Below are 72,089 nucleotides of genomic sequence, written 5' to 3' on the forward strand. Positions count from 1 at the left end.
CGGCGCGACGCCATGAGGCAAAATGGAAGGCATCGTCGGTAACACCTGGGGATGAGGCGAGCCAGTAGATGGGTCCCCAGGGCGCTGACCGGACGGCACCGTCGCTGAAAGCAGACGGGGAGCGGCAGAACCCGTGCGACGACAGAGGCGCAGCTGATTGAGATGCCGATGCACCTCACCAGAGGCCCCCAAAACCAAATACATCGCGCGGCCGAGGCAGCGAAGAATGCGCCCTGCGAGCCAACGCCGGGAACCGCGATAGTTGCGATAATAGACAACGTCGCCTGGAGCAAAAGCAGGAGTCTGCCGCTGCACAGGAACCTGATGCGGCGGATGCAGCAAAGTAATCAAGGTTCGATGAGGACGACCGTGGAGCAACTCAGCCAGCGAGCGACCATCGCGGGGCTGAGAGCGATACGAAGACAAAAAGAGCAATAACGCGTCCTCCCGAGAATGCGACTCTTTCAACTTCAACATCTGTGACTTGAAAGTCCGGACCAATCGTTCAGCGGCACCGTTTGACTGAGGCGAAAACGGCGCGGATGTCAGATGTTGAATACCATTGGCCTTGCAGAATGACTGAAATTCTGGGGACATGAATTGTGGACCATTGTCAGAAACAATAGTCTGCGGAAGACCTTCAATGCAAAAAATAGCAGATAACGCCTGGATTGTGGCAGAAGACGTCGTGGAAGACATCCGGACAACAAATGGAAAATTACTGAAGGAATCGACCACAACCCACCATCGAGCATTCCAGAATGGACCAGCAAAATCGATGTGTAAGCGTTGCCAAGGGGAAGTGGCTTTCGGCCATGCAAAGAATTTCCACGGCGGTGCGGATTGTTGTTCGGCACACGCCATGCAAGAAGAGCACATATTTGTAATCGCAGCATCGATTCCGAACCAAGTACAGTGCTGACGAGCAAGTTGTTTCGTGCGCACTATACTCCAATGTCCTTGGTGAAGAAGCCGTAAGACGACTGTAACGAACGTGGGACCACGACTCTGGACTGGTCATTATCAGAACGCAACAACAAAACACCACGTCGTACAAAAAGTCTCTCCTTGTGAGCAAAAAATCGGCGAACCAACGGATCCTCGATCCGTGACTTTGACAAGGGCCATTGCGTAGCAACAAAACGCAAAACAGTAGCAAGGACAGGGTCAGCAGCTGTGGCTGTAGCTACACGACGAAAATCAATCGGAAACGAGTCGACCACAGCATCGGTTTCCGAATCAATTAACAGGCAAGCAAGTTCAGAGGAATCGAATGCTTTATCCTCAGCAACAGGCAAACGGGACAACGCATCGGCGTTTCCATGCGTAGCAGTGGACCGATACAAGATGTCGTAGCGGTGGGCGACCTCAGAACGCAATGCGTGCGGAACATCGCGCGCTCTGAAAAATTTCGGTTGCGCGTTCACTTTCAGTTCCAAATGTGCTTCATAGTTCTTAGCGCAACCAAGGCCCGGTGCAAAAATGTCTGCAAATTCTTCACAAAGACGAGAAACACTGGCGGAAGGCACAGTCTGGTTCACTGAGAGGACCTGATTTACTATAGACATGTGAAACAACTGAAATAAATCTAAACCAAACAAGTTCACTGCAGTAGAAGAACGAAGAACGTAAAACGACACAAGTTTTGTTTGTTCCTTGTATGTAGCAAGAAGAGTGCACTGTCCTAACACAGGGATAGCTTGTCCGGAATAACTATTTAACTGAACATTCGCTGCACGCAACGGAGGTGCGCCCAGTTGTTTGTACGTGGCGTGATTGAGCAATGAAACTGCAGCTCCGGTATCGAGCTGGAACGGTACCACTTGTCCGGCAAAATCCAAATCTACAAAAAGTTTATTGTCCTGCTGACGACAAGAGCGACTGTTTTGTGCAACGTGAACAGACACTGGTACAGAATCACGTGCGACGGGACGGGACGTCCGTCGACGTCGACGCACACTTTTTGTGGGACGAACACAGTCACTGTTAGCGAGAGGAACACTGGACGGGGTGGAATTAACTACATGAATGTCCATGGGCGAAGGTTCCCGAGCCTGATTGTCCTTGGTTCGATTCCGGCGCGAAGCAAAGGGCCTGGAATGGTTGTGAGTGTCTGATCTGAGCTTTTTCTGGCAAACACTTTGAACATGCCCTTTCTTATTACAGAAAAAGCAAATAGCTTGGCGTGACGGGCAATTCTCACGCGAATGTCTAGTTGCACACCGCGGGCATGATTTCACTGCATGTGCTTGCATGCGCGGGACACGTGGCTGCGCGGACGTGCGCGAGGGCAGGTTAGCGTTCCGTGCAGCGGGCCCGGTGGGCCGGTTAATGTGACACACGGCTGTCGAAGTTGCAAATGATTCCTGAGCAAAGTCAAGTGTGTCTTGCCTATCTAATATGTCTATCACTTGCTGAAGGGAGGGATTTACTAGTTTCAAAATCTGTTCCCGTATGCGAACATCAGAAACGTTCTGTGCTATTGCATCACGCACCATAGTATCTGAATAAGGGAGTCCACAGTCACATTCAAAAGCACACTCCCTAGTAAGTCCTTGCAATGTTGCAACCCACTCCCTATTAGTCTGACCAGCCGTACGTTTTGTACGAAAGAACGTATACCTTTTTGCAACGACATTTACTGTTTCTTTGAAATAGGCATCTAAAGCAGACAAAATTTCTTCGTATGACAGAGTTGCTACGTCGCGTCGGGGAAACAATTTCACTATTACACGGTAGGTGGACACACCTACACACGAAAGCAAAAACGGCTGCCGCTCATTACCTTGAATTCTGTAGGCGGCGAGATGAAATCCAAATTGTCGGGACCATTCTGTCCACGTTTCTTGGGTTGAATCAAAATTACGGAAGTACGGTGCAACTGCGTTTTGTCCCGAGTTCGAGTCTCGGTCGGGCACACAGTTTTAATCTGCCAGGAAGTTTCATATCAGCGAACACTCCGCTGCAGAGTGAAAATCTCATTCTGGAAACATCCCCCAGGCTGTGGCTAAGCCATGTCTCCGCAATATCCTTTCTTTCAGGAGTGCTAGTTCTGCAAGGTTCGCAGGAGAGCTTCTGTAAAGTTTGGAAGGTAGGAGACGAGGTACTGGCAGAAGTAAAGCTGTGAGTACCGGGCGTGAGTCGTGCTTCGGTAGCTCAGTTGGTAGAGCACTTGTCCGCGAAATGCAAAGGTCCCGAGTTCGAGTCTCGGTTGGGCACACAGTTTTAATCTGCCAGGAAGTTTCTTACTGAGCATTATTTTTAGCATTAGGTTTCTGGCTGGTGAAGTTACCATTTATCGTTTTCTTGTGACAACCTCTTTTTCTCTGAGTACTTCTTAAACTGTTTGCTGAATATATTCCAGTCCCAGTCATTTCCTACTGCATATATCCTGTGCAATTCCCTCTAGCACAATGGAACTTATTTGCAGATGTCTTAACACGCAGCCCATCATCCTGTCCCTTATTCTTTTTTTCCTACGATAACTATGCGGAGACTTTCCTCATTTGTTATGTTATAGGTCCACTTAATTTTCAGCTTTCTTCCGTAGCACTGCATCTCAAGTTCTCCGATTCTCTTCTTTTCCTGTTCTTCATTTTCTGGTTTGACTTCTATACAACGCTGTTCTCCAAACGTTCATCCTTAGAAATATCCTTCTCAAATCAAGGCTACCGTTGAATACTAGTAGACTTTTTTTCGACATGGAATGCTCTCTTTGACTGCTTTAGTCTCCATTCTGTATCCTCCTTGACTCTTGTGCTGTGAGTTATTTTGTTACCAAGGAAGTAGAATGTTTCGCGTGCTTCGTGATCACCAATGTTGCTGTTAATTTTCTCGCTGTTCTCATTTCAGCTATTCCTCATTACATTGGCGTTTCTTCTGCTGACTCTTAATCCACATTATGTGCTCATTAGACTATTAATTCCCTTCAGTAAGTTTTGCAGTTCCTCACTTTCACTGAGGATAGCAATGCCCTCAGTGAATTTCATTAATGATATCCTCTCAACCTGAATTTCCAACTCAGTCTTGATGCTTCTTTTAGTTCCGTTATCACTTCTTCAATGTAGAAACTGAATGGTAGGGCTGACCGAGAGGAACCCTCTCCTGTACCATTCTTCATCGGAGCCTTTCGTTCTTGGTCTTCCAATCCTGATGTTTCCTCTTGGTCCTAGTCTTACCTGTCTTTCCCTATAGCTTATCCCTATTAATCTCAGAATTTGGAACCCCTTTCGCCATTTTTGAACGCTTTTTCCAAGTCGACAAATCCAACCTTGTTCCAATATCAAATGCAAAGTCGGAACTGCCTTTCGGGTGTCCTTACCATTCCTAAATCCAAACTGATCTTCATCTAATAGATCCTCCATTTTATTTTCCGTTATTCTGATTTTTATTCTTGTCACGAGCTTGGATGTAGGAGGCATTAAATTAATCGATAGTTCTCGCACCAAGTAGAATGTGGAGCTCCCACAGCCGCGAGAGAACCAGGCGAGACGATGACCAATCGAACAGTACATAAATGGAGAAAGATCGATGATGATCAATTTGGCTGCGAAACATCGAAACGAATACTGTGTCACATTAGCACGACTGCCCAAAAAGAAAATTCACGAATGCCTGAAAAAAATTTGAACACGCTGCAGCTACAGCAATCAACTGGCTGAAGTTTTGGGATATCAAGTTATGATGGTAAATGCATATCGTAACTTCCTTTAGCTACCGCTTCTTCAGCTTCCATTTTACACACACGCACACACACACACACACACACACACACACACACACACACACATATATATATATATATATATATATATATATATATATATATATAATCTTGTATGACTAATACATGTACCTGTAAAATAGAATCCTGTAAGCCATGCACTAAATAATAAATCTGCTTTTCCTAAAAGTGTGGATGATATTTTTCCCTACATCTGATCGTATGTCTCCACTCTCATAGACTCTATACACCAACCTGACACTGGTTTCATTGTCTATTCTCGCCCCTCCCCCCCCTCTCACTCTGCCGTCTCCCCCTCTTGATTTTAGGATTTCCAAAAGGATATTGTCTATCCCTACTGCCTCACTCGGTACCGTGTCACCCAAAGTAATTTTTATGCCAATACTGGATACCCTATGTCTTCCATATCGACACCGATTTCTTCTTCTAACACGTTATAAGACAACTTCTCACCATAGGAGAGACCTTCACTGCACTCTTTACACCAATCTTAGCTCTCCGTTCAGCGTTTAATAGCGGAATTCACACTGCACTCTTAATGTTGCCGCCACTGTTTTTAAATTTTCCGATTTTCATTACACTTCCGTCGACCATTTCTTTTTCGATTTCCTCAATACTTTTCTGCAACCATTTTGCCTTGCCTTCTGCGCACTTACTATTTATATTAGCTAAAAGTACCTTCCATTGCTGTATTCCTATCCTTTGGTGAACATCTTTGTACCTTTGTCCATCACTTGAAGTATTTCTTTTGACAACCAATACATTTTGAAGTTACCTCTCTTCCACCTATAGTTGTCTGTCAAACTTTGTTATTCCCTTCTTTTAGAGATGTTCATTCTTCTACAGTTGGCCTGCATATTGTGGTATTCACTATCTCAGAATTTACAGCCTTAAGACTTTTAAACGTGCCTTATCATTCATCACTAATTCAGTATCCCACTTATTTTCACGCTGATTCTTCCGAATGATTCTCTTAAATTTGAGTCTCCTCTTCAAACATTTCTACTTTGCGATCTAAGTCTGTATGTGCTGCTGGGTACGCCCAACATTCAGACTACAGAATCTCTGGCTGACCATGTTGCTGGAAGCTTAATGTGTCTCCAACCCTCTTCCTTTTGTGATTGCTGAATGGCTTTTCCGCTGTAACTAACAGAAATTTGTCGCAGAATTCCATTAGCTCTTCTCCTCTTTCATATATTCTCCCGTAACTCTGTATTCTATTCCTTTCCTTACTACCGCGTTCCAGTTCCCAACGATTGTTAAATTAACGTCTTCCTTTCCATACTCAATTACCCGTTCAGTATCCTAATTTATCATTTCCCTCTCTTCATCTTCTGCTTGCAAAATCGGCATGTATATCCGAAGTATCTTTGTGGCCTTGGTTTGCTGTCGAACCTGATGAGAATAACCTCTACTCAGAACCACTTACAGTAGCACAATCTCTGCAGTACCTTCTTAATCATAACAAATCCTACTCCCGCTATGCCATTTTTGCTGTTGTGGATTTCACCTTATGTCTGCCTGACCAAGAAATTCTTATCTACTTTTCATGTGACTTCAGTGATCCCCATTCAATCCAGACTGAGCCTTTGCATTCCCTTTTAAAATTTTCTAACTTCCATACAACACTCAAATTTCTAGCATTACATCGTCTCCGACTCGTAGAGCTGTACCTGCTCGTCTTTCTTTCCTCCTCCTTGCCTGTCGCCTACCATAGATCCGACTGGAGGGCTGATTAGTTACAGGGCACTTGACATATGGTTACACATTACAATTCTTCAGTGGAGTGGTTTCCATTACCTTTTGCATCGTCATGCCGTTGACCACTGGCGATTATTCCGTCTCCAGGCGGCAGTTTCCCACAGGAAGGGCCGTAAAGGGACCTGAGCTCCGTAGCCCTCTTCGACGAAGCCATTGGCAGACAGAATGTCACTCCTTACGCTGGAAACCCTCGTCCAAATTTGCTGAAAATCCCCATTCAAAATTTAAGCAGTGGCTGTGATCGAATGCGAAACACTTATCGTTGATTTAAAATCACCACAAACACTTTGGGGACCACATAGCTTACATGAATCTACCAGTGATATTGACCAGCGACTTGATGTGTTTAGTGTGAGGTAATCCTGTTCCACCAGGTGATATTATTCCTCGTTGAAGTCATCTCACAATGCTACTGGCACAGATGTAGGTGATGCAGAACTGGATGAGAGCTACATAATTATTTGCACACTGTACGCCTGGTGAAAACTGAGCTAAAAATTCAAAACATATTGACTGAAGATTATCGAACACTACTACTACTGACAGAGTGCTGACGTTAGCTGTTTTAAAATCATAAGACGAAAAAGTGCTGGTCCCAAAAATGTTTTGTACTCCAGGCTATGGTACACCTGGCAAAGCAATCGGATGGCAGACTTTCCCGAACAATGCCGTTACTGAGCGTCTACCACTCAGAGCTACGCTGTACCTGCGTAAAACTGTAACCTCTATTAGTGTTGGCTGAAGAGGCAGAGAGCCAGTCTTTGTAAACGTTTCGTCAGTTACGATAGAATTTGGCGAACCGGAATCAGCAGGAATGTTTATCGTTAGTAGGAGAAAAAACTTTTTGTGGAGATGCTGCGAAAGGGTTCAGCCGTGCCTGTAGCACATTTACCCCGAGGCTGCGCTGTTGACGTAACGCGGTGCCGCCTATGCATACTTCGGTCTCGTAACCTTGTTTGCAGCATTCTGCAGAGAGCGTTTCCCTATGCGGGCGCCGAGTGCTCGTGTGTGTGTCTAGAAAAACTACTACGACACGCTGTATACCACACCCCACTCTGCTGTTGTTATGATAGAGGAACTACATGAACACTGTTGAGTCGAATAAATGATGCTGCTGATATGTTGCTTGGACTTTGTCCCTAAATGAGCTTCAATCACGCTTACTGAGGCGTGAATAGGAATGCTGTTTTACAGAAAATACATAATTTACATCAAAATACTGCTGTGATGCATATGCTGTTGTAAATGGTTTCACAGAAAATGCGTTACTTTACCAAAATATTGTTGTGCTACATATGACATTCCAAAGGTTGTTGATATGGCTAACACTTCCTTGAGAGAAGGACTTGTAAATTTCAGCGAATATGCACAGATATCTTTGTGAGATGCACGCATAACTATTACATCACGCACTTACTATTTGGTGAAGGATTCTCTGTAACTTTCATCTCCACGACATTTTGGAGTCAGCATTTTGAGATCAGCCATATGACTGATGTATCATACTGAGATACTGAAATAAATGCGAGTCTAGCTGTTATGATGCCCGTTGACTGCTTGTTTTGCTTTGAAAGTAAACGACGAATTTCTGACAATTCTAAACCCTTAGATTTAGTGAGAAGACGCCTTCTCACTTTTCTAGAAAATATGTTTCTCGGGGCTTAGTATACGGCTGAAAAATGCGCTGTCTGGCAGTCTGGCAACGTCATTTCTGTCACTCAGGTGGAACTTGAGCCGCAGACGACTGTAGTATGAGTCCCAGTCTTCTTCTGGATGATATGGCCCGAACAGTGTTGCCAGATGCTGTTCTGGCTTCATGAGCTGCTGTAACACAAGCTGTTTCTGTTCCACAACTTACTGCCTTGTCAATGTTACTTATGATCCGTCTTGGTTGCAAAATGTTTATTCGTATGTAACGATCAAATAACACGCTAAAATTGAAGCTCCGGCACAAAATATGCAATAGTAGGAATAAATTTAAGCATTCAGGTATATATAAGATCAAATGTGATGACTGCTGTAAACAATATATAGGGCAGATTGGTAGGAACTTTGAGACCAGATTCAGGGAGCACACCGACTCTCAAAACAAAACAGCGTTTGGGGCCCGTAGGGCTGCCTCAAAACACTCAGTCACGAACATTGAACAAAATTTAGACACCCTGCATAGAGCTCATAAGGGGCGGTTTCTTAACATTCTGGAAGAAATTGAAATATACACCCACAAAAAGAAAGACCCGGATTTAATCCTCAACGAGCAAAGCGAGTTCAATCGTAACGCCTATTTTAGTATTTATGACGACTTCCTAAAATGACAACTGTTAACATGTGGAGGTCCAGGCCGAAGGATGAAAGACGGGGATGATGGGGAAGCTGGAAGATGCGTGCAGCGCCTGGCATCGTCCACGGGCCCTGCTACGCGGCGCTCTAGCCCATGGCGATGGACGTCAGACGACTGGGCGGATCGCGGCACAACACCGACATGGCGGGAACCACGGAAGCAGACCATGGACGGAAACAAGTCTACACCAGCGCCGTATTTATAGAAATCGCACTTTGTTTTAAGATCGTATAAAAATGATAATTTTACTGCGTATTTAAATTTTGATAATTACAGAATTTAACCTTGACATATACAGATTTTAATTAAATATTTTTAGACATAAAAGCTGATTACAAAAATCTACTGAATACAGTATGTGTATATGTAATGTAACAAATTTACCAGACGCAAGCTGTCGGTAATAGTGTTGTAATTAATACAAATGACGTGCATTCTGCCAACCGATTTTAACTGACGCAGCATGTGAAGGTTGCTGTGTGTGGACGAGTTACTCCCGTAACCGAAATTGCACGTACGTTCTGGTACATTTGATGTTGATTGGATAGGATGGAAAAGGTTTGCATTCGTGAAATATTAAAGTAGTATCATTATCGTCACAGATCTGAAGCTGGTTCTAGAGGAACCGGAACCGGTCATATGAATAAACATTTATCAGTCAAGACGGATTATAAGTAACATTGTAAAACCACTGATTGTCCGCCCCTCGTGGTCTCGCGGTAGCGTTCTCGCTTCCCGAGCGCGGGGTCCCGGGTTCGATTCCCGGCGGGGTCAGGGATGTTTCCTGCTTCGAGATGACTGGGTGTTCTTGTGTCGTATTCATCATCATCATTCATCCCCATTACGGTCGGAGGAAGGCAACGGCAAACCACCTCCATTAGGACCTTGCCTAGTAAGGCGGTGCGGGCCTCCCGCATCGTTCCCCTACTGTCTGTAAAGAAGCATGGGATTTCATTTCCATTTTTTCCAAAACCACTGATTGCGATTATTCCATCAGGCATTATGTCTGTTTTTGCAATTTCCTGCATTGTATTGTGTATTTAAACTGGGAACGTTGAAATGACGGTGAGTTTTCGTCCCTCCATAGCCCTCGGAGGTTCACATTCCCACAACAGACCAGATATAGACTGGGACACTCAGATGTTCAGGACGGGTGGTAGGGACAGAGCATCGAGTGACATTATACTAAGTGCATTATCCGAAAATTACCTCGAGCAATTAAACAGAGAACCGACTCGTGGAGATAACATCTTGGACCTACTGATAACAAACAGACCCGAACTTTTCGACTCTGTATGTGTAGAACAGAGAATCAGTGATCATAAGGCCGTTGCAGCAGCCCTGAATATGGAAGTTAATAGGAATATAAGAAAAGGGAGGAAGGTTTATCTGTTTACCAAGAGTAATAAAAGGCAGATTTCAGACTACCTAACAGATCAAAACGAAAATTTCTTTTACGACACTGACAATGTTGAGTGTTTATGGAAAAAGTTCAAGGCAATCGTAAAATGCGTTTTAGACAGGTACGTGCCGAGTAAAACTGTGAGGGACGGGAAAAACCCACCGTGGTTCAACAACAAAGTTAGGAAACTACTGCGAAAGCAAAGAGAGCTTCACTCCAAGTTTAAACGCAGCCAAAACCTCTCAGACAAACAGAAGCTAAACGATGTCATAGTTAGCGTAAGGAGGGCTATGCGTGAAGCGTTCAGTGAATTAGAAAGTAAAATTCAATGTACCGACTTGACAGAAAAACCTAGGAAGTTCTGGTCTTACGTTAAATCAGTAAGTGGCTCGAAACAGCATATCCAGACACTCAGGGATGATGATGGCAATGAAACAGAGGATTACACGCGTAAAGCTGAAATACTAAAAACCTTTTTCCAAAGCTGTTTCACAGAGGAAGACCGCACTGCAGTTCCTTCTCTACATCCTCGCACAAACGAAAAAATGTCTGACATCGAAATAAGTGTCCAAGGAATAGAAAAGAACTGGAATCACTCAACAGAGGAAAGTCCACTGGACCTGACGGGATACCAATTAGATTCTCCACAGAGTACGCGAAAGAACTTGCCCCCCTTCTAACAGCCGTGTACCGCAAGTCTCTAGAGGAACGGAAGGTTCCAAATGATTGGAAAAGAGCACAGGTAGTCCCAGTCTTCAAGAAGGGTCGTCGAGCAGATGCGCAAAACTATAGACCTATATCTCTGACGTCGATCTGTTGTAGAGTTTTAGGACATGTTTTTTGCTCGCGTATCACGTCATTTTTGGAAACCCAGAATCTACTCTGTAGGAATCAACATGGATTCCGGAAACAGGCGATCGTGTGAGACCCAACTCGCTTTATTTGTTCATGAGACCCAAAAAATATTAGATACAGGCTCCCAGGTAGACGCTATTTTCCTTGACTTCCGGAAGGCATTCGATACAGTGCCGCACTGTCGCCTGATAAACAAAGTAAGAGCCTACGGAATATCTGACCAGCTTTGTGGCTGGATTGAAGAGTTCTTAGCAAACAGAACACAGCATGTTGTTATCAATGGAGAGACGTCTACAGACGTTAAGGTAACCTCTGGCGTGCCACAGGGGAGCGTTATGGGACCATTGCTTTTCGCAATATATATAAATGACCTAGTAGATAGTGTCGGAAGTTCCATGCGGCTTTTCGCGGATGATGCTGTAGTATACAGAGAAGTTGCAGCATTAGAAAATTGTAGCGAAATGCAGGAATATCTGCAGCAGATAGGCACTTGGTGCAGGGAGTGGCAACTGACCCTTAACATAGACAAATGTAATGTATTGCGAATACATAGAAAGACGGATCCTTTATTGTACGATTATATGATAGCGGAACAAACACTGGTAGCAGTTACTTCTGTAAAATATCTGGGAGTATGCGTACGGAACGATTTGAAGTGGAATGATCATATACAATTAGTTGTTGGTAAGTTGGGTACCAGGTTGAGATTCATTGGGAGAGTCCTTAGAAAATGTAGTCCATCAACAAAGGAGGTGGTTTACAAAACACTCGTTCGACCTATACTTGAGTATTGCTCATCAGTGTGGGATCCGTACCAGATCGGGTTGACGGAGGAGATAGAGAAGATCCAAAGAAGAGCGGCGCGTTTCGTCACAGGGTTATTTGGTAACCGTGATAGCGTTACGGAGATGTTTAGCAAACTCACGTATCAGACTCTGCAAGAGAGGCGCTCTGCATCGCGGTGTAGATTGCTCGCCAGGTTTCAAGAGGGTGCGTTTCTGGATGAGGTATCGAATATATTGCTTCGCCCTACTTATACCTCCCGAGGAGATCACGAATGTAAAATTAGAGAGATTCGAGCGCGCACGGAGGCTTTCCGACTGTCGTTCCTCCCGCGAACCATACGCGACTGGAACAGAAAAGGGAGGTAATGACAGTGGCACGTAAAGTGCCCTCCGCCACACTCCGTTGGGTGGCTTGCGGAGTATAAATGTAGATGTAGATGTAGAACAGGCCACAGCAGTCCACCCGACCCATCGCCGCTCCACACCGAACCCAGGTTTACTGTGTAGTTCGGCCGCCCCCTGGACCACCCCTCTCATACCAGACGAGTGTAATCCCAAATGTTTGCGTGGTAGAGTAATTATGGTGAATGCGTGTGTGGAGACAGTGTTTCTGCAGCAATCGCCGGCGTATTGTAACTGAGGCGGAATAAGGGGAACCAGCCTGCATTCGCCGAAGTAGATATAAAACCGCCTTAAAAACCATCCACAGGCTGATCGGCACACCGGTTCTCGACACTCATCCGCTGGGCGGATTCGTGCCGGGGACCGGCACGCCATCCTCTCGGGAAGTTGCAGCTGTTCTTTTTGCTTTTATTCTAGTTGTGCCTGCAGTTGCATCTGATGTTCTAGCTGTTGTTTCATGAATTCTCGATCAATGATCACTGAACTTGTGAATATGTAGATGCACACCAAGAGAAATATCCAGATAGCCTGTGGTCACGCGAGCCCACCAGCATCCGCGTATTCGCAAACCAAAAGGTTTTTCCTTTAGTGACATCCAGTAAGTATCCCGGCCACGTATGCGTAGCGTGAGCGTAGTGGAACTAGAGCACAGCACTATTAGAAGAAATTTTGTGTGAGAAAGGAAGCTGGTTCCATTTACTGCCTGATTTCAGAAGCCGGGTGCATGTCACTGCTCGTGGATGCCTCCAGTAGGCTGCAGATGAAGTCTTTGGCAGCGCATATTTCCAACGGTGGACCTCACTGACTGAGGCCACAGTTACAGCAAAAAGAACAAGATCCTACAGCAAATCGCTGAGGCTCCCATGAATAGGAAAAGAAAGATGCGGAAAAAAGAAAAGTTACTAGGAGTTCTTGTCTCATAGTTTTACTGGAGCATTAATTATTCTTACAATATTAAATCGTAATTCAACAGTGTATTGATATTAATCAGCATGTAAAGTGACTATATCTGGTATGATTACGGGAATCAGTTCCTTCGTCTTGCGTACTTATTAAAAGTAACTTTACTTCCTCTGACGATTTCGATTTCCATCCGTACCACAAAAAATTACTCACCTTCGCTGTTACTAGTATATAAATGTACAAAAAAATTATCGCAGAATTTGAGTTTTTGTTTTAATTCAACAGTTAAAAAAACGAAGTTACACAATTCGGTTTGTAAGCAGTAAGCTAAGATCACGCCACCTAGATAGTCCTACGCCAATCAAGTTGAGTGTCATTTTGACTGTGGTTGTGGCATTTAATGGTCACCAAACGATGGCCAAGAGAGACCTAAAGCCCGTTCGTGACCAAATGAATAAAATTTTACTGAACATCAGGAAAGTGTTTCCTATTTAATATTTTACAGTGTTCTCCCAAACACTGACATTAAATTCAGTTAATGAAACATAAGATACTACACGTAAGCATACTTCGTTTACTTCATTCACATTGTTTCCATCGTGCAATGATATGATGTAAATAAGAATAGCGTTAAGATGGTGACAATCTTTTAATACACTGCCTCTCTTCCACAGCAGTAATAGAGTTGTTCGCCAATTATTGTTCGGGGTTTTATGTATTTATTCAGCATGATGTGCTACGCGCAACCGTCGGCTTGACAGGAAAGATGTACATTACATTTAGTATCGTACAACTGTATAATAAGGCTAGAAAAGATCATTCTGGGCACCGTAAAACGCAATACTGCTCAATGATTTCATCTATTTACTTCACTAATTTCTCAGAACGTGCAACAAACTCGAATGCACATAACATTTCAGGCAACCCGAAACTGACTGAAAAGGTGCTGAGATTTATTAGTACGCTCACTTGTCTGAAATATTTTAAGGTAAACGTAGTGTTAACTCTATGGACGAATATTTTCTGAGGCTCGAAAAGGTACTCTCTTAGACTCGCAAACTTAGAAATCCGGATCACCGAACATTATTTTAGCTCATAATATATATTCCGTGCTACCTGCAGAATAAAGTTCTCTAATAAGTTTCTGATACCCGCTACACTGGAGATTTATTTACTCAAAATAAAGTACAAGATTTTACTTCCATTAAAATATGGACTCTTCAACAAATTATTTTTTATTTTGTTCATCATGTCGACGGCTCGACTATTTTTTTATTAATCAGTAACCACCCTGAGATTATAGAAATTCACACTCGAGCTAATTTGCAGTCACGTAACAAACAAACTAACTTCATTTAATGTAAAAATGCTTGTAATTATATATCGGATTCTATATATTACATTAATCCTAGTCCGATCACTAGATAAATCACCATAACAAAGAAAATTTTCGTTTCCTAAGAGGCAGACAAAACTATATTTCCAAGCAAATATGGTAGTGTAATTCTGTTGCTGGTAAGTACTCATGTACACCAGAGTTATTCATCTGCGTACATATGCATGTATGTATGTGTGTGTGTGTGTGTGTGTGTGTGTGTGTGTGTGTGTTTCTGTAGCATCTCGTTCTATCGCTTTCGGCTTCGCTTGTTACCAGCAATTATTCAACAGTTTTGTTGAAGCAGTTCATGTGTCATAGACTCTATGCGATTTGAGTTAATATATGAACCTTACTTCACATCGTGGAAGACAAAATGGCTCTGAGCAGTATCGGACTTAACTTCTGAGGTCATCAGCCCCCTAGATCTTAGAACTACTTAAACCTAACTAACCTAAGGACATCACACATATCCATGTCCGAGGCAGGATTCGAACCTGCGACCTGCCCGCATCTCGTGGTCGTGCGGTAGCGTTCTCGCTTCCCACGCCCGGGTTCCCGGGTTCGATTCCCGGCGGGGTCAGGGATTTTCTCTGCCTCGTGATGGCTGGGTGTTGCGTGATGTCCTTAGGTTAGTTAGGTTTCAGTAGTTCTAAGTTCTAGGTGACTGATGACCATAGATGTTAAGTCCCATAGTGCTCAGAGCCATTTGAACCATTTGAACCTGCGACCGTAGCAGTCGCGCGGTTCCAGACTTTTGCGCCTAGAACTCAGCCACTCCGGCCGGCCGTGGAAGACAGATTAAACAAGATCATCGTTTGTTTTGTAGGTTTCACTGAGACACTGGTACAGTAATTCAGTGCAGTTGGATTCGTCCATAGTATGGTGAGAAAGTTCCCAGCCAAATGCGAAGTGCGTTGGCACAGGAAAAAGAAAAGGGGGAGAACACCATGAAAGAGAGACGATAATTAAGCGGGAGAAGCACACGAGTTACTCATTTCTATATTGTTAACTCGTCCATATAGCATGAACAAGGAATGACTACTAACAGACGTCTATTGCTACCATGGCTTATGTGGCAACAGTGGGTTTGCCTCACACAGCTGCCGCCTCCACTGCCGCCTTGCACTGTCGTAGGTCAATCTATTTCTTTTCAGGTACAATGCTAAATAGCCAATCCTTCTACACATTACCCACCGTTGATTTCTCTCGTCCAGTAAACTGAATTATGGTTACACTCTATTCTGGTGATATACACACTTGCTGAATATTGTAATCCATACAACACTACAATCAAGTACTGACTGACGTGATTGACGCAGACACTGGTAGCTACCTACACTTTCAAGCTAGTTCTTTATATAGCCGCTTCTCCGACTTAGTCATTTGGAGTAGCATGATAACGACTTTCCAGTACTCTCGTCACAGAAGGCAGACACCTGCGTGTTGTGTTTCAATCTACACGTCCTTACATTTAATGGTCAGCAGGACGAAATGAAAGTTTAGAAGGCAAAATAGTAAAATATGCCCAATAATTACATAAATACGTAACTCATTTAGGGTTCATAAGGTAACACATATGATATGTTTAAACTATAATGATGAAACATTTGGAACATTCTGCCATACACTCGTTTCATTCCTGTAATCCGCATTAAGCACAGAGAAATACCGACGTGACACTACGCTTCTGGTAGAAGTGCCACAGGTACACCCCCTCCCTCCTCCCGCCGTCCCTCTCACTGCAAAACAACTGTTCTGTAATTTCCCTGCACAGGTGGAAGGAATGTGAATGGTGGAAGCAGTGACTGAGAATTTCATCCTTGCTGGGGTTAGACCCCCACCAAAGAAACATAGGAACAGGCGAAGTAATGGTGCTAAACTGTTCGCTTTGACCCTGTGCCCTTAGTCATGTTGTACTAATGGACAAGATGTCTCAATTATTGACGACGCCTTTGGCACAATTGTTTTTATTAATCTCCATTACATGATGTAATTTCAGATTTTTTACTTCTGATGAAGGTATATTTATATGTACCGAAACCTTGGTCAAGAAATTTTAATAAATTTTTATCCTGCAACTGTTTTTGGCTGTCATCCTTTATCGTGAAGAATTTCAACAGTTGCTGTTGCAGCCATGTTTAAAATCTTGAAACATAGGAGGTTTTGTTTTCTTTTCAACGTCCCATCGTATGCGAAATTAAAACCACAGAGAAATTTCGATGAGCATATACTCGTATGTTGCGCAGTGTCTCTAGTATGCCCATCGAGAGAACCTCAAATGGCGCACTAACTTTAAAATGAAAACTAAACTAAAACTCCTCCCAAACAGGAGATGAAGGCCCAAATATACCGACCGGCCGCCGTGTCATCCTCAGTTTTTTGGCGTCACTGCGTGCGGATATGAAGGGGCATGTGTTAAGCACACCCATCTCCGAGATCGGTGGCACTACTTCTCAGTCAAGTAGCTCCTCAGTTTTGCCTCACGAGGGCTGAGTGCACCCCGCTTGCCGACAGCCCTCGACAGACTGGATGGTCACCCATCCAAGTGCTAGCCCAGCCCGACAGCGCTTAACTTCGGTGATCTGACAGGGACCGGTGTTACCACTGGGACAACTTTAAAACTAGACGTTCAGACATTCATGGTGCAGCAGTCAGGGAAGGCACTGAGTGTCAACCGTTGATCTCGTGCAGCGAGCAGGTAAGACGATGCCAGAAAATTATTTGCGAAAGGCAATTCAGAACAAACGAAGAGGGATGTTGTCGTCAGGCTTTGTCCTTTTCTCCATGAGAATGCTCAGCCGCACACTGCAGTTGCACCAAACATACCGAATATTAATGAGTAGCTCTGTAGATGTTTGGCTTTCCTCTTCAGCAGTGATGCTGATAATGATTGAAGCTCGCTTCAGTGTTTGGCAGTGGATAAACTCAGACTTCGTCTTCATAATCGGCAGTAAATTTTGGAAGCCAAGAATTTTAGCACAATATCCAATTCCGTAAATAAACACGACACTCCTCAGATCTATATGCCATATACTCTGTCTCTCAGATACAGAAATTATTCGTACTAAACATTTCTTTCACGGAACATTACATTCATTGCTTAACTCTCAATCTAAATGTGTCAAGTTGACAGATCGAAATACAACGACGGAATGGTTACATTTTTCAGATTCCTTTATTCGCTTACGTCTCTTCTCGTAATGGCATCAGTGGTCCCTTCTCCAGGGCCCATGCAATTCTCCGACCTGGTGAGACGATTCATGAAACGTGTGGAAAAGCCCCCGGCAGTAATCCCACTTGAATAGTTCATACGATTGACGTCCCGCTTCGAAAACATGCGCAGTCTCTCTAGATTAAGCAACATCTAAATCTGTACCAAGAACACGCACAGCGGTAATGCACTACTAAATATTGGTTTATCATCTATTTTTATAGTTCGCAAGCATCATTTGTTGTCAAGATAGACGTAGAGTTACACGTCAAGTATGTAACATCACAACATACAAAATGAAATAAATTTGCAAAAAAATAATTGAGGAAAATCGCCATTACTTATTTCTTACAACGTAGGAAACAATATTTTGCTCGAAGAAGTGTGCTATATAGTTATAAGACGTAGAGGTATAAAAAAGTAGAGCAGGTCAAGAAAATGTACATCATAATTCATTCTGAGGTCAGATGCTTGCGTAATTCGGAATATTAACGGAAAGGTAACTCTGTTTTACTGTTGAATATTTATTTATTTTCTTAAGAAACTGGGATTATCCCATTAAGGGCAATGACTGCCGTAAAGGACTAAACAGAAGTTACGAATGTTTCGCCAGTTTGCTGTCCTGCTCTATTCTTTTTACGTATTAGTTATTTACGTCATAGGAGACTATCTCGCAGGTATACTGCATATTGCTAAAGAGTAATAAATGACTACCTAGCCTCAATGACAAACTTTCCGAGAAATAAAATAGATCATCTAGTTCTGTCCAAATTTTTCAGGTCTCTCTTGGTTATTACTCGAATGCTGGCAGTCTCCTCCAGTTTATTCCCAGTTGGGAATTACACTGCATCACTACCAGACTGTTGTGATGTTTCGTTGAAATGAACAAAGTCCTACAAGAACCGGCGTCGCTAAATCATAATTCCTTTTCAGTTGCTGTAAGTTCACTATTTGTTGTATTGTAAAGTATCATGTTCGGCAGATACTACTGAAATTTTACTGAATTCCATAAACAATAATTAAATTCACAAAATTACATACTTTGAATCGTCACTTTCTAAACCTCGTTTCGGTGATAATAGTTTCTGTGGGTCAATACGCAAAGAACAATCAGCAGGACTGAAGGATGAAGCATTTACATCATTACAGCAAAGTCATGGAGAAAAATAAAGAATAGAAATGCTGTTTCCAGTTCAAATATTATAGGTTGATTAACGAAACTACAAGTTACATCGCGTTTACCATTCTTTTTGTTGCTCAGGTATAGCGCCAGATTCGGGAATTCTAAACCGCTTGGCACGATGATTTTAAGCTCATTAGAACGGAATGTGCTACCATAAAAAATAGAAACGTATGCATCATTTAGAAATTTACCACAGATTTGTCATTCTGAAATGTATACCGAGGCGCTGATAATTAATGTTTCACTTTGCAGAGGAGTGAACACAGATTTGAAAGTTTCTGGAAGATTGCAGCTGTGTAGCGCACAGGGAGGCACTTACTGCTCGAAGAAAAGCTGTGAGTGAAAGTTGTGTGTGGCGCACTGATACCTCAGTTGATGGAGTAATTGCTCACGGTAGAGGGAGGTTCTGGATGCGAGCCTCACATTTTTAATTTGGCATGAAGTTTCAGTAGCGTGTTTACACACGTCACTAACTTTGTACATATCCTTGCAAGTGAGTTACACTGCTTTTAGAATCAAGAAGCGACCTTCGTAGGACGCTCAACTACGGTAAGGAAAGCAGTACGTCAACGTTATCATTTGGGCATGAGTTCGGAACGTTTTTGTTTGGCGTGTTGGTATTCTGGTTCTATATGTTTATTTACAGATTGTCATTTTTTTTAGTTTACTGTTGCTATTATAATGTACGTGTTGTCATTTTATCATTTGAAGGTAGTGAGTGGAGCTATGGACGCTATAAAATGGAGTGTTAAATGGAGAAATCGGAACATTTCCGACATATTCTTTGGTTTTTGTGCGTCACATTTAGAAAAAAATTGGGGAAATTTTTTTTGTGTTGAATATTTACTGTATATGTTGCACATATGCCATATCCATGGCAAAAGTTCTTTTGAATCTATTGGTTAATAAATAAAATGATTCCAAATGGCATCATTAGAAATTACATAATAAAAAAAATGGTTCAAATGGCTCTGAGCACTATGGGACTCAACATCATAGGTCATAAGTCCCCTAGAACTTAGAACTACTTAAACCTAACTAACCTAAGGACATCACACACACTCATGCCCGAGGCAGGATTCGAACCTGCGACCGTAGCAGTCCCGCGGATCCGAACTGCAGCGCCAGAACCGCTAGACCACCGCGGCCGGCAATTACATAATAATTACTCCAAAAAATGCATACATAACTGTATTGTAAACTTACTGTATTTCTTTCCCTTGCCCTTGAGGAACTACGTAAAGTTGATTACATAACCAAGAATTTCAGTATGTACAAAATATAACTAAACACAACAGTTGTTGTTCAACTCACGACACTTCTCTGTTCTGCACTTCAAACAAACGGCGAGTCATGAAAGCAAACACAATTGTGATATGTTCGCCAAACTTGGAACTACGTGAAGCGATGCCAAATGGTATCGTTGAAGCATTGGGGAGCTCAAAAAAGCCAGGAATTCTTAATGATGCCATTTGGAACCTCAGACGCAGAAAGGGTTAAGTACAATAGAGAGGTTACAGCAGAAGAAGTAGCCAGAAATATTTTCGCAGTGTACTGGGATAATATTCTGGACATAGCACGATAAGAAAATGGTTTTCTCGTTTTAAGGAGGATCGTTTTGGCACTAGAAAGTTTCCACTTTCAGGAAGACCTTCGGAGTTTGATGAAGATCCACGTCAGTGTATCCGGGAAATGCCAAATGCGATGAACTGTGATCACTCCACGATCACGCGACATTTGCATGCATTTGGGAAGGTTGACAAATTGGGTGTTTGTGAACCACATGCTCTTAAGCCAAAACCACAAAAATTTGCGGGCGACCATATGTGCATCTCTGCTCGCTCGTCGCCAGTTGGCTCGTGAACACCGACCATTCCTATCCTTGATCCTTACTGCTGACAAGAAACGGTGTCTTTACGCTAAGGTAAGGAAAAGAGAGGAATCGCAGAGCCCTGACGAAACAGCAACTCCCCGTACAAAGACCTGCGCACATCCACAAAAGGTAATGGTATGCGTCTGGTGGAACAGCGACGGTGCGGTCTACTGGAACTGGTTCCCCGAGGTGTAGCCAACATTGCTGACATTTAGTGTCAACAACTGAGACGTTCTGCAGATGCAATCCAAGAACAAACGACCAGGAAGGTAATGCCCACCCGCATCTGCCAGACTGACAAAAAACACTTTACAGGAGTTGAGGTGGAATGTCACTCCGCACTACCTTATTCACCTGATCTAGCGCCCTCAAATTTTCACATTTTGTGCTACATCTACATCTACGTGGTTACTCTGCAATTCGCTCGTAAGTGCCTGGCAGGGTATTCATCCAACCATTTTGATACTAGATCTCTACAATTCCACTCTCGAATGGTGGGTGGGAAACAGGAACACCTAAATCTTTGAGTTCGAGCTCTGATTTCTCTTATTTTATTATGATGATCATTTCTCCCTACGTAGGTGGGTGTCAACAAAATATTTTCGCATTCGAAATAGAAAGTTAGTGATTGAAATTTCGTAAATAGATCCCGCCGCAAAGAAAACCGCCTTTGTTTCAGTGACTGCCACCCGAACTGGCGTATCATATCAGTGACACTCTCACCACTACTGCGCGATAACACGAAACGAGCTGCCCTTCTTTGCACTTTTTCGATGTCTTCCGTCAATCCTACGTGGTAAGGATCTCATAGAGCGCAGCAATATTCCAGCAGAGGACGGACAAGTGTAATGTAGGATGTCTCTTTACTGGGCTGGTCGCATCTTCTACGTTTTCTGCCAACAAAGTGCAGTCTTTGTTTCGCCGTCCCCACAGTATTATCAATGTGGTATTTCCAATTTTAGTTGCTCGTAATTGTAATTCATAGGTATTTTGTCGAGCTGACAGCCCTTAGATTTGTGCGATTTATCGCATACCGAAAATGTATCGGATTTCTTTTAGTACCCATGTGGATGAATCACACTTTCTTTGTTTAGTGCCAGTTACCACTTTTCGCACCACACAGAAATTCTCTCTAGATCAATTTGTAATTGGAATTGATAGTCTGATGATTTTACTAGACAGTAAATTACAGCGTCATCTGCAAAGAATTTAAGGGGGCTGCTCAGATTATCACCTAGATCACTGACGTAAATCGGGAACAGCAGAGGGCTTATGACACTACTTTGCGCCGTGCGGTTCTAGGCGCTACAGCCTGGAACCGAGCGACCGCTACGGTCGCAGGTTCGAATCCTGTCTCTGGAATGGATGTGTGTGATGTCCTTAGGTTAGTTAGGTTTAATTAGTTCTAAGTTCTAGGCGACTGATGACCTCAGAAGTTAAGTCGCATAGTGCTCAGAGCCATTTGAACCATTTTTGAACACTACCTTGCGGAACGCCAGATATCACGTCTGTTCTATTCGATGATTTACCGTCTATCACTACGAACTGCGACCTCTCTGACAGGAAATCACGAATCAAGTCACACAACTGAGACTATACTCCATATGCACGCAATTTGATTAATAGTCGCTTGTGAGGAAAGGTATCAAAGGCCTTCTGGAAATCTAGGAATATGGAATCTACCTGAGTTCCCCTGTCGGCAGCACTCATTACTTCATGGGAATAAAGAGATAGCTGTGTTGCACAAGAACGACAACAACCGTCAAGAAACTTCCTTTACGGATGAAATGCGCTCCAAACGTGTCTCCACGAGTACTTCGCCTCTTCTTTTTGTTTGGTCATCAGTCTACTGACTGGTTTGATGCGGCCCGCCACGAATTCCTTTGCTAACCTCTTCATCTCAGAGTAGCACTTGCAACCTACGTCCTCAATTATTTGCTTGACGTATTCCAATCTCTCAGTTTTTGCCCTCTTCAGCTCCCTCTAGTACCATGGAAGTCATTCCCTCATGTCTTAGCAGATGTCCTATCATCCTGTCCCTTCGCCTTATCAGTGTTTTCTACATATTCCGTTCCTCTCCGATTCTGCGTAGAACCTCCTCATTCCTTACCTTATCAGTCCACCTAATTTTCAACATTCGTCTACAGCACCACATCTCAAATGCTTCGATTCTCTTCTGTTCCGGTTTTCCCACAGTCCATGTTTCACTGCCATACAATGCTGTACTCCAGACGTACATCCTCAGAAATTTCTTTCTCAAATTAAGGCCAGTAGTTGATATTAGTAGAATTCTCTTGGCCAGAAATGCCTTTTTTGCCATAGCGAGTCTGCTTTTGATGTCCTCCTTGCTCCGTCCGTCATTGGTTATTTTACTGCCTAGGTAGCAGAATTCCTTAACTTCACTGACTTCGTGACCATCAATCCTGATGTTAAGTTTCTCGCTGTTCTCATTTCTACTACTTCTCATTACCTTCGTCTTTCTCCGATTTACCCCCAAACCATACTGTGTACTCATTAGACTGTTCATTCCGGTCAGCAAATCATTTAATTCTTCTTCACTTTCACTCAGGATAGCAATGTCATCAGCGAATCGTATCATTGATATCCTTTCACCTTGTATTTTAATTCCACTCCTGAACCTTTCTTTTATTTCCATCATTGCTTCCTCGATATACAGATTGAAGAGTAGGGGCGAAAGGCTGCAGCCTTGTCTTACACCCTTTTAAATACGAGCACTTCGTTCTTGATCGTCCACTCTTATTATTCCCTCTTGGTTGTTGTACATATTGTATATGACCCGTCTCTCCCTATAGCTTACCCCTACTTTTTTCAGAATCTCGAGCAGCTTGCACCATATTATACTGTCGAACGCTTTTTCCAGGTCGACAAATCCTATGAAAGTGTCTTGATTTTTCTTTAGCCTTGCTTCCATTATTAGCCGTAACGTCAGAATTGCCTCTCTCGTCCCTTTACTTTTCCTAAAGCCAAACTGATCTTCACCTAGCACATTCTCAATTTTCTTTTCCATTCTTCTGTATATTATTCTTGTAAGCAGCTTCGATGCGTGAGCTGTTAAGCTGATTGTGCGATAATTCTCGCACTTGTCAGCTCTTGCCGTCTTCGGAATTGTGTGGATGATGCTTTTCCGAAAGTCAGATGGTATATCGCCAGACTGATATATTCTACACACCAACGTGAATAGTCGTTTTGTTGCCACTTCCCCCAATGATTTTAGAAATTCTGATGGAATGTTATCTATCCCTTCTGTCTTATTTGACCGTAAGTCCACCTAAGCTCTTTTAAATTCCGATTCTAATACTGGATCCCCTATCTCTTCTAAATCGACTCCTGTTTCTTCTTCTATCACATCAGACAAATCTCCACCCTCATAGAGGCTTTCAACGTATTCTTTCCACCTATCTGCTCTCTCCTCTGCATTTAACACTGGAATTCCCAATGCACTCTTAATGTTACCACCGTTGCTTTTAATGTCACCAAAGGTTGTGTTGACTTTCCTGTATGCTGAGTCTGTCCTTTCGACAATTATATCTTTTTCGATGTCTTCACATTTTTTCCTGCAGCCATTTCGTCTTAGCTTCGCTGCACTTCCTATTTATTTCATTCCTCAGCGACTTGTATTTCTGTATTCCTGATTTTCCCGGAACATGTTTGTACTTCCTCCTTTCATCAATCAACTGAAGTATTTCTTCTGTTACCCATGGTTTCTTCGCAGCTACCTTCTTTGTACCTATGTTCTCCTTCCCAACTTCTGTAATGGCCCTTTTTAGAGATATCCATTCCTCTTCAACTGTACTGCCTACTGCGCTATTCCTTATTGCTGTATCTATAGCGTTAGAGAACTTCAAACGTATCTCGTCATTCCTTAGTACTTCCGTATCCCATTTCTTTGCGTATTGATTCTTCTTGACTAATGTCTTGAACTTCAGCCTACTCTTCATCACTACTACATTGTGATCTAAAAAATGGTTCAAATGGCTCTGAGCACTATGGGACTCAACTGCTGTGGTCATAAGTCCCCTAGAACTTAGAACTACTTAAACCTAACTAACCTAAGGACAGCACATAACACCCAGCCATCACGAGGCAGAGAAAATCCCTGACCCCGCCGGGAATCGAACCCGGGAACCCGGGCGTGGGAAGCGAGAACGCTACCGCACGACCACGAGATGCGGGCCTACATTGTGATCTATCTGCTCCTGGGTACGCCATACAATCCAGTATCTGATTTCGGAATCTCTGTCTGACCATGATGTAATCTAATTGAAATCTTCCCGTATCTCCCGGTCTTTCCCAAGTATACCTCCTCCTCTTGTGATTCTTGAACAGGGTATTCGCTATTACTAGCTGAAACCTGTTACAGAACTCAATTAGTCTTTCTCCTCTTTCATTCCTCGTCCCAAGCCCATATTCTCCTGTAACCTTTTCTTCCACTCCTTCCCCTACAACTGCATTCCAGTCGCCCATGACTATTAGATTTTCGTCCCCCTTTACATACTGCATTACCCTTTCAATATCCTCATACACTTTCTCTATCTGTTCATCTTCAGCTTGCGACGTCGGAATGTATACCTGAACTATCGTTGTCGGTGTTGGTCTGCTGTCGATTCTGATTAGAACAACCCGGTCACTGAACTGTTCACAGTAACACACCCTCTGCCCTACCTTCCTATTCATAACGAATCCTACACCTGCTATACCATTTTCTGCTGCTGTTGATATTACCCGATACTCATCTGACCAGAAATCCTTGTCTTCCTTCCACTTCACTTCACTGACCCCTACTATATCTAGACTGAGCCTTTGCATTTCCCTCATAACCACGTGATTTCTACAGTAGCGGAACCGAAAATATACCCCAGCATTGGCAGCCTGTTGTATATGGTGAGGAATACATTACTGATGACTTAAGTCTCTGCTATGCATATCCGTTCTGTTTATTAAATTTATGGTAAAAGGCTACGGACTTATGCACCAACCCAAAAGTTGTATTCCCTCGTGTCACTGTTCTCTGCTCCGTTACTCTCTGTCTGAAAGAAAACGGCGAGACGTGGCGCTGACCCTGCATGAGCAGAAGCAGATACCATATCTGCCCCTGTGAACTGGGAACGAAAAAGTTTTATTAGAGAGGAAGAGAAGAAAAAGGTGCACGAGCGAGCGGCAAGGCGGAGGCGTAGTCTGTCTGCCCGGGGCCTGACAGCTGTGAGCTGTGTCGGGGAGTCCCCTCGCAGTAGCGCGGCCTCCAACACTTTTATTTGGCGATTGATCCGCGCAGATATATCTGCGCCATTTCTCAAGACAGCTCCTGCGAGAAATCGTAGTGGATGCGTCCGCAGTGAACTCCAGTGAGCGAAAGAAAAGAAGTGCAAAGTTCCAACAAAGCTGCCGACAACAGCTACACGACGGCTACTGCTTCGGCAGTACCTCCTCGTTCAGTCCCTACGGCGTAGCTGTTAAAAATCCATCCCAGTCATCGACACCATCTGGAGAAAGCTATACTCTCGAGACATCTATAAACTTCATTCCAGAAAAGTTATTAATGTATTAAAATTTCTTCCATTTCGGCTTACAGGTGAAGGTAGTGTAAGACATGTACATTTCTATTGTCTATTGTCAAACCACAATTTATGAAAGATGTTTATATTTTATTAATGGGATTAAGTAGGAATAATTAATGTTTGTCGTGTTGGAAATAATTGTGGTAGCATGGAATGTCTGCACCAAAGTATTGTTGGCAGGAGAGACCGCACATTGATATAGTTTTAAAAAGGGCGGGAGAAACCACGTATGGATACATTTTCAGAAAAGAACGGGACGGACAGCGCATTGATACATTTTGTAATAGTAGCAGGGATTGTCTGCACCAGAAAGCATTGTTGGCGGGAGAGACCGCTCTTTAGCGTTCGTAGGAAGTCAGTAGTAAGCGAGATGTGAAGCGAGTCGGTAGCAGGTCTGAAGCGAGAGGTTGAGAGGAACGATGTGCCTGCCAGCCACCAACTATGATATACAAGAGACTATAAACGAATGTACAGAGACATCAGCTAACTATTATCATAAGAGGAACTAATATTTTTGAATTATTTTTTTGAGAAATTCAAGACTATTGAAGGTATGTTTGCGCAATGTTATTTGTAAGATTATTGTAAAAAGTAAGTCCCATTTGAACGTTTGTAAAATCATTTCATTCATAATATAATTAATTTTTGCCAGTAATATTGCATTACTGATTATAATCCATCCCAAAAAACATCAACGTACAACTTTAAAAAATTTTATTGTTCTCAAGAAAAAGTTTAACTGTGAATTACGTAACTTCAGTCAAATTAATTAATAAATAACGTCAGCTTTTGTAATAAATACAGCCACTTATTATGGCAGCCCACCAGCAGCTGATAGAGTATAGTAAACCAGAGTGAGTATATTCAAGTCGCAGTTCTATGTAGCAGTCAGATGGCGATCCAGTAACAGTAAAAAAGGTAAGGAACAGTTTTGGGTTATTGCAGGTAACGACTTGGGGCCACGACGAGAACACATTCTGTGTTTCGTCGAAATAATCAGAAAATCACTTTTAATAAGCAGCATTTAGATTTGTATGCGAAGATAGAGAAAGATAATTAATTTCAAGGGGAAGATTTCATTTGTTATTACTAAGCAAGTGATAGAAATCCTAAGGGAAGGGTTCATCGGTTACTGTAGAAGGGAAGGTTGCGTAGCAAAAGGGATATAGAGGAGACGGGAAGGTTTCAGTAGGACGGAAGGAATTCTTGTAGGTGAAGCCAGGGCAGGACAGAAGCGCGAGGCAGAACGGAACTAGGGGTCTATTTTACCTGCAATGTGGTGCACACCAGAATTATTTTCTGGAGCTATTAACCAAGCGAAATGCCTAATAAGATGTGAAATGTTCTCGCTTTTGCGACTTGGACAATGATCAGCTGTATAATGGAACGAGGAGAGTGAAAATTTATGCCGGACCGAGACTCGAACCTGGGTTTCCCGTAAATCGTGAGCGGGCGCTTTGCCATTAGACTATCCGAGCACTACCCAGCGCCATGCCCAAATTTCCACATGTCGTCAAACACGTGTCGACAAGCTGTACCCGTACAACCTCTATTTATATACCCTTTCAGGTGAGACATTTTAATTGAAAGTCGCTTGCATGCATTTCCGAAGGAAATTAGCATCGTCTTTTTGAGCCACACGGACATGTAGTATAGTAGCATGGTAAGAACCGTTTGTAGAAGTCTTTGTCTTTCATTATTGGCCAGAAACGTGATTTTGCATGTGTATCACGTGCGTATTGCAACTTCAGTAACCTTTTGTCTGCAAGTTAAGCGAAAACGATTAAACTACTAGTTTTCTCTGTCTTAAAATTTAATGCATTCAGACGATGATAATTTTTCAAACTACTTTGTGTGTTCTGAATCGTGCCTAACCTTAACATATTTGGACGTTGTGCCCCAAGCAGTGTTTTCTTCTTAGTATTCATATTTATTTGAACACTTCTAGGATACATTACTATATTCACACGTTTTCTGTATTGTTGCTTGTGTCAGTTCTTAGGGTCCTGTACCACAATCGGTAAAAACTGAACTATTATAGGATCACTTTGTTGTCCGTCTGTCTGTCTATCCGTCCGACTGTTAAAAACCGTTTTCTCGGGACCGAGAGGATGTATCAAGTTGAAATTTACGTCACATACTAAGTCTGTGATCCCATGGCGGTAGAATAAACGTACCTTCCAAGTCAGTGGAACCGAAATATACTGACATTTATGTCACATATTTTGGTACTCGAAAACTCACTTATAAAAACCAATTGGTACTTCTGGTTGGCCTAGAAACGTGAAATTTTTTAAGAAGCAAGAGTAAAGAAAAAGAATCCGAAAACTGTTAATTTGTAATTACATCACATGAAGAAATATTCCTTTGGTCAATTGCTATCGGAGGTCAAACTTGAAATTAATACGTTCTCTCAAATCTTGGAATCCTTGGGACCGATATCTTCGCAGTATCAACGCTGATAAGAGGCAAAAATGGTACTCTCGATTCCCGGAATGGATGAAAGGATAGTTAGAAGATACGGATGCAAAACTAATCGCCGAAATTCATCTACAGAAATCATGGAAGACACAGTGTGACAGCAGGTAAAAAGGAAATTGTACCTACGGAAGCAAGTACTTACTTCAATGTTCCTAAAACAGCTCTGCACAGAGCTGTTCAGAATAGGCTTCAATACGAGACTTTTCAAATTGACAAATCAAAGAGAAAATTTTGACGTGTATTTTCGATAGAGCAAGAGTTACAGCGTGTCCGTTATTTAAAAGACGAGGATGGCGGTTTGCATGGATGGACAATAAAGGAATTCGGAACCGTAGCTTTCCAGTTGGCAAGGAGAAAGAAACTGAAACACCCGAATACTAATAAATAACTGAAACTGGAGAGGGAAGACTGGATGGAAGGTCCTGTCGAGGCATTTGGACTTGAATATTAAAGGGTCAGAAACGACCTTTGCTGCTCGAACAATGGCCTACAATCGTGAAAATATTTATATGTTTTTCACCAGTGAATATGAGGAAACTGATCTCACCTGCGAATTTTATGCTCCAAGTCAGTAACATTCTGTTAAAACTCATATGCTTACTGTGTTTTTGTGATTCTAGGAAATATGTTTAGACTTTGAAGTTAAATTTGTAAGTAAATGTAAATGAGAAATAGCTCTTACATCATATTATAATTGTCAATGTGGTTGCAGTCGTTAGCCTTTTGTAGTTCTCTTATAGTGTTCGACAGCGTGACTTTACATCATATTTCTTTGTTCCATTTTTTAAATTACATACTAAATGTCATGCAGAAATTTTTATACCTTTTTTTGGCATTTTAATTGAACTTTCATCTTTTAAGTGATAGCGTTACCGTCCTTCCCGGGGTCCCCTCTACACTGTCTACATCCATAGCTACCTCGACATTCTCTTAATGAGTTCAAATAGTTCTAATGGCTCTGAGCACTATGGGACTTAACATATGAGGTCATCAGACCCCTAGACAGTAAATCTGCAAAGAATTTAAGGGGGCTGCTCAGATTATCACCTAGATCACTGACGTAAATCAGGAACAGCAGAGGGCTAATGACACTACTTAAACCTAACTAACCTAACGACATCACTCACATCCATTCCCGAGGCAGGATTCGAACCTGCCACCGTACCAGCCGCGTGATTCCGGAATGAAGCTCCTAGAACCGCTCGGTCACAGCGGCCGGCTCTTATTGAGAGCATACAACTTCTGTCTTAATGACAAGAACGTAACTGCATCTCAAATAGAACACCGTGGAGTGTGGGAAGTGCAAGATAAAGTCTGTGAAGTGCACGGCCGATGGCGTATAAACGCGTCTTTCCGTTCCATTTGGGTACGGAGTGTGGAAAGAGTGTCTCCTTAAATGTCTCAATTCGAGTGGTGATCAATCTAATCATATCTTTGATTCCCCTACTAGAGCAGTACGAGGAGTATGAGCTTAGATTCTTAACTTAATATTGATTCCTGAAACTTCGGGAGTAGACTTCGTGGGAAATACCATCTTATCAAATGTTCCTGGAAATCCATTAGTGGACATTAATGTGTGGTTTATTCACCCTCCCTCTTTAGACCAGACTTAGTTCGAATACTTTCCACGAGGTGTCTGAACGTCTATCGGACAATCACTGCCCATCAGGCGTAGGTTGGGACTCTTGACAGACCAGTCAATTTCAGAATTGTCATTGGCCACAAACACTGCGCAACAGATGCTGCCTTATGATATGGTTTATTGTCATGTGATACAAACAAACATCGTCTCCGATCTGGCCCTCCACTTCACGCAGTGCGCATTGCTATGTACGTATACTTCCGCATTTAATGTTTTCTTGAGTGCAATAAGTGGACTGAACCCAAACCACGAAAAAGCTCCCACACCGTAACACCACCTTCTCCGTGCTGCTTTGTTGGCAATACACATGATGGCAGGTAACCTTGTCCAGGACTCAGCCATACCCAAATCCTTCCATTGTATTGCCCCAAAGAATCGCGTATTTCATTACTCCGAATCATTTCTTGATATCGGCGGCACCATATTTCACCACATGAGAAACCTCTTTCTAATCCACTCCGTCAATATGATATACTATAGCATTGTATATTTGACTTCGACCGATCATGTCGTTACGTACAGAGCCTGTTATTTATTATATACGCATCAAAAAACGTTTTGCATCACCTCAGTTCCGAGAGTTCCAGAACCTCTACAGAAAATTGGAATAGAGGTCAACGTAAACATTATTTCTGCTGTTTTAATTGCTCATGGAAACCAAATACTGCATGTTGTACCACCATACAGCGAGGCCTTCAGAGGCGGTGGTCCAGATAGCAGTACACATCGGTACTAGCGATGTCGTTATCCTGAAGGAAGTCATTCACAAGATGAGCACAATGAGGGCGTGAATTGTCGTCCACGAAGACGAATACCTCACAAATATGCTGCCGACATGGTTGCACTATCGGTCGGAGGATGGCATTCAAGTATCGTACAGCCGTTACGGCGCCTTCCATGTCCACCAGTGGCGTACGTCAGCCCCACATAATGCCACCCCAAAACAGCATGGAACCTCCACATTGCAGCACTCGCTGGAAAGTGTGTGTAAAGCGTTCAGCCTGACCGCGTTAACTCCAAACACGTCTCCGACGATTGTCTGGTTGAAGGCATATGCGACACTTATCGGCGAAGAGAACGTCCATCGGCATGTTGTTGGACCTATCTGTACCGCGCTGCACGATATCGTAATTGCAAAGATAGATCTCGCCGTGGACGTCGGGAGTGAAGTTTGGCATCATGCAGCCTATTGCGCACTGAGTCGTAACGCGACGAACTGTGGCAGCACGAAAAGCATTATTCAACATGGAGGCATTGCTGCCAGGGTTCCTCCGAGCCATAATCCTTAGGTAGCTGTCATCAGTTTCATTAGAGCCCTTGGGCGGCCTGAGCGAAGCATTTGAACAGTAAAATGGACTGTGTCTGTGATACAATATCCACAGTCAACGTCTATCTTCAGGAGCTCTGGGAACCGGGGTGATGCAAAATGTTTTGATGTGTGTGTCTTTCACGGTTGAATCACACAAGCGTTTCATAACTACGTAACCGGATTCGGTCAGTCAATGCTCATCTTCACACTAACGGGGCATGCTCCGCGCGGTTTCGACTACATTGTTACAGTTACGAGTAGAATGTAATTCCGATTTGAGGACACATATGGCCGTTGATCTTTGGAATGCCTACAGGCAAGGGCAGGGGGAAAACTTATAACCCTACCGCCTACTACTAAATTTGGAATACACTGTAATGTTTCTACTTTTAAGGAATTTTAGTTTAACTGTGACTGTGTTCCTTTCTCTATAGCTTTCTATTGAACTGAATCAATGGCATAACATGCGGGAATCGGACCAAGGCTCAATTAGTAATCAAGTAAACTGTAATTACGTAAAAGTAAACGGTCGACTACGTAATTAGACAAAGTTGCACCAGGAGCTAGCATGGTTCAAAGCTTATATATATATATATATATATATATATATATATATATATATATATATATATATATATATATATATATATATAAAAGTGCATTATACAGTTTTATACAGTTTTCGCTGCTGTATGATGATAAGCAGCTTGGACTGGAACATAATGGTGCGGATTCTTCATCGTAAGTAACCGAAACATCTTCCCTTCAGTATATTGTTTGCATTACTTAAAATCGTTGTGATGCTCAATCACAGTTAAAAAGACGTTGTCTTTTATCTTGGTTTCGTTGTAGGACACCACCACCCCAAGGAAATTTTGTCAGTTGAGTAAACAAAAGGAGAAATCTAATGTAAAACGTGAACTAGACGTCTGAAGATGAACCATTCTCTTCGAAACCGGGAACGGAGCTCTTTAAATAAATAAATTGCATTGTAAAATGTCGCTGGTTGCTGTAATCTTCTACGTAAGAGTCAACCTACGTTACGTTTCTCGGTCGAGAGAATTACTTACGTAAGCACACAAAATCTCTTGATGATACATCCTTAAAGGACAACAGTGAAGTCAGTAACTCCCTGAGGGCTGTCTCACTTTCAGGATATGTCATCCCATTATGTTCGGAAATACAGACTCCATGAGTAGCAGACTCCGTGTTCTATCGAGTTCGCATCAATCCAGGTTGCCAGATTGTTATTCTTTTAGACAAAACACTCAGGCATATGGAAGACAATATTAAAGGCAAGAGCAAGCTATTGATGTCATTAAGAGATCTTGCGCAGAACCATCTTCCATTTCAAAGCATAAATATTAATGAAATTGCTATCATTAGTCTCATTACTTTTTTATTTTTTGTATTAAAATATTCAAAGATTCATATTTTTGACCTTACGCAGAAAAAACGTTACTGGAATACTGTGACCTCTCCGTTAGGAAGCTGCTGGTGAAGAAGAGAATCTGCTAAAGAGAGTTCAGTAGTCTATGTACTGTATACAAGTATATAAGCAATGGATGAAGGACCTTCAAAACATGGAGAAACCAGTGACGCTAATCTAGAACCGATTTTTGCAGATTTAGCTTTTAAAAATCGACATTGTACTGGAGTATTAACTACTCATGAAGGGCGTAGGTATCCCAAACAGTTTCTTGAGGCATGTTCCTCACTTTCACCAAAAGAGTGCTTGAGCTGAATCGGCCACTTAAGGTAAGGTAAATTCCTATTTGCTAATGAATCTTTGGAGCTGTATGGCCGTGATCGAAGAAAATTTTCTTCGACCACGGCCGCATAGCCTGGAAGATTCATCAGTCGTCATTAAATTCCTATTGCCCAAGTTAGTGAAATGTATGTGGCACCAAGAACGCGGCTCTATGAATCATATTCAACAAATATCACAGATCGCTCTTTTTTTTAAAAAAAAAAACAAAAACTAGAGACTTTCCAAGTTTGCAATTGAAGACCTCGGCTCAAATTAGTGCAAAAGGGCAGTCGATGGGAAACAAAGTTATGTACGCAGGACTTGGTAAGTGACGTTTTTATTCATATTAGTTAACAGCTCCATTATAAACTGAAAGATGGCAACTCTATCTCTAATTTCAAATTCCTTAAATGGCAACTTTGTCAGGACGTGTGCATGTGTACAGTAATAAGTGCCATAAGCATATCTGACAGTAGTATTATCACATGCCATGTTCATGACGGACAAATGCTTTTCAGGAGCGATTTTTACGAATCCAAGGATGATGTGAATAACTACTAGTCAGATAAATCTCGGGAATATGTTCGCAAGCTGTAACTCCCTTCAAAAGTTGTTGCTAATCAGATAATCTTGAATATTTCCCTAAGTAGGTGAATAATATCAGGCTATCTCCCTTACCACTGTAGACGAAAATTTATGATACACAGCGGTGGTATAAATATAAATGGCAATATGTAATATTGTTTACGTGCTGCGGTAAGGCACTTGTAAAATATATTTCAAATTGTGCTCAACCATATATTACTTTTTGCGAGTGTTATAGTTTGCCGAGCGGTTCTAGGCGCTTCAGTCTGGAACCGCGCGACCGCTACGGTCGCAGGTTCGAATCCTGCCTTGGGCATGGATGTGTGTGATGTCCTTAGGTTAGTTAGGTTTAAGTAGTTCTAAGTTCTAGGGGACTGATGACCTCAGATGTTAAGTCCCATAGTGCTCAGACCCATTTTTTTGTTATAGTTTAGCATTGCAAAAATTGGTAATGCAAATCTTAATATACAAAACTGAAACATTTTGGGCATTTTAAATTTGTTTATTTGAAAGGCTTCACTGTAATGTTTTGTTAATTCACCGAGAGAGTAAACAGAAGTAGTCACTGGTAACTCATGTTATGCTTCGGCTTGAAGATATCCCGTGATCTCGTGAGGAGATTTGGGTGGTATGCTCCTGATCATAAACTGTCATTTTCTGACCGTAAACTGTTAGCACCACACCACGGCAATTACACAAAACACTCAGCATCACGTTTCCAGCCAATGCCTGGATGCTCGCCTTTATCGACTCTGGCGAACACACACGTTTCCACTACGTGCTTTGCTCCACTGTCTCTGGACCATTGTTATGGACCCAGAATTTGTCCGCGGTGACTGGTAGGCTGCAGAAGTCTTCTGGATTGGCATGACACAACAGTAATATTTATACAGATGTCTCGAACTTTTCGAATGGCTATAAGCCTACGCAAAAGCCGACAAGAGGCTACCTTTCTAGTGTCCAAGATGACATGGAAAATGTTAAGAACTGAACAGTGACTGACTTATACTTTTTCTAGCATCGCTTAGGTCGCCATAAGCCGGACTTCGAACACCAATACCTCCATTCCTATTCAGATTCCTGATTATTCACAGACTACTCTGGCACTATGAGTTTCAGAAGTGCACACATGTAACTAAAAACATACGAAAATTAATTACGTAACTTTATGTTTCCGACGTGATAATTAAAGCTTTATGACTACCATCGTATGAAAGTTTCATAGTTTTAAGCGCTTAATTTTATTATAAATTCATCTAAAATTCCCATGAATATCGGCGAGAGAAATATTCTTACTAACGTTAAAAACTTGAAAGATATATGAACTGTCCCATTTTCCTCAATTACTTCTTGGAAAGATATTTCTCTTCTCCACAGCAAATCGCCGAAAACACGGCTAAATTTTCCAGAAATATGTTAAAATCTCAACTACCTTGGAGAAAGGGCAAGCTACTAAATACATTTATGTACTACGTATTACACCCATTTCTCACAAAGGTCACTTACAGCGTTGGTCTATAAAACAATATAACCATAACGCCACGTAACTGAATATTTTTTAGGAACAAAACGAAAGAAATAAGTGTACTGTGACCCAAGAGAATGTATCTCTCTACGTATTTAAAAGACAATATTTCACAGTGTGAAGTATCACCTATCGTGTCACTTAAACAGAAGCGAAGTTCCGTATGATTGTAACCGAAGAATTTTTCTGGATATGTCTTAGAGCCAGCCGCTGAAACCCACAATTTGCAGTTCTTAAAGTTTTTGATATCCGCCAGAGAAAAGAAATAAACGATGGAGATATTTGTAGTTAGATGAACTGGACCTTGATCTGAGGGTAGCGTCATTCGTTAGTAATCAGACCATCATGGGTGGCGCGTTCGAACCCCGTCACTGCTTAAATTTTGAATAAAATTCATCAGCAGCGGCGACCGAGGTCTTCCCGCTTCAGAAGTCTCCCTCATTCTGACAACGACCTTCTTGCCACTTGGGATGAATCAGCAGCGATCGGTCGCATGATGATGCAGAACGCAATGGAAACCATTGCATTGAATATACAACAGGTGTACCACCCACACGATATCACGCCTGTAATTGTAAAGTGTGATTATGATCCCTCTATTAGAAAAAATACGGATTAGTTTCTCATTCGGAGCCCCTGGAGGAGAGAAAGACTGAATAATCAACGAAAGGGTAACATTCTACGTGCCGGAGAATGGGAACTCGATGGACTGTACGCAGTAGGAAAGCTAGAAATCCTGAACAAGAAATGCAAATGTTCGATAAAGGTTTAGTGTGGGCCAGTAAAATGAAATGGGAAGAAGACAAGGATTTCTGGACAGACGAATACCAGTTAATATCAAGAGCAGAAGACAATGGTATAACGGGAGTAGGATTCGTTATGATGAGGAAAGGAGGGCAGAGAATGAACTACTTTGGACAGCTCAGAGACAGGGTTTTTCTCATCAGATTATACAGAAAACTAACGCCGACAAATGCAATTAAGGTATACATGACTACGCCACAAATAGAAGATGATGATATAAAGAAAGTGTATGAGAGTATTTTACGGGTAATACCGTATGTAATGAAGATGAGGATCTATTAGTCATAGAAGCTAGGAATGCGGATGTAGGTGAAGGAACACAAGAAGGTTTTACAGGACTATATTGATTTAGCAGTAGGAATGAGAGAGGAGAAACAATTATTTAGTTGCACAATAAATTACATATGGTATTAGCGACTTTTCTGTTCATGAATCACAACAGGAGTATGTAGTCTTGGAAAAGATCAGGAGACAAGTAAAGATTTCAGCTAGATTACATCGTGGCCTGACAAAGATTCTGAAATCAGATATTTGATCATAAGACGTATCCAAGCATAGATGAAGTCAGAACACAATTTAGTAATGGTGAAGAGTAGATTGAAGTTTAAAAGAATCGTCCGGAGCAATCACTGTGGATGGGAGCGGGATACTGAAACGCTCAGGAATGACGAGACGCGCTGTAATTTCGTTAAGGCTCTGGATACTGCGATAAGGAATACCAGAGTACACAGTTTAAGAGAAATGTACATATCTAACAAGGGCAGTCACACAAGTTGAACAAACTTAGGTACAAAGAAGGTTATCCCGGAGAAATTTCAGGTAACAGAAGATATATTTCAACTGATCGACGAAAGAAGGAAGACGTAAGTGTTTTGGGAAATACAGGAATACAGCAATATAGTTAACTTAGGAATTAATTATACAGGAAGTGCTGGGCAGCCAAGGCGAAATGGCTGCAGGAAAATATGAAGAAATCGAAGAAAAATGATCGCCGGAAGCACTCACACAGCGTGTTGTAAAGTCAAAACAACCGTCGATTAAATTAACAGGAAGAGTTGTAATACTGGTAGTCCAATGGGTCTTACACTGTTAAATACTGAGGATAGAGTACATAAGTGGAAAGGCTAGGCGTCCATGAGGGGAGGGCCTGTCTGATGATGTGATAGACGAAGGAACAGGAGTAGCAAGGAAAGAGATAGGGCATTCGGTGTTATAATCAGGATGTAAACGAGCTATGGATGAATTAAAATAAAATAAGGCAGAAAGGATTGATAGCATTCCATCGGAATTTCTAAAATCATTGAAGGAGATGACAACAAAACCATTATACAAGATGGTGTGTAGAATGTATAATTCTGGCGATACACCACATGACTGTAGGAAAAACCTCATTCACACTATTCCGAAGATAGCAAGGTCCTAACAAAAGGTGCGAGATCTATCGCACAGTCAGTTTAACAGCTCATTCATCCAAGTTGTTGACAAGAATAATATACAGAAGAATGGGAAAAAAACTAAGGATCTATTAGATGACAATCAGATTGTTTTTAGAAAACGTAAAGGCGCTACAGAAAAGAGTTAAGACTTTGCGCTTGGTAAAGGAAGCAAGACCTAAAAAACTACCGAGATAATCCCACAGGATTTACAAGCCTATAAAAAACAGTCGACGATGTAAATGCTGTAAGGTGTTCGTAATTCTGAGAAAAAAATTAGTAAGCTACAGGGAAAGACGGTTGATACACTCCTATCATATGTACAGGAAACAGAAGGGAACAATAAGATCAGAAGATTAGGAGCGAAGTGCTCAGATTAAAAAGTGCGAAAGACGGGCATTCATACTTTCTCCCCTACTTTTGAGTGTACACTCTTACAAAAGTAAGGTTCCTGGAAGTGGTCAAAATTCAGGCTGGAAAGATATTAGTGATAACATTCGCTGATGATGTTGCATTCCTCGTTGAATGTGAAAAAGAATTACATGGTGTGTTGAACGGAATGAACAGCCTAAAGAATACATAATATGGATCGAGAGCAAACTGGAAAAAGTTGAAAGTAATGAGACTTAGTTAAAAATTAGAAGGTTTCAGGAGGTGGTTAAATTCAGGCTGGAAAGATATTTGTGATAAGATTGAACGTTAAAAAGAATTACATGGTCTGTTGAATGGAATGAACAGTCTAACGAATACATAATATGGATCGAGAGGAAACTGGAAAACATTGAAAGCAATGAGACTTAGTAGAAAGTAAAATAGCGAGAAAAGGGTCAGAATTGATGTTCACGATGAAGTTATGGAGCTCTGATACCTTGGAAACACAGGAACTCACGTCGGACCAAGAAAGGAGGAGGTAAAAAGCTGACCTAGCACTGACGGAAATGGAAAAAGTTACATCGTAGACACCTTGACGAAATACAACCAGTGTTACAGTATTTTCAACCATTTCGAAGCGTTGCTTAAAATTTCACAATTGCATGAGCGTACTTTCAATACAGCAAACAGCCATTCCTGCAGATGAAGAACAGTGTGAGTACTTGATGGTTGTTGGGTGTGTCTAACTTTACTGTAATTTTTCTGGTGGAGATCGCTACAGAAAAAGTCCACAGGACGAGTACGTGCAGCCCTGTTTCAGAGTATGAGAAATGTCAAATCACTGGCATGACTGACGTGGCAGCATCATACAGACAGATCGCAGCGACAGTTGACTATAGCGCTATAGCTGCAGGATGGATGGTGACGAGTGTGCGGCAAGTGTGTGGGCACGCAGACTCGCACTGCGAGGCGCGGACAGAGGCGTGTGTTCCTGAGGTTGTTAGGGGCATTACCCATCACCTCATTAGAGGCACTGTGTGTGGTGTCGGGTGTTTTTCCAACAGATATAAGCACTAAATCTGGAGCTGCATCTTACTGGTTGAAGATTTACAGGAGAGAGTGTCGAGCAGGAACGGCAACTAAACTCCTGGCAACGAGAGTGGGGCCAAAGTCCCTAACAACAGCGAGCAGTTAGGAATGAAATATGTCACCACGATCTGTGGCATGGTTTACTTGCTGACTGGACACGGCCCTTACCTAGCGTATTTGCAGCGCGTTTCGCTTGCACACAGTGGCCACTGCCAGTATGGGGAATATGAAGCTACGGGACATATAGCTCTGTGTTGTAAGCTATGCAGCCACTTTCGTATACGCTGACAAATGGGGACTATTAAACAAACACAAAGATAAAATCTCGAGAACTGAACACACTATCTATAGAGAGATGAGTTCATATCAACATCGCATGGACGGCAGAGAGTCGAATGAGTTAGCTCAGATTAAGAATCCAGCACGACAGATTCCTCTGATATTCACACCAATGACGAGACAAAGGAACAACACGTACATAACATAGAAACAACACTAAACAATGAAATGGCGAACAGTCAAACAGTTGCAGGATAAAGATTTATTAAAATTCTTGACCACGGTTTCGGTACATCTAAATATACCTTCATCAGAAGTAAAATACACCTCAACAGGAAGACACCTTCATTAAAAATATCTATTAAGTAGGAGAATTAGTGGTCGGTTATTGTACCAGTCGCACGTAAAGCATGTAATCAATTATGTTACAAAAAAAAAAAACTTGCCAATCAACAGACCATGAAGGCTCAACGGCACCGGCCGGCCGCCATGCCATCCTCAGACCATAGGCGGCAATGGATTCCGATATGGAGCGGCTTGTCGTCAGTACACTGCTCTTCCAGCCGTATGTCAGTTTACGAGAGCAGAGCCGTTATTTCTCAGTCAAGTAGTCCTCAATACATACATTACAAACACGCTAACAGAACATAGATAATAGAACAATTAGGAAAGAAATGACATGCGAGAAGTGATTTACCTCATACAATAAACTAAGAATGAGACGCACGCCCCATGGACATCACGACTGACGACACATTGCGAGACATACTTCGTGACCAGTGCAAGTGACTGGACAACTATATCCAACAAAATATGGTTCAAATGGCTCTGAGCACCATGCGACTTAACTTCTGAGGTCACTAGTCGCCTAGAACTTAGAACCAATTAAACCTAACTAACCTAAGGACATCACACACATCCATGCCCGAGGCAGGTTTCGAGCCTGCGACCGGAGCGGTGGCTCGGCTCCAGACTGTAGCGCCTAGAACCGCACGGTCACTCCGGCCGGCTAATATCCAACACTAATCATTCCTATCTACTTGTTTCTCTCATTTTAAAAATTAAATTATTATGATGTTCCATTTTGAAATTCATGTATTATAATTTCAAGAAGTAATTACAGCTCTATTTTCAACAAGAAAAGGTCCTCCACCACGTGGTGCTGCTTGGGCAACAGTGCTCGCGGCCTCAACTGAAGCACTACGATTCGCACAAAATTTATCAGATGGCGATCCCTAATTGTCAAATGCAAGCTGAAAAAGACAAATTATAGAGAGCAATATGTCATTACGACAGTGTGACAAGAAGAGTTCGCACTGATCCTTCCAGAGGAACTACACCACAATAAGGTAGTAGGACTGCTTGACTGTGACGAACAGACGGTTGACAATAGCTTAAATCTGGACAAAAGTTAAAGGCATGTGTCACCCAGAATTACCGAGAACATATTACCTGAACCAGGGTTGATATTCCGAGCTGCTTTGCGTCGTATCTCGCTGACACTAAACCGCAAACAACAACACTTGCGTGATGTTGAGCCAGAGGGAAGTGGGACATTGACCGTCAGTCTGTGGTTTTCAGCCGGCCGCAGTGGTCTCGCGGTTCTAGGCGCGCAGTCCGGAACCGTGCGACTGCTACGGTCGCAGGTTCGAATCCTGCCTCGGGCGTGGCTGTGTGTGATGTCCTTAGGTTAGTTAGGTTTAAGTAGTTCTAAGTTCTAGGGGACTGATGACCACAGCAGTTGAGTCCCATAGTGCTCAGAGCCATTTGAACCATTTTTTGTGGTTTTCAACGATGAGCGTCGCGTAAGTCTGGGGCGGTCATATCGACGCCAATATGTCCGTAGACAGCCGGTTGAAACATTAAAGGAGGAAACGATCTTGCAGGTCCATCCAAGAATCATGGTGTCCGGAGCTGTTGAACCTTAAACCAGTATTGATCTGATAATTGTTGAAGGGCAATTTAATGTTCGCCAGGATGTGGCAACAATGTTAAGCTCTGTTGTCATACTTTGTCTAGGTCCACTACACGTACCAAGAGAGCCTACTACAATGTCCATGGCGTATTCTTCGCGTTCTGAGACTCGCCTAATACTAATGGTCGTTGTTCTTTACACGTAGGTGCCAAAACCTCGAATGTTCTCAGTGCCTTCTTCTGTACAGTTGTGCACCTGAAGGGCGAAGGTGTGGTTCTGAGAAAATGTCCAAATATAGTAGCAGAATAAGGAACTTGTAATGATGACACAATTTATTACACATCTAATCAAAATTAATAGCCGAAATTCTTTACAGAGTTCGTATGCTAAACTCAATGAGCTGCTGAGAGCTGAAAGACAAGGAAAAGTGTCGTCAAAACATTACAAATTATCAAAATTTATTTATTTGAGGCAATACATACATAAAAATGCATCAAATAATATTTACGAGGCAGTATGTACTGCCTTTCACTTTTATCCGTTGTGTCTTGTCATCTTTCTAAGTGACAAATAACATCTAAAACATTTGCTCCTTTAGTACTCCTGATTCATTTCCTCTCAAAATAACTTTATTCGGAAACTTTTATTTCCTGTTTGTTCACGGTGTTGCCTTTTCTATGCTAGGTGTTGTAAAACATAAATAACGATTTGGTTTCACATATTTGGTTTATCTTGCGGAGGAACACTGGAGGAAAGTATCCAGACGTCCTACATCTGTTGCAATACTTCTGGAAAATAAGAAAAACAATTAAATTTTTTTTTATCAATAGCTGTAGACAGTTTTCGTCCATGCCACCTCCTCTTCAGATCGGAGTAGCACTTACACACAACACCATTCAACACCTACATGTTTACCACTGTCTGTCTTCGAATATAAATTTTACCCTCTGCAGCTCCTCTAGTTACCATAGACAATGTTTCCTGGTGTCTTAACACATGTCTTATCCTCCTGCCCCTATCTCCCGCCACTGTTGTCCACACGATCCTTTCCTGATCGGCTCTTCACACAACCTTGCCATACCTTCGCAAGTTACCTAATTTTAACATTCATTTGTAGCGCCACATCTCACACGCAGTGATTCTCTTCCTATTCGGTTTCTCCAAAATCTGTAGTTCACTTCCCTACAATCCGTACTCCAAACGTACGTTCGCTGAAATTTGTTCCTGAAATGAGCGCCAGTGTTTCATTCTAGTAGAATTTTTTAGTGACGAATGCTTTCTTCGCTTGTTGTATTCTGCTCCTTAAATTACTTTTGCTCGTATGATGTTATTTTGCTTCTGTCATAGCAGAATTCTTCAAATTCATCTACTTCACTGACACCACTTTTGACCATGAGTATAAACTATGTGAACATAAGTATACCGACACCCCCAGGTACTCCATATCAGCGACCTCTGTAGTCATTAGACATCGTGAGAGAACATAATGGGGCACTCCGCGGAACTCGTAGACTTCGATCGTGGTCAGGTGACTGGGTGTCACTTGTGTCATACGTCTGTACGCGAGATTTCCACACTCCTAAACATCCCTAGGTCCACTGTTTCCTAAGTGATAGTGAAGTGGAAACGTGAAGGGACACATACAGCACAAAAGAATACAGGCCGACCTCGTCTGTTGACTGATAGAGACCGTCGACAGTTGAAGAGGATCGTAATGTGTAACAGGCAGACATCTATACAGACCATCGCCACAGGAATTCCTAACTGTATCAGGATCCTCTTCAAGTACTATGGCAGTTAGCCGGGAGGTGATAAAACAAGGATTTCATAGGCCACACGTCACGCCGGCAAATGCCAAACGATGCCTCTCTTTGTGTAAGGAGCGTAAACAATGGGTGATTGAACGGTAGAAAAACGTTGTGTGGAGTGACGATTCACCGTACACAATGTGCCGATCCGATGGCAGGTTGTGCCCTGTGGAAGTCATCTGCCAGCATGTGTAGTGCCAACAGTAAAATTCGGAGGCGGTGGTGTCATGTGTGATCGTATTTTTCATGGAGGGAGCTTGCGACCCTTGATGTTTTGCGTGGCACTATCACAGCACAGGCCTACATTGATGTTTTGAGCGCCTTCTTGCTTCCCACTGTTGAACAATTCGGGGATGGCGATTGCATCTTTCAACACGATATAGCACCTGTTCATGATGCACGGCCGGTGGCGGATTGGTTAAACGACAATAACATCCCTGTAATGGGCTGGACTGCACAGAGTCCTGACTGGAATCCTATAGAACACCTTTGGGATGTCTTGGAACGCCGAGCTCATGCCAGGCCTCACCGACCGAAATCGATACCTCTCCTCAGTGGAGCAGTCCGTGAAGAATGGACTGTCATTCCCTAAGAAACCTTCCAGCACCTGATTGAACGTATGCCTGCGAGAGTGGAAGCTGTCATCAAGGCTAAGGGTGGGTCAATACCATATCGAATTCCAGCATTCTCGATGGAGGGCACCACGAAGTTGTAAGTCATTTCCAGCCAGATGTCTGGATACTTTTGATCACATAGTGTATCTTTAATTTCACTTCAACTAATCCTCTTCACTTTAGTCTTCTTAGGTTTAGTCTAAATCCATGTTCTGTGGTCTACAGTACCACATTACACATGCCCTTGAGTTTTACTCTCTTTAACTGGGGAGAGCAATTTCATGCGCTTTAACTCTGAATTTTAGCCACACTCCTTAAAATTTTTTAATATCTGTCAGGTCGAAAGTCAGGGAAGGATATCAGCATAGATTGTTACAGAGCTTGTAACCTGAGCACTTCATTCTTGGCCCACCATTCCTAATAAATATATGCTCTTGTTTCTGGTACATGTTGTATGCTACACTTCCTCTTCTATGGGTTACGCTTATTTCTCTGATCACTTCGAATATCTTACACCATTTTACAAAGTCGAACGTTTTATTCTACGTGGTCAAATCGCAATAAATTTTAAGAATTCCCAATGACAGAAAATCTGTTAATACACTGAAGAGTCAAAGAAATTGGTACACCCGCCTAATATCGCGTATGGCCCCCACGAGCACGCAAAAGTGCCTCAACACGACGTGGCATGGACTCGACTAATGTCTGAAGTAGTGCTGGAGGGAAATGACACCAAGAATCCTTCAGAGCTCTCCATAAATCATAGAGATTTGAACAGCGCGTTGCAAGGCATCCCAGATATACTTAATAATGTTCATGTCTATGTTGTTTGGTAGCCAGTAGAAGCGTTTAAACTCAGAAGAGTGTTCCTAGAGTCACTCTGTAGCAGTTCTGGACGTGTGGGGTATCGCATTGTCCCACTGGAATCGTGCAAGTCTTTCGGAATGCACGATGGACGTCAGTGGATGCAGGTGTTCAGACAGGATGCTTACTTACGTGTCACCTATCAGACGCGTATCTAGATGTATCCACTCCAACTGCACACGCCCCCTCCACCAGCTTCAACAGTCCCCTGCTGACATGCAGGTTCCATGGATTCATGAGGTGGTCTCGATACCCGTACACGTCGATCCGATAGATGCAATTTGAAACGAGACTCGTCCGCCAAGGTAACATGTTTCCAGTCATCAACAGTGCCATGTCGGTGTTGACGGGCCCAGGTGCAGTCGAGAGTACACGAGTCTCCGAAAGCCCACATCGATGACGTTTCGTTGAATAGTTTGCACGCTGACTCTTTTTGATGGCCCAGCCCTGAAATCTGCAGCGATTTGCTGAAGGGCTGCACGTCCGTCACGTCGCCGTTGGCACCGTTGTTGGAGGACCTTCTTCTGGCCGCAGCGATGTCGGAGATTTGATATTTTACAGGATTCCTGATACTCGCAGTACACTCGTGAAATGGTCGTACGGGAAAATCCTCATTTCATCGCTCCTGGAGATGCTGTGACCAATCGCTCGTGCGCCGACTGTAACACCACGTTCAAACTCGCTTAAGTCTTGATGCCATTGTAGCAGCAGTAACCGAACTAGCAACTGCGCCAGACACTTTTTGCTTGATATAGGCGTTGCCGACGGCAGCGCCGTATTCTGCCTGTATTCTGTATTTGAAAACGCAGTTTTCTTTGGCACTTCGGTGTATAGCACGATGAGCAAAGTACACATTGGTTAATTGCCGATGTTCGTCGACAGTGTTACTGTCCCCTTTCCCTGTGCGTGCTCAGGACTTCAGAGTTTACACTGGGCACAATCAGTTGATGAGGACATCTGCGAACTGGTGAGTGTTTGGCGATTGTTGTCACTCTGTCACCTGGCGGATATCCACATCGAGTAGCCAACTTCGAGCAGAAAGCCTCCCGCGTAAGATGCGCGTAAGGTCGTCTGCTCGCAGGGCCGGCGAGTTCTCGCCCCGACGCGTCCCCTGCGGAATTCTTCGGCGCCACCCCGGCAGTGGCCCCAGCGCCGGACAAACAGAACGGGCCGGCGTCGCACCGCCGCGTCCCTAAGAGGATTTCCGCGCCGGCCGACCTCCAGGAATCACTTGTCAAGCCCGCTCGACCGCCGCACAATGAGATTTGCCTGAGAGGTTTACCGTGGCCTCGCTCCCCCTTTTTCCCGATACCTCGCGTGAGTGGACGGAGAGTGCAGAGCTGAGGCAAGCCGAGGGAAGGGATGCGCGGCGCTTGCCAAAAGCCACGCAGGTGGCCCACAGGTCTCACAACGAGGCTCATGCTACCAGTGAAATAATCTGTCGCAAAGGAAAATGACTTTACTTGAAAAATATGCTATTTCTGGCAGTTAGTTGCTCTCAGTGCATCTACAGTATGTGATCAAATGTGTTGAGCCATGTGTTAAGAGACATTAATGTGCCGTATGCCTACTCCACGCCTTTATAACAGCTTTGATTCTGCTCGGGACATTTTCGAGGTGTCTGATAGTCTGTAGAGGACTGGCAGCCCATCCTTCCCCTTGAGCAGAAACCAGAAACGTATAAATGTTTCACTCTGGAGAATGGACCGAATTCGATATTCGGTGATGGTTTTTCTTCTGTTTGTTTAAAATAGTTGTGGTGGTGTGTACATGTTATTGTAAAACGTATGAAAATGTTGCAGCAGGAATAACAGTGTCTTTAAAAGAAATACACGATCTCTAATAGTTCTTATGTATGTGCTGCTGAGCCCGACTATATTGAATTATTTTGTCATACCTTATCACTACGAATAAATACTGAAATGCTGTTTCATTAATTCAGTACATGACATTAAAATGTACGCACCAAATAATTAGTACATCACACCACAACCTTTTCCCATAGCAATAATGGTGTCGTAAATATTTTTTTTAGTCACTGATAAATTACTCTGAGAAAAATTAATCTTACGCACCAGCCACAAAAATTATTTCATTTACGTAAAGTTAAAAAAAAGTTCAAATGTGTGTGAAATCTTATGGGACTTAACTGCTAAGGTCATCAGTCCCTAAGCTTACAACTACTTAACCTAAATTATCCTAAGGACAAACACACACACCCGTGCCCGAGGGAGCACTCGAACCTCCGCCGGGACCAGCCGCACAGCCCATGACTGCAGCGCCCAGTCCGCTCGGCTAATCTCGCGCTGCTTACGTAAAGTCTAAGAACGTTCTAATGAATGCTATTTTCACTGTTAGAATAGAAAAATAATAAATTCCTGTGGGTTCTTGTCCTCGGAGTTGAAATGTTGCAATATCGATCGAAAGAATTAATGTCTGACTATTTTTGCATTTTGAAATGGCCGCTCCATATGTTCACGTAATGTCGGCAGACAAAATACAGTCTGGTCTGAGAATTCTTACTAACGTAACTTATCGTAGAAAATCAGTAACATCAACCTCTCTCTTTATGCTGGATTAAATGTCAGAATCCTACACCGTTATGACTATTCACAATATCAATATTCTTCACCAATTACCAATAATTCAGTATCGCCGTACTAGGCGCTAATGGCCGCTTTCCTGTTTGCTGTGCACACAAAACTTGAAATATTCATAGTAGGTTATCTAGTCCGTACACTAGAATCCCATTTAGTAAATTGTACGCTATACTTTAGATCCCCCCCCCCATGAACCATGGACCTTGCCGTTGGTGGGGAGGCTTGCGTGCCTCAGCGATACAGATGGCCGTACCGTAGGTGCAACCACAACGGAGGGGTATCTGTTGAGAGGCCAGACAAACATGTGGTTCCTGAAGAGGGGCAGCAGCCTTTTCAGTAGTTGCAGGGGCAACAGTCTGGATGATTGACTGATCTGGCCTTGTAACATTAACCAAAACGGCCTTGCTGTGCTGGTACTGCGAACGGCTGAAAGCAAGGGGAAACTACAGCCGTAATTTTTCCCGAGGACATGCAGCTCTACTGTATGACCGATGATGGTCGAAGTAGAGAGGACATAAAATGTAGACTGGCTATGGCAAGGAAAGCGTTTCTGAAGAAGAGAAATTTGTTAACATCGAGTATAGATTTAGGTGTCAGGAAGTCGTTTCTGAAAGTATTTGTATGGAGTGTAGCCATGTATGGAAGTGAGACGTGGACGATAACTAGTTTGGACAAGAAGAGAATAGAAGCTTTCGAAATGTGGTGCTACAGAAGAATGCTGAAGATAAGGTGGGTAGATCACGTAACTAATGAGGAGGTATTGAATAGGATTGGGGAGAAGAGAAGTTTGTGGCACAACTTGACTAGAAGAGGGGATCGGTTGGTAGGACATGTTTTGAGGCATCAAGGGATCACAAATTTAGCATTGGAGGGCAGCGTGGAGGGTGAAAATCGTAGAGGGAGACCAAGAGATCAATACACTAAGCAGATTCAGAAGGATGTAGGTTGCAGTAGGTACTGGGAGATGAAGAAGCTTGCACAGGATAGAGTAGCATGGAGAGCTGCATCAAACCAGTCTCAGGACTGAAGACCACAACAACAACAACACAACTTTAGATTACTTGTATCTCACACAACACAATTATTTTTAACAATATTTAAAACAGCAGACCTTAGCTTAATATTTGATCTCTGTTGCTCATTTTGCTATTGATTATTCTTTGTAGAAATCCCTTTATACAAATAATAAAACATACTAGTGTTGAAAATTATTTACATTTCACAATATAATAATAAGCATTTTATTTATCAGTTTTCACATATAGGCTTAAAAATCGTTTCTGGAGAAATATTCGTCACTTCATAAATCTCGAGCACTATTGCATAACGCATGGCATTGCATAACGCATCCCCAAAGTGTTGCATTGGGTTCACGCCACGTGTTGCTTTATGATACGGTGCACTGTCATGCTGATACAGTCAGCGTCTCGGAACTGTCCCTCTACTGTACACAGTTCACATTGCAAAAAAATTTATAAGCCGTTTCAGCTGCAAAAGGCCTATCAAAAAATTCCGATACTTTCGTAATTTCGCGCCAATGGTGTGGTAGAGCAAAATGCGGTTGGCGGCCCTGCACACGCCTATGTTTAATATGTGACTGCCGGAAGTTTCACTGTTGTAGGTCCGTTAATTATTGTTCAGCGCTGTATTGAGTAGAACGTTGTATCGCACAGTTTGCGAATTTCGAGTTGGGAGAGTTACAGGAGCAACGCGTCTGCATTAAATTTTGCGTGAACCTCAAGAAAACCTCTACAGAAACTCACCAAATGATGTAGGAAGCTTACGGTGATGAGTGCTTAAGCCGTGTTCTGTGTTACGAATAGTTCACAAGATTTAAAAGTGGTCGGACGCAAAGATGAGCGTCATTCAGGGCCCCCTTCGGTGTCTACTGACGACGTTCATGTCAGGAAAGTGTACCATAACGTGCATGCCACCGAAGGTTGCAGAAGAATGTAACTTTTCTGTTGGATCGGGTCATGAAATCCTGCCACAGCACGTTGGAATGTATCGTGTAGCCGCCAAGTTCGTCACACGGCTCATGAGTCAAAACCATAAACTTCGCCTTGCAATCTATGAAGGTGTTTTTGACCGCGCAAATGACAACGATATGCTCCTTAAGAGAATCATACCTGGTGATGAGACGTGGATCTACGAGTATGACGTTGAGACCAAGGTTCACTCTTTACTATAAGTCGGGAAAAGCTCTCCAAGACCAAAAACAGCTCTTCAGATTAGGTCAAATGTCAAAAACATGCTGATAGTGTTTTTTTGTTTTTTTTTTTCCTCTGAAGGATTAGTTCATCATGAATTCATGCCGCAGGGACAAACTGTTAATGGATGGTGCAATCGGGACGAGTTGCGACGCCCGCGAGAAAATGTGAGAAGGAGACGGCCTGAAATCTGGCGACACAGTTAATGGCTCTTGCATCACGATAACGAAACCGCATACTGTTGGTGTGTGACTGATGCACAAAGAACGAAATCACTGTTCTCGCTCATCCTCCGTACTCTCCAGCCGTGGTCCCTGCGGAATTCTTTTTATTTTGAAAGTAGAGAACCGCTCTGAAAGGTCGAATATGTGCAACGACAGACGAGATAAAAGAACATTCTCAGACGGCGCTTCGCGCGATCCACCTGTGCCAAGACTGCTTCCGGAATTGGAAATGGCATTGGGAGCGTTGTATCAGTTGAGAAGGAGATTATTTCGGAGGTGAGCATGCACAATAAGTAAAAGATAAAAGCAAAAAAAAGAAAACTATGGGCAAAATTCCGGAATTTTTGACAGACTTCGTATTTAATCTTTTTATTATCAGGCCACAACCAGTTTCGTACCACTGAAAACCACACCCTCAGGTGACACTTTGAAACGTCCCCTTTTTAACAATTTTACTAGACTGTGCTTAACCTGACACACAATATTTTTTAGCGCAACGCAATCTGACTTTCAACACACAATATTTTGTTAGCGCAACGCAATCTGACTTTCAAAATTCTCTACAAGAGAATGGCCCTGACTAACATTAAACTATACCTTTCACAAAACACTTACCTCACAAAAATCTTCGCTGCTCAAGCTACTGCAATACAGCGAGCGCCACTACTGCCAGCTAAATAAAAGATTCAAACTATGGAAGGCACTAACTACTGATAGGGATAGTTAGCAAATGAAAGATATTAATAGAGAACAAACAATGTATTTACCTTGATATCATGACAAATTACAAAACTCCGCCATCTCTCTCCCCACATCCACCACTGCTGGCGGCTCACCTCCAACTGCGCAACGTTACGCGCTGTTCACAGCCAGCTGCCTAACACTACAATGGTTGAGTATTACAACAATGCAAAGCAGCCACAGACTGCACACGGCACAGCCGGTGTTTTTCATACTGAGGTGGCGTTACCAATAAAAAAACCTAAACAGCCTACTTACATAGCCCCCATGCTCCCCACAAAAAATTTTACAAATTGGTTTGGGCAGTGCCCAATACAGATTTGAAAAAATTTTTCATAGTTACAATAACAAAGAAATCAAATGCACACACTTATTGATACAATGTTGGTCAAAAGCTAAAATTTTTTCTCACAGTCCATAAAGACAGTCCTGATCATTCATCACATTGCAGTGTTTTTCTCAAAGTCTGAGCAGTAAAAGAAAATGCACACGGAAGTAGTGGATTTCCATGCAGTCTTGAAGAAGTAGTGTTGCCCTTCCAACGGAAAGACAGTGCTGACTCTTGACATGCTGACAGGTAATGGGCCACAACAGAGCAAACCCACAGCGGAGTCAGTCGAAGTTTTGAAGAGTATTGGTGGGTAGGTCATCACAGAGCAGACCCACTGTAGTCCTGGTAGAGATTATGGTATTGGTGGGCCACCAGAGGTGCAGACCCACTGCAGTCCTTGTAGAAATAATGGTATTGATGGATCATCAAAGATGCAGACCCACTGTAGTCCGTGTAGAGATAATGGTACTGGTGGGTCATCAAAGATGCAGACCCACTGTAGTCCTTGTAGAGATGGCCAGCAGCCATCTGTTGTGACTGTGCAGGTGCACAATCACCATTGAAGAGTCTTGCGGATAATATAGCAAGTCCATAACCACCACTTGTGCACTCACAAAGTTTTTGGAATTGTCCTCAGAACCAGCAATGCTGTTATCCAGTCCCTTGCTGAATTATTAACACACGTGCAAACACTAACAGTCCCTACTTCTCACATATTGTCCATATACTATGACCAATAGAAACGTGTGCAGTGAAATGTAACTTACAAGTTACTTAATTTGATGACCTGGTGTCAATTACAATTTTATAACATGAGAATACAATTACAAAGGTACAAAATACATCATTAAAGAACATAACAATACAGATAACATTTGTAGGAATAGGGGCTTTACAAAAGAATAGAAATAAACAAATACATCAGTGTTACAAAAATAATGACATAAGTACATACATAAAGATCAGAATAACTTTTGGAATATCAACTTCCACATGAGCATTAAAACAAAACAGAACAAATACTGTTTAAACATGTTTACAAAGTAAATAACATGGTATTAGAAAAATTCTACAACATAGGTCTTATCAGATAAACAACTAAAGACAGGAAGTACACAAATACACAAGGGAACACAAACACATAGTGGGATAACACAAGGAAAGGACAGGGTTTCTTTTACTGCAGTATCTTGCGAACAAAACTTTTTTTGTTCTTGGAGATCTCCCTTCGTTCCTCATTATTTCCAAAAGTCCTATCTGTACCGCTTTTCTGTATTCCAACCATAATTCTTTCAAAATAAATATGGCTCATTGTACAATACTCATTTTGGCCCTATCTGTTTCTTGCGGCTTCTCAATGCATTTCTTCCAATTCATCATAGTTAGTTTCTTATATAGTCTACCCCCTCTTAAGCTAACTTAAATCTACTGAGCTCAGATATATATACCAAGGGACGAGGCAATGCAGCATCACATAAAACAATAAACATCAATGACAAATATTTCAAACTGGCAAAGCAAGCTACAGTAAATCTAAATTACCAACCAATTCAACATTACAACTAATATGAGGCAATGCGCAGCAAACAATAAAATAATCATTAGTAAAACTGGCTTAACAGCGTAATACAAAATCAAATTCAGTAACATTATGCCTGGCAAACAGCAGAAGCAAAAGCAATAAATTATATCTAAACATGACAACGCTCAAGCAGAAAAATATTACAGTAAAGACAACAATGCAGATAAGGGAAATGTATAATCACATCTTAATGTCTATGTAATTAAAGTGGTGCACCACAACAACTTATTGTAAAAAAATATTACCATGTACTTGAAAAGAAAATTATGTGTGCAGTAACTGTTACTAGTCCCTTCTTATTGTTCTTTCCATTCCAAGAGCTCCTTTTTCGAAGAATGTGGGTCATAAAGTAATTATTTAATAGATCTGTTGACAGAAAGTGTCCACATTAGCAAATGAATTTTTTTTTTTATATAAAACCTATGCTGCAACACAGCTGGAAACTAGATATCAAATGAAATAAGCAACTATGAAAGGCAAAGCATAAAAATATCATTCAATAGTCATGTGACATTTCATAAGTTAGTGGAAAAATCTCTCAACTAGAGAGACAGTAGTCATAATCAGGTGTATAGACATAAAAATATTTCTCGTCATTTCATTAGGCATCCAGTGTAATCATATGTTTTCAAGTTCGACGGTGTCGTTTTTGCGATGCTTTCTACAAAATAATGTCAGAAGCGAGGTTAATGGCCTCCCTTTTTGTTTTTCTACCTGTGCCGCTGGAAGGCTAATGGTTTTTTTTTTTTTTGTTCGGGCGGCTGTCGCCCAGGTGTCTGACACAGCTGTGTGCTCACGACGTATTACGTGCAGGTGGTCACTTAACTTTCGTACGGAAATATTTACGACAGCAGTTTCCACTACAATGGCAGTCTTAAATATTTCACAGGTCAAGAATTAGCGTTGCAAATCTGTAAAAACAAAATCCTATGAATATAACAGTGTCCAAAAAATTTTCGTCGGCATTGTGATACATTCACGCATTTACACACATTTCATAATTCTAAAAGTACGATTCTCGGTTTCCAACATACGTCTTCACAAGGCAGAGTTCCTAACCGTTACTCATTACTCCTTACCTTATTATACATATATATATTCGTCGACGCTTCTTTAATATTTCATTACATGAAATACGTAGCATAATCAAATTCCTCATATAGCATCAGCTTCTTGACCATAAACATACCTCAGCAGCACAAAACACATCGTCGTCGTCAAAATAACATCATAACACCTCAGTCAACTCTCAAAATCGTCGTAGCTTTCTAATTTCAAAACCTAAAAAAAATTCTCTGCTCATGTCAAAAGTGTCATCTGCCTCAAACGTACTTTAAAAATCATGATTCCATACCAAACACATCATTCAAAGCTCACATAGTATCACAATGGTTCCAAAAAAATATGAACAGTTTACAAAGTACAAACAAAATACAATTTCATAAGTGTGAAGTTATTCAACTGTGTAATTACGTAAACATCTGTCACTGACGTAGTAAAAAAAATGTTTGTCTCTCTCAGTTAAATGATCTGATAGCTGTGTAATACTGTGTTGGAGAAATATGGTACCGATGTGTAAAGTTGTATAAGCAAATACCATATTAGCTAGGGTTCCTTGTGGTTGCCACACACATGGTACACAAAGTAAGCGTGTACCCCCCTGAGGATAAATGTAATTATACCCTCAGGTGTTACAAATTACAGCAATGGAATGAAATGTATCTCGGAAAACTTTCTTTGTAATTCAAAAATCTTTAAAAATAAATGTTTTAAGTACAAAATTAATCACTGAAATGCGTGTCCTGTAGCGCTAAATGTGCGTCTTTCTGTAAGATAATTCTGTGGAAGTGTCGTAGTTATCGTCCTCCGAAAGCTAAGTTCTGCAGAAGTCAATGTACTTACCTCATGATAAACAAAAGTGAAATGCTTTGCGTATAGATATCTTAGTTATTACGCTTATTGTTGTGATGAAGAAAGTACTGTGCTGTGACGTATTGTTGTGCCACGGAAAAGGCTGTCTCATTGTAGCTATACCACAAAAGTTAAATACTAAAACATGTTTTACTTTCCAGAAGAATTCAGAAGAACTGTGCAGATATAAAACAGATACACCGCAAAAGCAACAAGGTAAATTGTGTCACACATTAGTAGCGTCGTGATATAGTCGTGTAGCTGTCAAATAAACTAACCACTGTGTCACCTGGTATCTCTCAGAAAGCACCTTGAATCCATAATGTATTTGCAAGTAAACCAAAATGCTGCATTAAAAAAAGCAGATTATCTTTCAATAAACGGTTTTACATGTGAAATGTGGTGTAAACCTTTACTCTTCCTAGTACGCAGAGTTTCAACTTCAACGCAATTATCATGTGGTATACGTCGGATTCTGTAAGGTCCATTGTAAACTAGAAAGAATTTGTGACTCAAGTGTTTCTTCTTATGTGACAATGAATGAGCTTTAATGAGAACTTTCTGACCAATATACAATTTCTTTGCGTTTGCTTTTCCGTGTAGTTTTCTCCTTTTGTCTGCTGCAGATTTTATATTTTTAAGAGCCAAATCAATTATGTCTTTGTGTCGAAGTTTACGTGTGTTCGGGAAAGGTACAAGCTCTCTGATTCTGTTCGGTGGTTTTTCATTCTTCAGCACAAGAGTAGGTGGTAAAGCAGTGGAGTCATGAGGCATTTCATTCAGCACGTTTTGAAATAAGTGTAAATATCTGTCCCAATGCTGATGCTTTCTGTGACAATAAAGTCTGCAAAGCTTATTGATTTCTTTCATAATCCGTTCGGCGGGGTTACAATGTGGTGAATACAATGAAATAAAAACAGGTTTGATTTTATGGTTGCGAAGCATGCGAGACCAAACAGCAGATCTGAATTGCGGTCCGTTATCTGAAATGACTTTAGCAACGTGGCCAACTTCACGTAAGAAATTTTTAACAAAGGCGTTGGATACAGATCGTCCAGTGGCTTTACGTAACGGAGTGAAAGAAACAAATTTGGAAGTAAGTTCAACAGCGACTAGAACGTACGAAAATCCATTCGATGTTCTGACAAGGGGTCCCAATAGATCAACTGCAGCAAATTCTTTTAATTTAGAAGGAATAATAGGAAACAACGGAGCACGATGTGAGACAGTAGATGGTTTCGCCTTTTGACAAAGTTTACAAATAGACAAAACTCTTCGAATTCTCTTTTCCATATTGTTAAAATAACAAGTCGTTCGAAGAATATGATAACATTTTCGTGGACCAAAATGTGCGTAGCTGAAATGAATGTACCAAATGAGCTTATTAACAAAATCGTCAGGAATGCAAAGTACCCATAACTTGTCATCAACAGTGCAGCGTTTGAACAGTATATTGTTTCTAACCAGATAATAATGCCGAATCTGTGTGTGTGTCTTTTCATGCCATTTGCTTTTGATGTCTTTCCAAATCGGATCTTTATCTTGTTCATGAGCAATGTCCTTTAAAGATGTGGTGATGAAGTTTTCAAAGGCGACTTTCTGAATGTAAAGTATACTGAAATTTTTCTCGAGGTTGCCTTCTGTGTTACTTTTCTCCAGCCCAGCCGGTGCGCGTGACAGTGCGTCCGCAACAATGTTCTCTTTGCCGGGAATGTAGACTATTGTGAAGTGGAATTCTTGCAGAAACAATGCCCAACGTTTTAACCTGTCATGATTTAATTTTGAAGACATAAGAAATTGTAATGCACGATGATCACTGTATACTTTTACGTGCTTACCAGAAAGAAAGAAACGGAATTTGTTAAATGCCCAAACGATAGCTAAAGCTTCTAATTCAGTAACGGAATAATTTTTTTCAGATTTTGTTAGCACTCGGCTAGCAAAAGCAATGGTTTTCTGAACAGTAGTGTCATTTTCTGTGGCTTCTTGAAATAAATGGGCACCAAGACCGACTTTAGAAGAATCCGTGCTAAGGCAGAAATCTTGTGACAGATCTGGATGAGCTAGAATTGGCGCGTTAAGTAGCGATTCTTTCAAAGAATTGAATTCCAACTGTGCTTGTTCGTCCCAGTTCCAAATAGTATTTTTTCCAGTGAGAGAACAAAGTTTTGGTGTAACAAGAATTTGCATATTCAGAAAACGACGGTAAAAATTTACGAGACCTAGAAAACTGCGGACTTGTCTTTTTGTGGATGGAACTGGAATGGCTCTGATTGCTTCTAACTTTTCAGGATCCGGCTGAATGCCTTCAGAAGAAATAATATGTCCCAAAAACCTCACCTTTGACCTACCGAATTCAGACTTTTCCAAGTTAACTGTAATTCCAGATTCTGCAAAAATACGTAACAAACTGTTGAGGATGCGATTATGTTGTTCCCATGAAGCTTCTGCTATTAGAATATCGTCCACATATAAGGTGATGTGACGTTTTAAGAACTCAGGTAATATGGAATTTAGCCCGCGAATGAACGCTGCTGAAGAAATGTTCAAACCAAAAGGAAGTTTCCGAAACTGATAACAAACGCCGAAACAAAGGAAAGCTGTGTATTTTCTACATTCTGGATGAAGTTCGATCTGATAAAAGCTGGATCTGAGATCAATGGAAGACAACACTTTTACACCATTAAAATTTTGAAGAAGTTCTTCCAACGTTTGCGGCCTGTCTGTTTCAGGAATAATGATCGTATTGATTTGTCTCGAATCTAAGACAAGCCTGATTGATCCATTTTTCTTCTCAACAACATGTAATGGATTGTTGTATGAGCTTACTGCAGGCTCAATAATGCCCTCGTCAAGCATAGATTGTATTTCTGTTCTAACACGGTCCCTATAATGCGCCGGAATTACGTATGGTCAAACACAAAATTTAGTATGCTCACGAACACGAAATTGGTATTGAAATCCCTTGAGGGTTCCTGTTTTATGAGTAAAAACTGTGGAATGTGCTTGTAAAATCTCAAAAAGGTCCTGCCTATCAGTGTCATTACAATTCTCAATTGTTTGAATTTTATTCTGAATTAACTCATAAGTATCAAATGCGCCGTCGATATCACCCCAGTCAGTACTTGCAGAGTGATTGTTAGTGTCAAGTTCCGTCGAAAATTCCGAACTGTTGTCTAACAGGAGGTAAAGCCGATTAATTTATTCGTCATGGTTTGAGAGCCAATCTTCAAAATTCAAAGCTACTGACTTACCTTCTTTTTCTAAACTTATTTCAGCATCGTGAAAGCTTAAGATTGCTTTGTATTTATTCAAAAAGTCTACTCCCAGTATAATTTCCGTCGACAATAATGGAACAATAAGAAAGTTCATAGAGAAGCTGTGGCTTTGACAAAAGAATTCTAAGTAGGTTTGTTGGCGTACATCTACACTTTTTCCAAAGATTGCACCTTGTAATTTAATCTTACGTAACGGAAGTGTGGGGCAATCGTTCGATATGTTGCATTTTCTAAAAGCTGTTTCACTAATTACTGAAATGGGACTGCCAGAGTCAAGTACTGCCGTAAATTTTACGTCATTTACTGTAATGTGAATCGCAGGATATGCAATGTTGTTATGTTTTACGTCGTGTTCTTGGAGTAAGATGTCCCTAATGTCTTCCATTTTTACGTAATTACTTGCTACGGCAGCTGCGTCGTTAGTGTCACACGTGCGTTTCGTGGCTGCCAGCTGTATGAGTCACTGCCTATTGTCTCTTTGTTGGCGCGCATCGTTATTGGGGTTTGGAGACCTAACTTCAACAAATTCACCGTGACGAGACGGCCCTGCCCTGTTTAAATCCCGCCAGTTCTGATGCAATTCAGGTCTGTCGTTACGATCACATCGTCTGTCGTCATGTTGGTAGTTTCTGTGGTTTCTTTCTTGTCGGTTAAGTGGTGGAGAATTTCTCCCTGAATCGTAACTGCGCGCTGGACCGTTGCGTCTAAAGTTATTCTGTCCCTCGTAATAATAATTGTTTTGGTTCCCATATTGTCTGTTTCTCTGATTGTCTCTGTGATAGTCATTACCGCGGAGAGGTGATCTTTCCCTGTAATTATTACTACTCTGCCAACGGTTGTTATACGGGTGGTGTCTGTTTCGGTCACGATTTGTGTTGTGAGAATAGCCTTGTCGCGTCCAGTTATTATTTCTTTCATCGCGGAATTGCGACGGATGTGATCTGTAATTGTTGTGCTCGTGCGTTCCGCGATTGTCAGTGTCAATTTCCAGTTCTTGTAAGAGTCCTTGAAATGCTTCAATGTCGTCTTTGCAACGTCCTGCCAAAATAATATGTCGCAAATGTTCAGGCAGTTTGATTAAGCAAATGCGGATGAGTTCTGAGGGGCTGTATGGGTTTGACAGGTACTGATTCTTGTGCAACATGTCTTCAAAATATTTCACAAGACTGGAGAATTCAGATTGTTCGAAATGTTTCATCATTATGATGCCATGTTTTACTCGGTCTTGTGTGGCTTGAGACCAATATGCTGAGAGGAAGGCATGGTAAAATTCTCCTTCACTATGACAATCGTGAATGACCGAACGCATTCTTACAGCTGGTTCATTCTCTAAATAGCCACACATAAATTCTAATCTGTGTTCTAATGACCAGTTGGGGGGAAAACAATGAGAGAATTGATGGAGCCACGCTTGTGGATGAATGTCGTTGGCAGAATTTTTAAACGTTTTGAATTTACATGTAGTAATGAACAGCTTATAGTCAAAGTCATCATGTCGGCGAGTCGCATATCGGTCATTGTTACGTCGTGTCGGCGGTTCCATCTCAAAATTCGGTGTGCCTTGCCAATTTCTTTTATAATTTCCGAAGTGTCCTGTGTTATTATTTTGTGGTTGTTCCGTATTTCTATGTCCCTCTTCCTGTATTGGAGCGCGAGTGTCCTCTGAAATATGTAATTCTTGTATTACTTGTGCCAAATGATCTTGTACTTCGCGGATTTCTCTTTGGTGTTGCGTATTAATTTGATTTTGGTTTTGTTTGAATTTTCTAATTTGTTCATACTCTTCTGTGTCAATGAAGGCTACAGGTCTTGTGTCATTCAGATCATCATCTACCTTTGTAGATAAGTTAGTGACCTGATCCGAAAGTTCGCCTACTTTCTCCGATAGTGTACACATTTCCTCAGTGTGTTTTTCTGAACCAAGTTTCAGAGTGTCCATTTGTGTTGAAATCGAATCTACTGTGTCCTTCAAGTTTTCCTGAGTTTTTGCAAGTTGCATAACCGAATCGGTAGATGCAACTGAGTCAAATTTAGCTTGCAAGGTCTCATGATTTTCATGAACAGTAGTTTGCAGTTCTTTTATGGCTGCTTCGTGATTCTGTAGTGCATTTTCATGACGCGAAAAAATAGGTTGGAAATGCTCACAAATTTGTGTTTTTACGTCATTACAGACCTTTTGACATTTCGATTCAATGTGATGTAACTCAGTAGTTAAATCTTCACGTGTTTGTTCAACCGTGGAGTCTAACTTTTGAAGATTTTGTTCCATTTGTTTCTGATTTTGCTCAATTGTGTCTAATTTTTGAAGCTTTTGCTGTGTTTGTCCCATTTGTTGTATTAATTGTAATAACAATGCATTAGTGTCTGAAACATGTTCCTCAGTGGTTTTCGGCAGTGAATTTGCACCGGAAACATTCACATTTTGACAAGCAGAAAATGTGTCTTGACTTATTTGAGAAAACGGTGAGGATCCAAAACCTGAATTTACAGTATTTGCGAGATCGTGTCCTGTCATTTCGGATTCCTGAGGCGAGCTGTTGCCGACCGACCGATCGATAATGCTTCCCTGCTCACTGATTGTTTCACTGTCTACGCCATTGTTTGCAGCCCGCTCCATTTCCCTATGCACAGCTACCAAATTATTACTTTGAACATCTGTTAATTCATTACACAGTGGTGCTAACATACTGCTTTCGTCTTCGCTGTCATTTCTCAATTTACTTTGGAGCCTAGTGTTACGTTTTTCACACGCCATTATTGTCAAAATATTTCACACGATAACACAGAAAAGCACAATTTGAAGAGCAAAAACAAGAGAACACATTAACATAGCACTGAAAATAATATCTTGTTAATTGCAGCTGCGAAATACTTGGTGCAAATCTACAACAAATCTACAACAATGAAAGACTGCAACTACAAAGGAGATTTTCTCTACAATTACGCGCTAGCAATAAACAAAATCTACACTAATTACACAAACTACAAGAAAAAATCAGAAGATTCCAGTGAGGTATCCTCGGCTAAGGGTCGACATATGAAACGTCCCCTTTTTAACAATTTTACTAGACTGTGCTTAACCTGACACACAATATTTTTTAGCGCAACGCAATCTGACTTTCAACACACAATTTTTTGTTAGCGCAACGCAATCTGACTTTCAAAATTCTCTACAAGAGAATGGCCCTGACTAACATTAAACTATACCTTTCACAAAACACTTACCTCACAAAAATCTTCGCTGCTCAAGCTACTGCAATACAGCGAGCGCCACTACTGCCAGCTAAATAAAAGATTCAAACTATGGAAGGCACTAACTACTGATAGGGATAGTTAGCAAATGAAAGATATTAATAGAGAACAAACAATGTATTTACCTTGATATCATGACAAATTACAAAACTCCGCCATCTCTCTCCCCACATCCACCACTGCTGGCGGCTCACCTCCAACTGCGCAACGTTACGCGCTGTTCACAGCCAGCTGCCTAACACTACAATGGTTGAGTATTACAACAATGCAAAGCAGCCACAGACTGCACACGGCACAGCCGGTGTTTTTCATACTGAGGTGGCGTTACCAATAAAAAAACCTAAACAGCCTACTTACAACTTCTATAACAATAAATCAAGAAAAAGTAACAGATCTTAAAATAAACACCAATATGAAAAACTAAAAAAGCTTTTAAGGCCTATAACATAGAAAAATTGTATTGACGCTGTAAGACGTATGCTTTGCCGGCGATGGGCGAGGCATGACAGAATCTCTGACCAGAGCGTAGTTTATCGTTAGTTGTTGCTTGTCGCGAGTCTGCGCTTGACTGCGCGAGTCGACAATAGTAGTCGGTCGGCTTTAGTAGCGAGTGGACAGTAGTAGTCTGCGGGAGTCGGCATGCGTCGGCTGTGTGCTCTGGTCGCGACTCTGGTCAGGACTCTGGAGGATGAGTATTGTTGTAGAAGGTAAAGAAGCAGCCTTGCATTATCATTGCTTCCAAGAATCAAATATATATATATATATATATATATATATATATATATATATATATATACGCCAGCATTGCACGAAGTTGTGTCGAAAAATGACTAATTAAGAGCAGATATAATTGCAGTTTTATTGAGGTAAGAATTTTTGCTTGTTTTATTCAGAATACAGGGCCGAAGGGCAGCGCTGCTGTCATAAAATTCATCAGGTTACAAAATTTTTTTATTATTTTGGTGTTTAGGAATTTTTCTGTTTCGAATTTGACATTAAATGAGAATATAATTTTTGTGGTAACATTAAATGTGAATGCATTTCTGCGCACAGCCAATAAATGGGAGCCAATTTTGTTCAGAGGTTACAATATTAAAAATTCATTTAATAATTATTTTTTTTGTAGCGAGGCTACGCTTGGCAGATTTCTATTTAACATTATCTGTTGGGAGGCTACAACGCAAATAAGTCATAAGACCTAAGAAACCCTAAATACAAACCGAACATTCATTTCCAGACCAAACTAATAAACCGCTAAATGGTCGTACTACAATGAATCACAATCAGCCGCACGTCGGCATCCAAGTCCCATGGTTGGCGAAGCATAAACAAAATCACATCACTGGTAACATGGAGATACGTAAAAAATCACAAAGAGACAGGAGGAGCGATTAATTTTAGAGAATAGAGGGGAGCCTGCAGCGAAGTGGAGCAATAATAACAACAATAATAATAAGATTGGACAATGTGTGTCAAGCAAATGGCTTATTAACGGAAATGAGATAAAAATAAAGTAAAAATGTAGCACAAACCCCAGTGTATTCGCGTTCGCGGTACACGTTACACGATCGCGTACTGTGAAATGCTGATACAGTCAAAGTAAACAGCCACTCCATAGAGCGCTCGCGGTGACCCACCGCGAAATCATTTATCTTTTTGGGAACGCTTGATTTGTGAACAGCAAATGTTGGGATGTCCTACTGCAAAATCTTAAAACTTCTGTCGAAAATATATAACAGTGACAGTTAATATGTTTCAAAATGTATCGCTAATAACGCCGATACGCAGGTGATTGCCAAAGACAAACGATATTAGAGGGTGTTTCATGACTTAAGTGGCTATTTACTATTGCTGTGTCAGTATTTTACAGTATCCGGTCGCGTCCCGTGATCCACGATTATACATAGACTAGGAGTTTGGTACGTTTTTCCTTCCCGTTAACAAGCCACTTGCTTGACACGCATTGTGGTTTATTTTTTTTATTTTTTTTATTTTTTTTTTACTATTGCGCCTCGACGCTGTAGACTCCCCCTCTGTTCTTTAAAACAAACCGCTCCTCAGGTCCTTATAATGTCTTACCTTGATGTAATTTTGTGTAATAAATAAAAAGCACCAGTTTTCTTTTGTTCCACAATATTACTTATATTGTTATGCGGTTTTCGGCTTAAAGGGCCATCTTCAGACATTTACTATTATCACCAAAGAAGTTACAATGTTTGCAAACAGCATTGGAAGAGAAGTAATCGTCTCTGTTGTTCATCACTTCCCACACTTTCTCTTCCTATATATTCCCATTATCCTGTATTCATTAAGTTTTTTTGTTTTGTTGAAGTTGTCTTTGTATTCCATATAGACTGTAGTTTCGGAAGTTATGGCTTTCTTTTAACTGGTACTTGTATTACTGTCCATGTTTAACACGCCTTGTAGTTTTCTCATCAAATATTGTTCATATTTTACTTTGTTCATTTATTTAATACAAAATGTTACACACCACTGTTTTGACTATAATGTTAATGTTTAAATGCAGTACCACCACATTCTCAAAGATTGCATTTACTGTAGGTTCCCTCAAACGCCTCCATTTTCTTGCATTTATTTATTTCTGTTTATCTTATCGATATTGCTTAAGTTCTTTATGTATTCTGTAGTTACATTGATAATTGTCTCTTCCTTTAATTGGTTTGGGTATCACTCTCCATGTTTCATACCTCCAAATGTAACCCTGTCTAGTACTAATTTTATTTTATTTTATTAGTTTTGTTTATTAATAGAAACTATTACGTTTCCCGCCTCGTGATGACTGGGTGTTCTGTGATGTCGTTAGGTTAGTTAGGTTTAAGTAGTTCTAAATTCTAGGGGACTGATGAACATAGATGTTAAGTTCCATAGTGCTCAGAGCCATTTGAACCGTTTGAAACAATTATGTAGGCATGCTATTCCTATTCTGTGTTAAAGGTTTTCCTGTCTACTCCATTGTTATTTATGTACTGTTTAATTTTTACTTTTTCGTTGCATTACCACTACAATGTCAAAGATTGTATGTTTCTACCTCAGTTTATACGTGTTACTTCTCTTCCAATGTTGTTTGCAAATATTGTAACTTCTTTGGTGATAATACTCAGTAAATGTCTGAAGATGGCCTTGTAAGCCGAAAATCGGTTAACAATAAAAGTAATATTGTGGAAGAAAAGCAAACTGTTGCTTTTCATTTATTATTATGTTGTTCTACTGCATGGGGGCTTAATTAAAATAAATGCAAATAATTTTAATTTCTGCTTTAGTAGCTGTCTGTCCGATTACGAAGTCTCGTAAACGGTTGGCCCTGACTAGTATTATTACTCTATCTGACTACATAGAACAATAACAAGAATGAAATGGAAATTTTCATTAACACAATTAGTTAATTAAGTCCCCAGCAACTATAAAACCTACGAAACCAAAGCACAAGTATAACTGTTCTGTGTGTGGAAGTATGACTCAACGTACGCATCTGGCACGGTTCTTCTTCAATAGCACAAGAAATTTCAAATATCATTTATACTGAATTAATTAAAGAAAATAGAAACACCATAATTACTCAAGAAAACCAGAATTACACTCTAATACAAGAACACAAGCCAGATGCTTTGTTGACTGAACCTGTAATGACGCATTATTCAGGACATTGAAATAATGAGAAAGAAAAGAAAAGTAGTTTGTTACCTTAATTTATATTGATGAAAGGCACTTTAGACATTACAATCTCTCCACACCGACTCGCTACTATCACATCTCAACAAGAACTTTTCAGTATCACATCTCAGCAAGCACTGCCTACTAGCTCATCTCAACAAACACTACTCACTACGACATCTCAGCACTGACTACCACGAGTTCTCCCAAAGCACTGCCCACTACGACATCTCAATAATCACTGCCAGTGGAGGCGGCGGAACAATACTCTCTAGCGCGATCTCTGGCGCTGTGGCTCAGTGTAGCCACCTTTCATATGCCCTTCCTCCACGGGCTAGAATTTGATGGTATTTTTGCCAGCATTGGTGGTGAAAATACCACCAAATTCGTCAAAAAAATACAGACAAAAATAAAAGATAATATTAATGCGTAAAAATCATATAACTAGATAAAATTTTGGCTTTGCACTGACCTTTCAATAACCTAATATATAAAATACAGTAAGCAATACAAATTCTTTCATACATGTGACTTTACATAATAGTTTACACAAGTATTATGTGGTTAAACAGTTCAATCAATAGCGTCAGCAATGAAGAATATGTGCAGGTAAGAGTCTCATAACTTTTCACAAACAATAATACACAAAAAATCAGTTTATACAAATATTCACATAAACGCTTTCCATAGCCCAAGAAACAAGTAGTTGACAGTTCCAGCAGTAGCACCCAGCAATGGTCAACAGGTGCAAATACCAACAAGTGACATTTTTTCAGTAGAAACAGTCCATCAGTGGCACCCAGTAATGTTGAGTAGGTGCAGACACCAACAAGTAACACCATTTCAGTATAAGCAGTTCCATTAGTTGCACCAGCAATGTTGAGTAGGTGCACACAGCAACAGGTGACATCTTTTCAGTAGAAGCAGTCCACCAGTGGCACCCAGCAATGTTGAGCAGGTGCAGACATCAACAGGTGACATCTTTTCAGTAGAAGCAGTCCATCAGTGGCACCCAGTAATGTTGAGTAGGTGCAGACGCCAACAAGTAACACCATTTCAGTATAAGCAGTTCCATTAGTGGCTCCAGCAATGTTGAGCAGGTGCAGACATCAACAGGTGACATCTTTTCAGTAGAAGCAGTCCATCAGTGGCACCCAGCAATGTTGAGCAGGTGCAGACATCAACAAGTAACACCATTTCAGTATAAGCAGTTCCATTAGTGGCACCAGCAACGTTGAATAGGTGCAGACATCAACAAGTAACACCATTTCGGTAGAAGCAGTCCATCAGTGGCACCCAGTAATGTTGACCAGGTGCTGACCGCAGACCATAAAATTCACTATCACTAATCACACTGTTCATCAGCAGAAATTAAACATGTCCTAGTGGCACCAATCATGTAGAAAAAGTGCAAATAACAGTTCATAATATTCCCTATCACTAATCACACAGTTCATCAGCAGAAATTAAACATGTCCAGGTGGCATCCACCATGTTGAAAAGTGCAGCACCATCACTAATCAGACAGTTCAGGCATGAACAATAGTTTGAATACACATACAATGCTATTACACTAAACATACAAATCATAACAAACACACAAATGAAATCAGATAATTGTCCTATTAACTATTCAAATGGTTCAAATGGCTCTGAGCACTATGGGACTTAACATCTTAGGTCATAAGTCCCCTAGAACTTAGAACTACTTAAACCTAACTAACCTAAGGACATCACACACAACCATGCCCGAGGCAGGATTCGAACCTGCGACCGTAGCAGCCCCGCGGTTCCGGACTGCAGCGCTAGAACCGCACGGCCACCGCGACCGGCTATTAACTATTACAATACACAAATACCAGTAAACCTATAATATTTATGGGTGTCAGTGCAAGCCACAACAACAAGTAAAATAATATTTAGGAGATAGGTTGGGATCACTTCTCTGGGATTATAAAAGGAAAACACACAAAACACACTCACTCATCTTTCATCCACATTTAGTGCTACTGTGTAGTTGAATAGTGTTAACTGTGTAAATGCAATTCTGTCAAAATTTTATGTTCATCATGTGTATCAAGTAGTAGTGGCAGCAATGTATAACAGTCAATAATAGTTAGTCAACGTCATAGTCATCATGTCAAGACCAATGTTTGCCAAGCCAGATCAAAATGTACGGTTGCTGAACAACTGTCAGTGAGCCAAGATATGCAAATGCTTCCTCTCTCCAAAAAAAAAGTATATACTGCTTATTGATTTAACAAAGTGTGTGTGTAGACAATCTTCTTTGTACTTGAGTGTTCTAGTCTGCCATCTTCATCCTCCTTGTTCCATATAGACCAACAAAAAAAATATGCTCCTCACTTACTTCACCTCTTATCCACCAAACTCCAATAATCATCAGCATTACATAATCTCAATACTTCAATAATACCTCATTTACCTTACCTCTTGTCCACGAAACTCCAATAATCATCAACTTCACATAATCTCAATACCTCAATAATACGTCGATACATATGAACCTCTGCACCAATATCATTTCCCTTCCATAACAACTCTTTCCTCTAGTCAGTCTCCTCGAACAAGTACAGACAAAATCCTAGTGCAACTTCAATTCAGCATCCCATACAATCCGAAGACACAGTGTCCACACACAACCTCTGTGTAATCCATCTGACACAAATTTTCTACTCATTATAAATTATAAGATACATTTTGGTTCCTTGTCCATCATTAAATAAACGAAATGCATACATGACCTCTAACAGACTTTAGTTCGAATAACTCTCAGTAATTAAGTACGATTACGGAGTGTGAATGATCATAATATTTCACAGTGTGTACACCACTTCAAGAATCATGGCAGAAGCAAACATGTGGAGTATTTCTTGTGTCAAGTGTCACTTCCTATTTCAATTGCTCACGAAGAATGCAGTGTAATAACTCTCAATGGTCTAAACCTAGTTTTGGTATGTCATGTCGTTAGCTTCCTTCCTATTAGCATAAATTTATACAGCTTCCATAAAACCTCCGGCTCATGTGACTTCTATGAAGTTTCTCGTACTAATGTCGTTCGTAGAATTATAGCAGTTCATTTTCTTATCTTAAAAATATAAGGCACTGAGCGTAAGCAAAACATGCAATAGCGCGACAATATACCAGTAGAGAACAGAATGTCAACAAGTGGATGCAGCACAATCCCTATAACGAGTCTCCGTCAAGCGAACAATGTATAATTAACACCATGGTGTGACCTAAACTCTATGTTCGTACACAGTATATCAGCATTTCTATATTCTAAATTGAAGAGTAGTTATGACAACAAAACAGAAATGTGTAAATATGCAATCCATATGCACAGCAGCAAACATATACCTTACGTAATAAACAAGTCATTAGCATCTTATCAGCATAAGTAAATAAATGTTCATACGTAATCTTAATAAGTAAACATGAAGACGCAAGCAGATAAATCACAAAGTGTAACCTACATACATAACCACAGTCAGCACAATTAATCAGTTGACAATTACAATTTAAATAAATAAGCACAGCAGGCACATAATAAAAAAAAATAAAACATCAGTGAAAAAGCAGTGCAGCCAAGCGATGCATAATATACACAAGTAACAACCCTATTCATTAATCAATAATTGTCAAAATCAGCAAATGTACACAAGCACGTCGCTTCACAAGTAAATTCATAGAACATGAAATTAGCACAAAGTATGAATCACGTAATCGCGAGCAGCAAATTACATCTAAAATACGTACCTAAGTGGAATTATGTTACCTGAAAAATAAACTCAATTAACAGTTACCTTTTTTTTAGTTTATTACTTTTTCTTCTTAATTTCATTCTTCCTGAAATTTTCTCCATAGCAAGTCGTCTTAACGTCGGACACACACAGAATTTACCTGAAGGTCTTAAATATTTTACACAACCGTATCCTGAAAAATACTGAACGTTAATAACATAATTTATAAAGTCACCATAGCTTTATACTGAATTTAATCCGAGAAATTAGACTGTGTATTTGTTCACGGCTGTCAGTGCATTCGCACTGAGCGCTCGATCAGCTGTCGGCGCGTGACGTACGAAGTGATTGTTTGCGGTCAACGACTGCCTTGTGCGGCGCGCAGACTGACTGTTGCTTTGAGTATGTGCCGCCGCCAAAACACAGCGCGGTATCCTTGTATTCTCTGCATGTTTACATGTAGCTGTTAGTTTCTCTAAAGTATGTCATTCCACAAAAATTTTAACGTTTGATATATGATGTATTCCCTTAGAGCGCCGAGATTTAAGAGTTTCTACTTCAACAGTGTTATCATGGATAATTTTGCGAATTCTATATGGACCGTTATAAAGCAAAAAAAATTTGCGACATAAGCCTTTTCCTTTATGAGACAAACGATGAGATTTAATTAGCACCTTTTGACCAACTGACAAAATTTTTAAACGACCAGGACGTTTAGCTGATTTCTCTCTTCTTGCAGCCGCAGACGCAATATTTCGTAGAGTCAGGTTGACAACTTCAGAATGCCGCAGTTTCCGTGAAGGCGGAAAAGGAACGATTTCAGAAATGCGATTTGTTGGTACTTTATTTTTTAATATCAATAGAGGCGGTAAAGAAGTTGAGTCATTAGGAAGTTCATTCAGAATGTTTTGAAAAATATGAAGATACTGATCCCAAGTTCTGTGATTCTGATGACAATAAAGATGGCACAATTTATTTATTTCCTTCATCCATCTCTCTGAAGCATTAGATTGAGGGTGGAAAAGTGAAATAAAAATTGGTTTAATCTTACGACGCCGTAGAGTACGAAGCCAAATTTTAGAGCGAAACTGTGATCCATTATCTGATATAACCTTGTCAACATGACCAACTTCTTTAAGAAAATGTTTGATGAAAGCGTTAGATACTGAACGAGCTGTTGCTTTGCGTAAAGGTGTAAAACACACATATTTTGATGTCAATTCCACTGCTACGAAAATGTACGCAAAACCATTAGTAGAACGAACCACTGGACCGAACAAATCGACTGCAGCCATGTCCTTTAATTTCGCTGGAATGATAGGAAACAACGGTGCTCTGTGAGAAACAGTTGGCGGCTTAGCCTTTTGACATAATTTGCATTTGGCAAGAACAGATCGAATACGTTTTTCCATATTACTGAAGTAGCAATTTTCTCGTAATTTATGAAAGCATTTTCTGGGACCAAAATGTGCATAACTGAAATGTGTAAACGAGGTGTGGCCAAATCATCCAATCTAACAAAGCGTCTAAGAAAATTACAGACACCAAGGAAACTACGAACATCACGTTTTGTGGAAGGAACAGCATAATTGCGAATAGCGTCTAGTTTCTCTGGATCAGGAAGAATACCGTCAGTAGAAATAATGTGACCGAGAAATTTCACCTGAGAACGACCAAATTCAGATTTTTCCAAGTTCACTGTAATGCCAACTCTTGCAAAAATACGTAATAATGAATCCAAAATTTTGTTGTGCTCACTCCAAGAACGTTTAGCAATAAGAATATCGTCAACATATGAAATAATATTGTCACGAAGATAAACAGGTAAAATTTCATTTAAACTACGAATGAATGCTGCAGAAAATATAGTAAGTCCAAACGGTAATTTCCAAAGTCACTTTTGGGTAAAACAGTCAAATCCGGTTATTTTGTATCTACTGTCTAGATAGATGGATAGTAGAAGAGTTGTTTTTTATAGATGCAAAGAATAGTGAAAGAGTAGGCAGCGGTGCAGAAAACTAAAAGGGAAATAGCACCACTACAGCTCGGGGCCCTGTGATCGCTACGGCACATATTCACTTAGTATAGTGAATCCCCTGAGGACTTTAATAGCTGCACATAATTTTCAGTTTGTGGCTTAGTGGCCAGTTTGGTGGGAGTGCGTACGTAAATTGATCTAACCATGAACATGGATGTATGTCATTCTTGGAATTGCGAAAGATCTTAAATTTCCGAACAGTTAAGAAGTGTTTATAGTCAAAGTTTTCTCCTCGTGGCGACAAAGACCTACCGCATCTGTCCCAGTCCCAATGTCGATTATTGTCAAGTTCGCGCGCCTGGCGCTCTCTTGTTGCATCCCGTAAATGAAACAAATTACTTTCTTCAAACCCCTCTGCTATCTGTGATTCTAAATTTCTTCTGCTGTCTTTTCCTACAATTTCGCCTTCAGTTTGTTTGACTTGCATTCGTAATGCCTCAAATTCCTTTTTAACGCCTTCATTAAATTTTCCCTGATTTTCAACATGTTTATTTATGTTCTGATACTCTTCGGTTTCTGTAAATGGCAATGGAGCTGTATCATCCGAATCTCTGTCCCCATTTAAACCAAGACCTGTCAATTTATCCGAAATCTCTTCATCTCTCTCCAACAAGTCTACGTCTTCCGTAAGTGCCGCAACTCGGGTTTCGGTATTGTCACATTTAGTAGTTGACTGTTCACACTGTTGTGTTAAGTCATTTGGTACGGATTCCTCAATTCTTTCAAATATTTCTTCCTTATCGTGTGCTCGTTGTAAATTTAATTCTGAAAATGTTTGTACTATCACGCGACCTTTTTCTTCCTGTTCCCTGTCCTGTTCCTCTTGTCTAATCTCTACCGCAATTAATCTATTATTGTGAGCATTCAAAATCGGTTGTACTTCTTCTCTAATTTCTTTCTTTAATTCATCCTTCATATTTTTGAAACATGTCCCTTTTCGTGAGTCTAACCGTGTTTCCATTGTTCCCATCTCAGTTCTAATTGTTCCTATCTCTGTTTTTAATTCAGATCCTAACTGTGATCCAAGTGAGTCTAACCGTGTTTCCATTGTTCCCATCTCAGTTCTAATTGTTCCTATCTCTGTTTTAATTGTTCCTATTTGTGATCCCTGTGAGTCTAACCGTGGTTTTAATTCAGATCCTTGTGAGTCTAACCGAGATCCCAAATTTAATATTGCATTCATCAACTGCTCCATGTTAACTGTTTCAAAATTCTTTTCGCCCCTAACATTTCCCACAAAACCAGCTTCCTTCGTCATAGCTGTAAAGCTATCTGTGTTCGATACTATTCCAGAATCTTCTGTCATTAATCTCGTATTCTGAAAATTTTCTGATTGAGAAAAATTTTGAAATGGTTCCGGACTATTTTCCCGACTTATTAAATTGTTTTCAACTTCATTATTCATGATACTGTTTTCCTCTGTTGGCGAGTTCGCCATGTTAACAATTTCATCATTCTCACTATCCATCATTTTTGCCTTTTTCATCGATCGCGTAATCATTTACAAAATATACAAAACTCGTCACTATACGAAAATTACACACAATGACACTATATTTCCAACAATACCAGTCACACGAAATGTTTCCCTCAAACACGATTAAT

This window comes from Schistocerca nitens, chromosome 6 (genome assembly GCF_023898315.1).
Source record: "Schistocerca nitens isolate TAMUIC-IGC-003100 chromosome 6, iqSchNite1.1, whole genome shotgun sequence".
Classification (NCBI taxonomy): Eukaryota; Metazoa; Arthropoda; class Insecta; order Orthoptera; family Acrididae; genus Schistocerca; species Schistocerca nitens.